This window comes from Lepeophtheirus salmonis, chromosome 5 (assembly GCF_016086655.4).
Source record: "Lepeophtheirus salmonis chromosome 5, UVic_Lsal_1.4, whole genome shotgun sequence".
Lineage (NCBI taxonomy): Eukaryota > Metazoa > Arthropoda > Copepoda > Siphonostomatoida > Caligidae > Lepeophtheirus > Lepeophtheirus salmonis.
Genome location: NC_052135.2, coordinates 44,760,540 through 44,832,628, shown reverse-complemented (window position 1 = coordinate 44,832,628; position 72,089 = coordinate 44,760,540). Strand labels below are relative to the sequence as shown.

Below are 72,089 nucleotides of genomic sequence, written 5' to 3'. Positions count from 1 at the left end.
ATTTATTTCTTGTCATTGCCATTGTTAACTTGCCATGTTCATTCTTCAACCATAATGAAGATTGAAAATACATATTAAGATCAATTCGATCATTTTAATACTACTTTTCGTTTGTACAATCATTTCAAACCTTTTGTATTTTTAAATTTAAAGTATTTTTGAAACGACAACGCATGCCTTAAAAACTTTGAGACAGGGGGAATCGATCTTGTTTTATGAAAAAATCAAATTATTAGCGATAAATCGGAGCTCAGAAATCTGATTTGACCATAATTAAACATAGCTTTACGTACGTAACTCAAAATTTTGAACAACTTTTATTCTATGTGTAAAGTCCATATCTGTCTTAGTTTTTGCATTAAATTCGTTTCTATTATTGTTTTTCTAAGCTGGAAGTAAATTGCACCCAAACATAAATTATTTAAATACTACTAGGATTCAAATTTAAAAACATGTACGAAGTAGTTGTTAATTACTTTTGCTTGATAATTTTTAATTGGCTCATAAATTTCACTGGCAAAAATCTAAAATGCATACTACAGGTTCTTTGTAAAATTTTCAAATTTTGAACAGTCTGCAGTTAGAATAGGTTTGGGTACCACAGCCCTAGAAGAGCTGTTCCCCAACTTTTTTTTAGTTAGATTTCTTGTGTGGCTAGACAATGTGCAACCCCTACATCTCTGATTGAGATTTGAATATAAAGTTTTTGTGTGAATTTTATCTAAATAAATGACTTAAAGGCCATATGTACCACTTGTAAAATATTTGTTTAATACATTTATCTCCTTACCAGCACCAAGCATTTTTGGTTTCAGTGGAAGAGGAAGGATTATATTTAAGAAAGGGTCTTAGTTTTTGGAATTAAAAATAAATAATCCAAACCTACGTATTATTTTTTGGAAAAAAATTTCAAAAAATCAAATTATTTTGGAAGAAATTTCAAAAATCTACAACTCATCAATAAAAACTTGGGAAATTTTTATAAATCTGTAGTTATTCATCCAAAATAGTCTTTTTGGAAAAAAAAAAAAAATCAAAAATCCATATTTATTATCAAAAAATTAAATTTTTTGGAATATAATTCAAAAATCCTAAGTTATTCCAAAAAAATGAAACTTTTGGGGGAAAAACATCAAAAATCCTTAGCTATTCACAAAAAAAAAAAATTCGAAAAAAATGTCATAAATCCATGTCTATTCAGACAAAAAAATCGGATAATTTTTTTTCGAAAATCTTTAGTTATTCACAAAAAAGTTCAAATATTAAATTTTTTTTACAAAATTTCAAAAATTCCCGTGTTATTTTGGAGAAATACACTTTTTTGGAAAAAAAGTTCAAAATCCATATAAATTGTCGAAAAAACTAGTTTTTTGGGAAAAGAAAATAAAAATCCATAGTTGTTTACAAAAAATTAAATTTTTAGAAAAAAAAATTCTGTTATAAAATTTTCCATTATATGTTTGGAAAAAAATTTCAAATATTTAACTTTTTCGAGAAAAATTTAATAATCCATAGCTATTCACCGAGCATAATATTTCAAATATTCTGAAAAAAAAATCAAAAAAAAAGTAAAAAACAACAGCCCCACCATCCCATCCCCTGAGGACGCCCTTGATTTATGTTCCACTTCTAAAATATTCTTTGAAAATCTCAAGTTCCCACTAGAATGCCTCCAAGTACCTCCAGGAGTACGCGTATCCTCATTGAGAACCCGCTCCTTGTATACTAAATTACCACATTATGTACATAATATTTCAAAATACCTAAAGTCAATGAGTTTATTTCGAGATGAAAGTTTTCTAATTTTTTTTATTTACAAAAAATCCTCAATTATAGGGAAATTACACAATTAGAGATAGTTATTGAGCTGTATAAGCTGTAAAAGTAGAACAAAGACTACAAAATAAATATAAAATCATTATTAATATATTAATCATGTTAGATCTCTTTAAATAGGTAATTCTTTCCAATATAACAGATACGAGTTTGTATGCATAGCCCTGACATACAATTATCTATGACGTCAATAGGACGTGACGCAAATATTCAAGAACATTTATAAATATGTATTCTGTTAATAAATTATTCTTAAATCTATTTAAACTTCGGTAGTCTTTTAATAATTAAAATTATATCAAAAAAAAAAATCAAATATTAATAAACATTTTCAAGTTTCCTCAAGAAAATTCATTGAATAAATTTTAAATAAAAAAAAACACTTTATTATTTTTTCTAATGACCTTTTTTTAAAAAAAACAATTATACTTTAAAAAAAATGCATTTATCAAAAAATTCACAATATTAAATTCCATGCCCATCTAAGAAAATATATTTAGAAATATCAGTCGTTTAAATTTATTGTTTGATTAACAAAGGGCCAATTTAAGAACCTGAGGCAAAAAAACAACATTATTTTTTTGGATATACTATTTTTCTTTTTTAAAACATTTTTTAATGTAAAAAAAAGGTCAATTCTTGTTCTCTTTTTAATAATATTTATTAATAGTGTAGGTATTTATTTTTACAAGTCATATGCAGTTATATAATGTTTTTTCTCCGTCCAAACGCAAAATATATATCTGTTTTGGTCTTGCATTCACACAAGGCCAGTATTTTGTATCATCTAACCCATTTAAAAATGCTGTTTACACCAAAAAAAAAATTGCACAACTTGGCTACACAAATTGTGGAAATTAGGAGGAAGAGTTAATTTGAACACACTAAATGCTCTCATTTTTTCTTCTCTAATAAGTAATAATAAAATTACATTAGACACAGAAAAATTCCTTGCAGGATAGGATTAAACCGATTTCTTCATTTGTTGACTTTTTGAGTCCGAATAAACACAACTAGCTTTTTTATCCACTCTCGATATCGACTGTCAAAACGAAAAAAAAAAAAAAAACTTTCGGTAGCCTTCTGTATTTTTGTTGTTGCTTATTATTTAAAAATAATTATTATTATTATATACATTGAATTCATAATTTTATCAAAATAAGTATCAATGACAGAGTATGAAATGACTGGAATTCTAAACGGAGGCCCTTGATTGATATCTATAAATATGTAAAATATAATTTGAGTTCATAATACGTCAACTCAGCTTCTTTAATTCATAAAAAAGTAAACATGAGAAAATTAATGAAAACAGTTGAAAGGAAAGTAAACTTAATTTTTGTTTATTTAAAGGAAGGAACAGTGAAAAGAAATACAGTATTGCTTGAAAACGTTGCCGTGTGATAGGGGTCTTAGATGTACAAGGCGTGAACAAGTTTAGGCTGGACGGAGCTTATAACTTTCTTATATGAAGTTCAACAGACAAACACACAAAAGTTATTCCCCATGATACCAATGGCCTTGTCCATTCTTTTCACCCATACCTCCAACACATAATTCCCCCCTGCTAATAGATCTCATGAATCCCTGGATAGGATTTTTTTTTCCTATTTGTTCACACAACGTGTTCCTGAAACATATTTTTTTCAGTTGGAGAAACAGATACAAGTCGCATTGAGTCTGGGGAATAAGGAGCATGAGGGAAATTTTGTTGCTTTTCTGAATAATGAAGTCCATAGTATACATGAGGACGAGCATTGTCTTGATGCAGAAGTCATACATTTGCTATTTTCTCTGGTCTTTTCTTCCTTAAATGTTTCAGAAATGCTTGCAGGACATATGAATAATATCCTGAGTAGATGGTGGGGTCTTTAGACCTGTAGACCTGGTAAATGATTGTCTTAAAGGAAAAAAAGACAATGAACATTTCATTTTTCTCACTTACCACTAGCTTTGCTTCTATGGAGATTACAGCCAACTGGAAGCCATAGTTTTAGGATTCCTTGTTTTCAGGGATTGAATACAAATCTATGACTCGTCCATTGGGAACAAACTCTCCAAAACGCTTTTCCATGTTCAAAATACTGTTTTCTGAAATTCCTTGCCATCTTCAGACCTTTGTGCTCTTCTGTAAGAAGGCAAGAAACCCAACGTGCTGATCTTTTGCTGAGGTGTAGACCATTATGGATTAGATGGAAAACAAGATCATAGGTAAAGTTCAAATTGCAATCCCTTCGATTTTCACACGACGGTTAGAGCAGATATAGTTGCCCACAAGGTCAATATTATTCTGATTCCTTTTGGTTGGCTTTGCATATTTTCCCCGATCATCTTCAATGCTCTCCCGACCGTTTATGAACTCCTTGGGAAGTTTAAAAACCCTGGATCGACTGAGAAGAAGTTCTTCATAAGGTCCCAACAGTAACTTGTTGGCTTTAACCCCAGACTTGCCACCACGACTAAGGATTTGATGAGGTCACTCTAATCAGACATTTAAAGTTATATATATTGCTAGCGGTATTGCTGATTCATCAACTTTGACAGGCTGTTGTGCCTTTGTTACTGTTGATATATATATAATTAGTTGGAATAATTGATAAGAAATTTTAGAGCTTATTGACTTACTAAAAATAGAGAAACAATGAACCTATGGACGTAGTCCTGCCTAAAACTTGATCACCCCTTGTGCATAGTTCATTTGTTAATTGCTTTCTTATTAAGAACTTATTTTGATTACGTATTACAAAGCAAGGAGAGAAAATGAAATTGCACATATTGGTAAAAAATACTAATGCAATTATTGCAAACTGTGTCAATACGTATGGGAGAGGCGTCCTAATTATTATCAATAAGGTCACTTTCCTTTATAATTCGCCTACCTAGAAAAAAAATAACCGATTTTGTTCCTCAAATCTGGAGCAGGTATTCCTAGGTATTGAATGATAAGATATTTGATATGTGCACTAAGGTATGATTAACAGTAATACAAAGAAGTGACGGAAAGCTTAGAAAATGCTTTTTAATTTCAAGGATAAATGCAGCATAAATACGTCAACTTGTGGTCAAGCACATAAATTATACGATATAAATAAGTACAATTGTATCCGTTTGTTTTGTCATCACTATGTGCCGTGAGTAGTACGAGTTGTGTTCAAAAAGTAAGGTGACTTTTCAAACTTTGCGGGCAAGGTACATTGAGTACGCTTGATCATTAAATTTTTTATATTAGTTCACTCACCATGAACATATATTTACTGTTTCAGCTATATAATTTTTTAGTTTTTTTGTGAGAGGCATAACTGTTAGAATTTTTTGTTATCGAAAAACATGGATCAAAGAATTTGCATCAATTTTTTTTTTCAAAAATGAAATTAGGCTTTAAAACACTTGAAATGTTTACAGTGGTATGAGGGGAAACTGTTTTGATTAAAAAAATGTTTTAAAGTGGTACACCCTCTTCTTAGATTGCCGGAAGATGTAATTACAACCCTCGCTCTGGACGCCCAAGCACGTCGGCTACCTTGTCGTAGTGCGTTAGAAGTTCTTGCCATATGGTCGTACGGTCAATAAAGGGTATTATCTTGAAGTTTTGCCCTGCTTGCAAGAAGCAATACGAAGAGAAGATCCGGAATTGAAGAGTAACAATTGATGGCTTTCGTATCACGATAATGCCCTTGCTCACTTATCTTTGTTTGTGAGATATGTTTGGCCAAACACAAACCACAATCATGCCTTAGCCACCATATTCACCGCATTCATCACATATTCCATGCCAATTTTTCTTGCTCCAAAAATTGAAGAACCCTATGGAAGGACTGAGATTTGCAAGAAGAATTAAGGAGATAAAGACTGCATCGCTGGAATAGCTCAATGTTATACCGAAAAGTGCTTATGAGAAGTGCTTCGAGGATTGGGAAAAGCTTTGGCACAAGTGTATTGCATATAGGGATATTACTTTGGAGGGGAGAACATAAATATTGATGAATAAATGAATATTTTTTCTTACGAATACAAAGTCACCCTACTTTTTGAATACACTTCGTATATTGCTGCTAATAACTATTATTAGTATTTCCAATACAAAATCTACTTTTGCAACAAACAGAAAAAATGAAAAATTGATGAAAAATTACATTGTGTTACAAAACGGATATAAAATTTAAGAAATATATTTTTCTTTCTTTGTAGTTATTTTGCAAAAATTACAATGAACAAATTGGATTTGCAAAAAAAAAAAAAAAAAAAAAAAAAGAATTGCTCTTCTAGAGAGTTTTAAATATTTTTCTTTATTGACATACATTTGAATGATGTAGGTAGGCCGTATTGTAGTAGTACGTATATAGAGAAAATCTCTCAATTGTAATGAAGTTTTGTTTCCAAAAGTGTTTTGATTATTTTATTACAAGAGAAAATGTTGACACATTCAAAACTTTTTTTTAAATTTTATAAAAAGTGTTGACAAGGGAATTTGATTTTGACAAAGAATAAGACTGAAAATGCACGAAAATTTGGAGTACAATTCTCAACCTTTCTTTCAACAAGAAAAAGATATCAAGAAGCAATGAAAATATCCATGTGTCATATTGTTAATTTCTCTTTTAAATATCAAAAGCATAGTCAAAATATGTAGAAAACTGAGGACAACTTTTTCCTTTTTTGCAACTTTCATTAGAATATGTATGTACGTACATACATTAGTAGTTTTTATTTTTATTTTTTGCGGATGACAGGAAGAAGTAGTTGTGTTTGTCGGCTTATATGTATGTATTTTCTCGACATCGTTTGTGTATGTATGTATGGTGAACATTATGTATATTGTAGATTAGGGTGCTAATAAAATCGGTTTTTTTGAAAGAGTAAAAAATTGAGGGTTAAAATGCATTTTTTTGATAAATTAATACGATTAACAAAAGTTTGAACAATTTCTATTAATATCTAACGATAGCTCAACGGCCCTAAAGTTTTGAAATTTTACAAAAAAAAAACCCTGATTTGTTTTAATATCATCCTGTATAGTACACACATTACAGCTTGTTTAGTATAATTAACAAATTTAGTTAAGTTCAACTTCTTTAAAATATTTTTTTAAAACATTTATGATAAATCATTTTTTACATGTCTTAAAAAGAACGATAACAATATTTAATGTAATGCAGTCTTTTTGCCTATCTGTCTGTTCATCTGTGTATGAGCGGCTATTAATAACTACAAAAATTTGCAAATCCGTTTGTTTTGCTTATATTAACAAAAAAAAGTGCAAATTAGGATGACTTTAACCTTGATGACCCTTCTTGAGGAAAAACACCTACATATATGTACAGCTTAATTTTAGTTAAATTTATCAAAAAATTGTGTTTAATAAAAAGATATGGCAATAAAAATTTTGAAGGAGCTAATTTAAAAAAAAAAACCACCAAGGTCATTTCAGGCGAAAAAAAGGATAGGGTTAACAATATAAATATGTTTTTTTAAGTTAATAAGTAATATTGCAATGTAGTATGTTTCTTTCTTGGAAAATTACTTGTAAAAAAACTCTTTCTATTTGCATGTAGGCACCATCATGGAATTAATTACTGGGACTGTTTTTCATGAGTATTTCTATTGATATATATTTTTTTTAAATAAATTTACAGCTATTGACCAAACATTAAATTTTTTGGAAAAAAATTAAAAACCACCATGCCTATACTCAAGAAATGAATTTTTTTCGGAAATCCAGAACTGTTCAAACAAATTAATTCTTTTTTAAGTAAAATTTTCTAATATAAAAATTTTTGACACAAGAAAAATTAAAATATTAAATTTTTTGGAAAAAGTTTCAAAAATAATTAGTTTTGCACAAAAGTTAAGTTTTTTGAAAAATAAATAAATCAATCAAGTAATAGATTTTCTAGATAAAAGCAAAAGTTCCTTAATTTCGGGGAGCGGGATTTTTTTTTCAATAATAAGAAAAGTAATAAATAATAATAAACAAAAAATGGAAATGCAACATAAACATTATTTTCCTGATGCCGATCCCGAATCGAAAAAACAACCGATTCTCCATGTAATCTTGATCGATTAGCGTCAATATCATTGTATAATTAGTGACAAAATTATATTCTCCCATTTTAATTGCGAATTTTTATCTATACTACGGAATTAAGATTGTATTACCATGAAATAACATATTTTTAATGACCTTTTAGGGTCAGATATATAATCAAACTAAGCAATAGAAGGATACTTTTTTTGATAGAAAACAGTGTTTAGGTCAATTTATTTTTGGTCCCATTTTGACATCCACTAGTTCACAATTTGCATTAAAATGAATGAAAAAAAGGTTGGTAAAGGGTAAGCGTTTGCCTGTATGCCATGCTTTCTCTTTCTATCTCGAAATTGGCTACTGTGATGACAGATATTTGAAATTAAAATATCACAACCTTTTCATTTTAAGGAAATAAAATTACAAAGCATATAATATATTCTTGACTTGTTCGAAATATTCAGAAAATCAGCACATTGGAAGATCATGAAAGTAAATGAAAGGTCTCATTATGTGGAAGAATTTGTGAGTTTGTCTCTTATGGAGTATACCGGGGAAAGAGAACTCGGTATCGATTCGTGGACTGAGGATTAAGCCGAAGGAAGTCATATGCCATTAAGTAAAGCACTACGACTTTTTTTTTGTATCTACCATCAACTATTACAGTATAATTGCAGCAAAATCGTAATAGGTAACATGGAGAGGATGTCATCAAATCAATTAACTCTTGAAACATAAAATTAGTATGAACATATATAAATATACCTACATATACCGTACAAGCTTCAATGATTACCCAATACTAAATACAAAATTTTTCCAGTTATTGTTATCAGATCTTTCTTCTACTCCTCCAAAAATATATTCTTCGCTTTCCAAAGTTATTTAATTATTTTTATAAGGTTATGATGACTGAATTTGAACTATCCGCTATCACCGTCTCCAATTTTGAGATAGAAAGGATGATAGAATGTACCCATAATGGGGTTCATTGTTATAAGCATTGGTTGTTTGGGTCTCAAAAAAGGGCCAATATCAACAATGCTAACGTCAGTATGTACATGAATATATGAAAGCCAAGATTAGGTCTATAAAATCGGTTTATAATCTTTTAAATATCTGGACTATTCAGAGACAAATCCCAATCACGTGCCCTACCTCCACAATGGTTTGATTAATAAAGATGGGTAGATAATCATATTTGCTATTATTCTTAACGAAATATTGAGTAAGAATGAAATACACCCCATATCCTTAGTCTCTGGATGAATTAAATCCTAGTTAACACACATAATATAATTGTAAGATGCAATTTCTAACATTTGAAGAAATAATCGGAACATTTCAAAGCTATAATCTATTTCAGGAATTTTCTATTTAAAAAAAATGCATATATAGGAATCATTCTTAAATTTCTTTTAATTTATTCACTTTTATAAGGTTGTGTGTATTCCATGCGTACAAAAAAATGACATCAAATCTATTAAAGAGCTGTTAGTTTGATGGTTAGGGTTGCATCAAATATTTATACACAATTATTCGGTAGTGGGTAATCTGGAGAGGGTTTTTTATATTCCAAATCTGTTATCATTATTATTTAATTTTTGACGACAGAACATCTTAGTATAAAGTAAAAACTAGTGATTGTGCTTATGAATGACAGAATAACATTGAGGCGTTCCTCCTTAGGATTTATAAGGAAGTGTTAAAAAATATGAAATTAGAAGACCCTGCTCTTTTTGTGATTCCTACTTGAAAATATTTTTTTATATACGAAAACTGTCATCATTATTCTTATATGTATTCTTGAAGGGCAAATAATAAGAATAAAATAATCCCTAGTGCATGAAAGACGAAGAGTAACTTTTGGGATTTGTCCTGGAGTTAAAAGTGCAAGTCCTTATTGGAGGATAGAAAAAAAATATTGTTGTATCAGAGTGATGCGTAAGGTAATACACATTTCCCTTTTCTTCCCAGTCAAAATGGTGGCTATCTTTTCCTAGAGGGAGGAGAATTGAAAGAAAAAAGGATGCAGTATGTCCCATAACTCGCCCGCAGGCTAGTCACCAATATAATATTCTCCAATATGGCTGACTATTGTTTTCTCTTCTTCTCGCCCACAATAACTTGGAGGGGGAGCAAGAGTGAAGGGTTGGCTTAATTAAATAAAAACTTTGAAACCTTATATTAAGATTTATAGATGTAAATACTGGTACTAGTAATTAAATTCTATTGAATGCCCCACCAAAAAATTATACATATACTTTGTTGATTTTATTTTATTAAGCTTTTTCATAATTACCAAATATTAATTTAGAATTAATTTAATATTTGTACTCTATGAAGTTTCAGCCATAAAACAAGTCGTTTTTCAATTACTTGAGTTAAACCCATTCGCGTAGAACCCAACTTAGTCCCAAATGGCGGTACAGAGAATGCTCATCTCAGATTCTGCTCTTACCCAAACAATATAATTGAAGATTTATATAGTTGTGATTCCTGCGTGTATCAATGTTCAATACAGAGTTGGGTTTAAGTTTATTTCCTTCACCTCATAGTTGCTCACAGCTAATCTAATAAAACGTCATGATATCTCAGGGGCGGCAACAGGGGAGGGGGATGTAGCACATCACACATACATCAAAATTTAAAAAAAAATATATCGTCAAATTTTTTTCAAAAATGTAATATTTGAAAATTAATTTTTGAAATATTTTTCAAAAAAAAGTTATATTTATGTATACTTTTGCGGATGCCCCTGCATCTAAATTTCTCTAATTCGAAAAGAAAAATTCAAATTGTCAGGATTACCAAGTAAATTTTGTGTTTCTTTTAATTTAACATTCCAACACGTCATATTTTTTACAACTCTAGTGATGATGTTTGGATGAAGGTGATGGAAACATTTTCTTGATAAAAGAGAGTGTCTAATCCTTAAAAACTAATTTATTATATATATAATTTTTATGAAGCAAGAAAAGTCATTAGTCTTTAAGAGTGTGTATGGAGTTTGAGTGACTTTCTTAAATGAAGAAAAGAGAGCTAGAGAGAAAAATAACAATAACATATGTATATTTTAAATTCCTAAACTAATCAGTTTAAAAGGAAGGACAGTTCTTGTCTACGTAAAAGAGGAGATTTGTTTTTCTAATTATAATTATAGGATAATCATCCATGTCAAGGATATGACATTGTATTGAGCAGACCCTTGGGTCTTCATTCATGAATAAAAGTGTTAAGACTCGGTCCAAGATTGATTTTTTTTCGAGTTCATTAATAGGTGACTTGATTTCAGGGGCGTCCGCAGGATTTTTTTTTTTTTTTTTGAGGGGATGGCGGCTTGGTTTCTGGATTTTTTTGAAATATAAATTCTAAAAGTAATTTTTTTGGAATACAATCTAAAAAATTAAATTTTTTGAAAAATATTTCATATATATATTTAATTTTTAAACTTAAAAAATAAATTTAAATAATAATTTTTTTGAAAAATATTTCATATATTTATGTAACTTTTAAACTTAAAAAATAAATTCAAATAATACATTTTTGGAGCAAATTTCAAAAAATCCAAATCTGTTAACAAATAATTAATTTATTTTCAAATTTTACATTTTCTAATAAAAAGCAAAAATTCCTTAAAACGGAGGGGCTACAGCTTCTCTAGCCCACCCTTGACGGACGCCTCTAGATCTTAACCGATTTGGACCTATATTTCGTTCCAGACTGCAATCTCAGACTGTTGACCAAAATTTAATTGTTATAAGAATATTTACCGATTTTTTCGGTCTAAATGTATAAACTAATTTTTTATGTCTCAGCTATGAACCATTTTTGTGTCCACTCCTGATTTATGAGTTTAACACATTTAACTACATGTGTTGTTATTGTTCCGATGTTCAAAATTTCGAAGTACAACTGACGTCTTCAACAATTCATTTATAAAATCGTTCAGGAAAAAATTATAAATGAGACCGATCCAGACCGAATTTTACTTTCGGACCAACCAAGGCGGAATTTTTCATCGAAACCCATCTTCAATGAATGAGTTTGGTCCACTAAAATCATAAGGGCCTCAGATCGGTGTAGAATTTTCAGACCGAGCACCAGCACTAATGTTTTTGTACATCGTAGAGTCAATTTTGTTTCAAACTGATGATTGAAATGTTTTTGAATGAGGTCATTAGTTTTGACATATAAGTTATGGGAGACACATATTTATTCTTTTCATATTAGGTTAAAAGGAGACATCAAAAGAACTCATATTGAGTAATGGGTCCAAACTAACCATTTGCAAGTCTAAAAATAGAAAGCTAACTGCAAATGTTTTTTAGCGTCATTAAATATTAATAGGGTATTAATGGTGAACAAAATTAAGTACTTTCTACTCTACCTAATATATTTATAGTTCTCAAGGAAGGATGATAAGAATAGAACTGATGTGTTCAAAGGGATCTGCAGGATTATATTTGAAATTTGAAAATTTGGAGAAAAGCTTAGGAGATTTTATTCTCTTTAATTCAATGTGCCTTCAATCCCAGGTGATTCCTAGAGAAAAATATTATACTAATCCATAGCAGTTCTTAAAAAATTCATATATTTAAACTCAAATATATATATATTTTTTTACAAATCCATATTGGTCAGGAACAAAAATTTAGTTTTTGAATTTTTTTTTTTTAAATTTTAATTATTGTGAATATTAATTTTTAAATTTCTTTGGCAAAAAATTTAGTATTTGTAATTTCTTGCCAAAAAAATTAAATGTCTTGGGAATAGTTTTTTAATTATTTTCTAAGCAATTTAAAATTTTTTTTACCAATCCATGTTTAAAAAAAATAAAAAAAATTGCAAAAATATTTTCAAAAAACTTATAGCTATTCACAAAAAAATTCAAGAATCCGTTGCTATTCATAAATACTTATTTTTTCTTGTAAAAAATATATAAACTCCACATCTATTCCCAAATAATTTCAAATATTAATTTTTTTGCTTCTGAAACCAAAAAAATTCTATTAAAAAACAAAAATTCCTTTATATTATTGCCCTGCCTTCCCCCTGTGGACGGCCCTTGTGTTGCATACCGACGTAAAAAGAATCTTGAACAGAAATGAAGACAAGGGCAAAATATTTATATACTGTCCAATATTTTATGAATCAATTATAGGCTTTGTTTTCTAATATTTGGAATGTATTAAGACTCCTAATTTTTTTGCTGGAGTTTAAAACCTTTATTTGGTTTAAGAGATTTATATTGGCTCAAATATGACCTTTCAAATAAAATCTGTGAATTTATCATTCTTTTATTATTAAAATCAATTTTGGACTTATTTAAATGCAATTTGCGACACTACCCAAGGGTTAATATGAATAATTTGTTTTTAAAAATTGAATATTATGCATAGAAAAATATAAAAACAATTCAAACTCAATTAAAAAAACCAAAATTTAGCTTACTTTTCTACTTGAATTTTTTTATTTTGGTTAACAGATTATTCAAACTGTGATGAATAAATATTTTTCGATTTACGCTCTAATATTGCGGTCTGGACGGAAATATAAGTCCAATTTGATATAGAAATATAATGTAAGACCAAAAAAAAAAAATTGCTCAAGGTCCTATCACTAATATATACATTATATAAACTCCATTTAATAAAAATACTTGTATTTACTTGATGATATGATATTGAATATTAATAACACGAACGAATAATAGGAAAATTATTTCTTGATTGCTTAACTTAATTTTTTTGTATTTTCATGCTCACATAAAAAGAAATCGAATTACTTCTACTTGAGCACAACGAGGGATTAAGCAAAAAATGTAACTTATACAGTATGCAGAATAGTGATGTAAATCGTGTGTATTTTTTAGCTCGCCCATTTTTTGGGGAATTGGTAATCTGAAGAATTAATTTTAGCTTCCTTAGCAGTTATCATTATTATTTAATTCCTCAGAAGTGAACATCCTATTCCAATAAATTCAATTATATTCAAAACATGATTGAACATTCGTGTCTGTTCGTAAAGACGTATAGTAGTACCCTTGATAATTTTTTCGCAGAGTTATAATTGTAAGTCCTCGTTGGACCCAGAGTAGAATTGAGGGTCAACATTGTTGTTGTTCTTGCAAATGTCCTTCTTCATTTTGTTCTTCTCTCCTCTCTCGTCACAGCTGATGAAACGTCATTTGAGTTAATCTGTTCTTCAATTTGAGTAATCGTTGAGTTGATACATTTGGACTAAATTGAGTGACACATCTGTTCCTTTACAAAAAATCTCACTAATTGTTGTAAAAAACCTTTAAAAAGTAACATTAATGCAACTTAAGAGCCATCTAGCGAGTACAAAATAATTAATGTATACATTAATGTTTGTTTGTATGAAAAAACGTCACAGGGTGCACTCAAAAGATTCCTTGATGATCACATCACTGGCAGATTTGACGTCATTCAAGAAAAGATTGTTCTTTATTACAGTCTTTGCATTTGATTCAAGTGTCTCGTTATGATTTAGGACCACACATTCCTAAACTTAAATGAACAGTTCATATTTTTTTGATCTGAGCCAATTCTAGAGCATAAGGTGTCAACATATAACTAACCACTGATTTATTTTGAATATATTTGTATATTAATATTACGTTCTGAGCTTTAGCTACACAAGCTTGTTGCTTCTTAGATCAAGAAGTCATACAGTTTTAAGATATTAAGCGTGTACTCAAAAGTGAGTCCTCCAGAGAAAACATTCAAACTTTACTTCATTAATATATTTATAAATACTTCATATGAGGATAATTAAAGTTAAATTAAAATTAAATAAATAAAAAGTAAATTATTTATTATTTGATATAGTAATATTCATTTATTTTAAATAAATAATTAAGTTTAAATTCCATTAAATACTCGATAGGATCCAGGAGTAATATTTGTCTTTTTTAATAAAAAATTTTCTGTGGCACATTACATATTTTATTATTTATGTGAAAATCTATCTTTCGTAAATAAATAAGAAATGAGTTATACTATTCGTGATTGGTAACTTTGTCTTGAACATTTTTGCTGTTGGTAATATTGCAGCATATATTTTAGCCTCTGGTAATTTTTCCTCTCAAAGATTTTGCTGCATATCATATTCTACACTTTTTCTTAATTTGATTTTATAGGTACAAGCATTAGTTTTTGGTTTTTACTATTGAATTGCAACTATAGATAAGAAGAGGGGGAAAAAGCAAAATAAAGTGTCACAGAGCTAGGATCATCAGGAGTTTATTTTGAAAGAGCTCATGAACTAGAGGCGCCTTAATCATAGTTATGATTTTAGCTCATACTTGCATAAATGTTAAAACTCCTTCGATGAAAAGAAATAAGTGTTTCAAGAGTCAAGACTAAAGGTAAATTTTGAAACTATACAGGGTGTGCAAATTATCTATGCCTCCTTTTTGTCATGCTCTCTTTGTCAAACGCAAGCACTTAGGTAGTCATTTTTGTTTGTTGGATAGCTTGTTCAAATTTATAGCAGAAGGGGAAAACATAAAGTAATTGACGAACTTGTTGTTCCAAATATTTAGAAAAGCACGAAGTCCTCCTTGGAATCGCTGGCAGGAGCCACAATATATCAATCAATCGAACTCTGGGACTCAATGAGACGTTCTTGGTTAGCCATCGGCCTAAGAATGTGCCTGTTGTCATGCAGAAAAAGTTCCTTGCCCATGTGATGGTGTTTGGGGTTTTTAGCTCCAAAGGCCAACTCATGCCTCATCTATTCCCCAAGATCTCAGGGTCAGCACTGGACATGCTAGTTACCAAGGAGAAACCCTCGATCGACATGGTTGCCAATGTGAGGACTTACATGTGGCAGAAGGACTAAGCTCCCTCCTACACCTAAAAAAAAGTATCAAATGGCTTCAATGAAAGTTTTTGACGACTTCATCTCACAAAACTTTTGGCTTCCAAACTCACCGGTCTGCGGTAAAATTACCTAGAACCAAGGTTAATAGAAATACAAGGTTAGACCATCGTGTAATCGGGCTTGCTAGAATTTTCAAACTGATGTATTGTACCGACTGCATTCAAGATAGGCAGATTTTGACAAAACACGTAACCACTCATCCAATATGACGTCCTATTTCTAGAATTTTCATTTTGACATATAATACCTACTACAGGGAATAATTTTTTTTTTCACAAAACACGCAAATACTCATCTACTATGAAGTCAATATTAAAAGCGTGATGGAAGTCAAACATCAGTCGTACACGTGTTATGGTATAACCTTGTATTTATATTAACCTTGAGAAACATAGTCAAAAAAAGAAAAAGTGTTTAGCATTGTTTTTAACACAAAAATTAATGTGTTGCATTCTACAGAGAGCAAAATTTCATATACTATCAATAAACCATGATGGATTAATAAATATGTTTCATTTTTTTCATTTAATATATCTTGAATAACTTAAAATAGGAAAAAAAAAAATTAAAGTGCATTTTTTTTTACGTACAACAAGCAGTGATTTTTATCTTTGCCATTAAAAATTAGGAATTTTTTTGACTTTAAAACAAGATGTTTATCTTTTTAATGTACTTACAAGGCTTTTCCTTCGATTTGAAAAAAATATATGAATAATAATAATATTTTTTCAGTCTAATAGCATATAGTTTAAACTTTTAATCTAATATTTATCTATTTCAAGGCGAAAAATGAAACTAAAATCAGGTTTTTAAATGTTACCAAAAATGATTTTCAAAAAACACTTTGTAAGGTACAAAAGCAGAAATTTTGGGTTTTAAAAGTCATTTTCAAGTTTATCAAACGAAAAACAGTAAGGAACGTCTCATCGTAGTCCAAGTGCAAACAAAAAGTTGACTTTTGTAACTTCTTAAATTAACTTAATAATTAAAATTATTGATTAATGATAGAATTGAATAAAGTGCTATAATGCTTACAATTTTTAAATGGTACAATTTATTTATTGAACTATATTCAACTTGCAATCAAGACGTTGGCAAAATATTTTGAAAATAAGAAGTGATAAATAATTATTGGCAAGAGAGTTGAATTAAAGATTGACCATTTATTTTTTTTTCTTCTAATTTACAAAAGTATATATGTAAGTGGAAATATATCTAATTAATTATATAGAAATTTTAACTGATGTATTTATTTTATAAGTTTAAAAATAGATAGTAATAGATATTTAAGTATTTATGTGCTTAAAACTAATTGGATTAAGTTCGACAAACTTTGATCTTTGAAACAATTTAAAATTGTGTACACAAATAATAAAAAAATCCTTTTTTTGGACTTTTTGGAGTTTTCGAAAAATATAATATATATAGAGGTGTAAATTTTGGGAATGAATACGCCTATTTTTTTTTTTAAACGGCAAATACCTCACTCATTTCTTTCAAGTTATTTTATAACGCCAAATATGTACAACTGATTAAACTATACAATAAATTATTCATAAGCTACGTGGCTCTTTTTTCACATGTTTTTTACTCCCCACAAGATCAAGACTGCTCCTCAACAAGCTCAAGTCTGGAACAACAACAATTTTATTTTCGGATGAAAAAGTATCTAGGGTACATCGGATTTCAAACACCCGTACGGTTTTGTTACATCAGTTACAAAAAGCCTGCTGACATCCTAGACTATATCTAGTTTACATTTAACAACAAACATTCTACTTTTGTAATGGTCCTGTGTGCTGAAGCTTCCAATGGCAAAAAATATACTCCGATTTTTATCCATAACAATGATAAAATCGATGCTGCCCATTACATCCATCTCTTAAAGACACATGTCAATCTGTGGATTGATGAGGTGTTTGGAGATGAGCCATATGTCTTCGAACAGGATGGTGCTCCATGACACACAACCTAAAAAGCCATGATTGGCTCTTCAAAGGTATGCACTCCTTTTGGTCCGACGACAAGTGGCCTTCCAGCTTCCCCGACCTGAACCCATTGGACTTCAATATTTAGGCTTAAACTGAGAGAGTTGCTTGCAACAATGCCACTGCTCAACAGCATCCCTGGAGACATCTATAATGTCAGCCTGGAATGCAATGCTAGAAAAGTAAATAATCAAGGTTTGTCAAGGCTTCAGAAGGAGGTTGGAGGGCGTCATTAATGCTGATGGGGACCATATCGAATAATACAATAATTTTATAGTCGTTTAACAATTTTGGAAAAAATAAGTAGAATTATTTTTTACTTTATGAAATAGTTCCTGTGAAAAGTATGTCATTATTAATGAGTGTTACCTTTTATTTTGCAACATGGGTTAGATGAAACTTGAAATACATAGAAGGACTAAGGCACTGTGATAAATCATTAGCAACTTATCAGGCCCTATTCCGCTAAAAGGGAGGTTGCTATCATAAAAAATCAATTCTTCGATTACTCATATAACAGTGTTTACTTTAAATGGCGGAGGGCTGATTGAAAAAAAGTGTATTAAGTAAAGAAGACTATTGGAAATTGTTTCAATATTAATAACACTCTTTGTTAATATTGAATATTTGGTTTTTCCTTTTTTGTTTCATTTTGAGATAAAAATATAGGATTATATTTTTAAAATATACATCTAAATTTTTTCAAAGAAATACAATGCCTTACAATAACAAAATCAGCAACATGGGCTTATTAAACAAACTTTTAATGAAGGATCAAAGTTCTCCTAATAATATTATTCATTTTTATCATAAATATTCAACAATATTGTTGTTTAGTTAAAGATATACAGTGTGCACTGTGAGTGAACGTTAAAAAAAACCTTCACTATTATTCTGTTATGAATTTGAAACATCGTTTCACATTTTTATACTTTTCTAAACAAAAGTTCCTTGTTATAAATCCTCAGACTGTCTCATAGCGACGTCCACACATCATAAAAAATAGAGTTTATAATTTTAAAGGTCCAAGAGGTCTTGTATGCCTCAAAAGTAAATAGAAGCCCACTTTTTGTTGGATTGCCAGTGATGATAAGACGAAAAATTGATAGCCAAAGGAGCATTGCCTTGGAGAATCACTTCTAAAATCATTTAAGTACGTGATTTTTTGGTTTTCATAAAGGTATTAATTAAATGTTTATATTTTATTGTTTTTTAAAAACTGGCATGTTGGTTAGATGAGTTTGATCTGGAATCCTGTTCTCCATTTTATTATATTACTAGGGATAGCACCCGTCAATGATGGATGTATTGGGCGTCGATTTAAGACAAATTTTGCTTTAATAATATAAAAGATAACTCCCCAAAAAATCATCAGTTTTAGTGTCCATTTTTCATGAGCACACTTACACATAGCTACTTAATACTTCTATCAATTTATATTTTTTCTCTTCTCAAGAATGAAAGAATAACAACCAGAATTTAAGAAAAAAAATGAATATGATGTTATGAGATTGGGAGTACTTTAGTTTCTAGGGCGCTCACACGCTGTTCTTACCTACACCCACTCGTTGCTAGACGGAATTACATTTAACGTTCAGTCTATTTTATTTTAAATTACAAAAACAGTAATCCTGGTATACACGCTCGATGCTACATGGAAAATGCTTGAAATAGGACTAGATCCAAAATTTGTTTATTGTACACGTGGTGTATTGTTTTGATGACCTGTTAACTTGTAATTGGTATTATAATAAAGAATGTTAGCAGTTGCCATTATTTTTAAATTCCTGTGTAGTGAACATCCTTTCCTAAATAGATTCAATAATATTCCAAGCCTGATTGAATATTAGTGTGTGCTCATAAAAGAAGGAGCGTAATCCTGATGATTTGTTGCAGTGTTATAATTATAAGTCCTTGTTGGACTCCCAGTAGAATTGGGCATCGACACAGGAGTAATTCTAGCAAATGTCCATGTTTATATCCTTTTCTCCTTCCTCCTTTGTCACAGCTGATTGTAGATGGTATAATGAAACGTCATGAGCATTATTCTTTCTCTCCTCCAAAACATGCATATTCCACAATGGATGTTCACCATTGTTTATAGCATACACCAGGGAGCAATTTATAGAGTACAACTTGTATACAAGCTTGATGCTAGAAGTGAAACAATTGATAGATTTCATCAACATGACTACTTTGTTGTTTCCTGGTTCATTTTTTTAAATTCAAACATTCATATAAAGAAACTTTCCATATATTATTCCATCAACGCCATTATTCTATAGATCAATTATATTGATAAAAAATTATTATATCAATTTCCTGATTATATATTTATTTGTTAAGGATATCTCTGATATACAACCTTCGAACATGGAAACCTTACATTTGCAACATGGATGGAAAAAAAAGACTAAAAATTAAAAGATATCTCAAAAATAGTTGTTATTATTCTCTGGGAACTTTGGATACTATAAAATTGTTTTAGTTAGTTTAGCTAAAAAGACGTTTCTTATCAGTGAGATCAACCAATAGGAATGTATTCTATTTCTCCATTGAGTCATAAATAATATGTGTATGGACATTTTGCTGCCATGGATATGAAAGATCAAAAGATGAAATGCAGAAATTAGAGGACTGAGAGTTTGCTGGTCAACTTTTTTCTAGGCTATGGGAAAATCTAAAAAGTTAAAAGACTATATACTCATTATTTGAAAAATTGCTTCACATTTCATAAACAGTATAAGTTGACTGTAAATTCATGTACTAACCAGTAGAATTGAAATATCAAGAAAATAATAGTTTTATAACAATACATATTATATGGAGAAACTACATTAGGATCATGCTATTTCTTGACTAGAAGAGTTTCATTTCATTATGATCTCAAAGCCATTCGCTTCCCAAGTCAGAGAAGTCGTATAATAATGTGTGGATCAACTATTGGGGTAGATTAGCTTCTACATTTTAAATCGCCATTGGAAGACCAGGACATTGCCGCAATGTTAGCTATCTTTTATAATCATTCTCAAGGATTGACTTCAGTGGTCAGAAAATATATACACACTAATCCTTTGGATGTTTGAACATCTAACATAAATGTCAATATTTAGGGTCACTTGCACCAAACCTAACACGGATATTGCAATACAAGTGTTGAATACGCCAAAAACTCATAAAAAAATTGGTTATACCATTAACTATGAACTTTTATTAAGCTAACTCCCATCCTAGCTCATCAATACATAGGAGAAACACGCAACTTTTTATCCTTCATTCTCAATGACAATATTAAGTATATTAAATATGTAAGTAGAAATTGATTGCTTTGATGAGGCTAAACAAGTACATTTCTAACATTCTCAGTATTCGTATTCAGTTTCTAAAATATTCATAGGAAACGTTGAATATTATCAATTTGCTATTGAAAATACTATTCCAAGGGAATTACTTCTTTGACTTATATTTGAAAAAAATTGTGTTCATTCCCTCTCATGGACGCACCGCACCGATTTCCTTTTTCTCAACGTATTATAAACTATTTATAACTTCTTCCTTACCGACTAAATTTGATATAAGATTTACATTGAAGGTTGAATGAATAGAATTATCTATTTATCATTTGATCATTAATTTATTTGTTACATTCAAAAAGAAATAAACTTAATTATGTAATTGTTGGGTTAGGAGTCGAAAATATTATTTTGTGATAACTTTATTAGGCAGCTATGTTTGGAAGATGATTCTATTAACATTATTAATATTAACTTTGAACAAGACTATGAATTCTTAACATCCTATTTCTCTCATTAACAAAATAATGGATTAATTTGATTTATTATTCCTATAAGCAAGCATACGAAATACAACATTAATTATGAATATCAAAGAAAGACATACTTAATTTATATTTTTTAATATATCAACTAGTCAATTTTCTTGAGTCATTAAGATATAAATATATTCATAATATTTATAGTAAATTGTCTCACTTCATTATATATCTGAAGATCAACATAGAATTTTTTATCAGAAGATAAATTTTTATAATGGGATAATACAAAATCATCTGTTCTGATTTAAACTCTGTCGGTGATGTTAACTGAGCTACTTGGAGAATGACTATTAATGTTAATAAATATATTCTACGTCCTTTCTCCAAAAAAGAGTTCATCCACCCAAGTCTTTAGGTGGTAAATGATTACTTAGACTTGGGATTTACATCTTGTGTAATCTGAGAGATCTCATCCGTTGCAGAACTTCTTTTGAATGAGTCGTTTGAGTTCTTTTGAATTATTTTTGACACTTTTAGCCCTCATACAGCCCTGAGCCCCCCGAAAATACCTTTTGTGTATGGTCTCCGTCATCCAAGCATCAAAGCCCCCTCAAAAGCAACTGTCCGTCAGCAGTGGAACGCTGCATCATAGCCACTTAGGGTGATTATAATAGTTTATTAAGAGAGTTTAGATAAACATCTAATAATAGTATTAATTTTGTCGAAATTTTATCTTTCATTAATAAATTATATCTTGTTGAAGTTTAAAATTCAAAGTTTTAGATTTTAATGGAACACTCGGTAAATATCAATTGGATTTATCATTTAACTAGAGGTATTACCCCGTATTGCTCAGAGTTATTTAGGCGTTGACGAACATATATATATATATATATTTTTGGTTTAATAAACACCCAAACAAATGCTTGGTTTTACCCTCTGTTTTTCATGAGCCCGTGAAAAAATTGATAAAATGTCAATTTTCAAAACTTTTGGGCTGTTAGGCGTCCTCCAGAACTATTTTCTAAATGTGTCAGTCATCGTTTTTTACCCACCTGCATATTTTAAGTATATGGCAGCTAGATATTTATTTAAAAAGTTAAATATAGTCAATCTATTGTTTGTGTGAGAGGAGAGAAAAGGCTATCTGGATCTCAACATTTAATGGATCTAGAAGTAGAAACCACCTATGTATTGCAAGTATAGTAACTTTTTTTAGGAACCTAACATGTGGCTAAAGATGCTTTCTGGGTAAAGTAGATTTAAACGGAAATAATAAATAGTTGTTTATATGTGCATTTCATATCATGTTTTTCAAAAAACTGTTACCTCAGTTTCTATGTACATACCCTTCTCGAAGGCAGAGCAAGTTTTCTTGACAACATACTTTAGATCATCAATATTATGTTGGAAGACAACGCAGGCCTTGGTCTCCCCATCCTTCCAGATAAGTAAGCTCAAGAGGTTGAGGATCGACGATGAGAAGCGCCCAAGTATCTTTTGACCAGAACCCCCGGATCCCAGTTTGCACTCAAGATGTTATCGAATGACACTGCTGGTGTGGGATGGAACCCCATCTTGGATACATATATACCAGTCGGTCCAGTAGGTGCCCTCTAGAACCGGGAGATATATCCTCATGAGGGTGTTTTTTTATGAAGTAGCATTCACGGTACCCTAGAACCAGATGGGAGTGTATACTTTACCATCAGAGCCCACCAAGTCAAACATCTGGGTATGCCTGGACTTGGATCCGAACCTCACAATATGGTTCTGCATCAATATCGTAACTCAAAATCGACATATGAGTCTGTAAAGTCACATCCAAGGAATTTCTGATATATGATTCCCCTGGTATATCTCAAATTTATTATCCATAATTATTTAAATTGTAATAAATCCTATTTTTTTTTAATCATTTTTCTTTTTTACCCAAGGGATTTCGGTAAACATTTGAACAGAAATATTAATTTATTTTTATTTAAAATTTGTGTTATTTCATACTTTCCATTAATTTTTATATTCATAAATTATGAAATCAATGTACCGTAAAATAATTTATATATAAATAATAACTAATAGTTGGCAACAAAATAATACAAAAAAAACTTTGATATTTTGTTATTCAAATTCTTCCAATAGCTTTTGAAAGACGAGGTTACAAGTGTGTAAAAAAAGCTATGCGTGTTTATTTTATAAAATTGAGCTTCGGAACATTCATTATTTTATTCTTCAAAACCTACCATTCCGTAGGAATTCTGTATTCCTCTACATATTCATATTACCATAACTGGGATTTTGTTCAAAAACAAAATATTTTCTCATTTTTGTAAAAAATAACATAGTTCCACTCTTAGGGGAGGAAATGCTTGATTTACACTCTATATTACATTTTTTTTTAAATCTATAAAATGTGCTACAGATGAACAAGGAATTGTTTGGCTTTACTAGTCCTTTCTACTCCATGCAGCCTTCCTTGTTTTACTCTCCACCAGACCTATAAAACCAAGGGGATAAACTACGACCATGTGATCATTTTTTTTGCCCAAAATTAGTTGCCACATTAATATTGTTTCTATTAGGGGCGCAGAGGAAATATTAATTATTTAAGAAATGAAAATTTGAATTATCTGTCCTTTCCTATCAGATCGAGGTCAAAATTACACACAAACCTACATTAAAAGAAGTCAAACTGAAGTGGACCTTAGAGGCACACATTAAGAATGTATATCCTTTAAAACTACAGAACAATCAAGCATTATTTTGCAGATGCTCTGAAGAGCAGTTTCATTGGACAAGAAAAAATGAAACGGTTCAGCATTGTTCCAGTAAATAGCAAGGCAAAAAATTTCATTACAAATTAAAGCGAGCTCACATACAAGCACAGCTAGCTTAAAGATTTTATAAAATAGAGCACTTATGTGGTCAAAAATCTCCAGATCTGATGACTTTGGCCTGGATCTCTGCAAGGCATTTTTTTTTGCGGGAATACCTCCGAACAAGCTAGAAAATCCTCTCATTAAGTAGTTTTTGGAAGACAATATGGGCATTTCCGACACGTCAGGAGCCTCTCTTTATAAAAATGCTTCAATAAGCATTCCACATCAATTAGACGACCGGCTTTTAATCATCTATGTAAGTTAATGACCAAACAGATGCAGAAAATCATCACGTTTCAAATGTTTTGATGTCCATTTGAGATATCGAATACGACCAGCAGTCTTGGTAAATCCTTGATCAGACGAACCATGTAACAGGTGCTCGCTCAACTTGTAAATCACACAATTAATGAAATTATCCCAAAATTCAATAAGTATTATTGCTAAGTATAACTAACGTATCAAACACCCTATGACATCTAATCAGAAGTTGATCTAAAAGTGTTTTATCCTCACTCAAAGACAATAGGTGCGTTGCTCAAATGAAATATCTTCATAGGGGGAGAAAAAAAAAGAATTATCATTATCATCTACAGCTCTTTCATTAAATCTCTTTTGAAGTCATTTCCTTCCAAAGTTTACTCTATTCCGTCTCTTGTTCTACAAAAACCCATTTATTGGTTCAAGTCCATCAGTTTTCTTGATGTAAATAACAAACAAATACTTATTTATCCTTTTACAATCTACATTCGTGACGTGTCATTATAAAAGCAGGCTGGAATTGTTTTGGTGAAAATCGATCAGTGAGCTAATTCATAAAGTTTTTGACTTTGAAATATGTTTTTAAATTTTTTGATTTATTGGGTAGAACCTGCAATTTTTTATTGCATTAAAATTTAAATGTTGAGCATCATGAAAAAGATGAAGGCCTTATCTATAATTACCCAATATCGACAAATAATATTTTCATGATATAAAAGTAGGTTACAAAAAATAAAAATAAAATACGAAATCAAGGACTTTAAATAGATTCACAATATAGAATTTAAGTGGATAATTTTTTTTGACGCCAAAACAACTTTTATTTGTTGGGTAAGCACTGAGTTATTGTAAATTTATCCCCATACCATCATTTTAACTTTTGAGTTTTGTATTTATATTGTATGGCCGGCACGTCGTTTCCTCTATTGCATCTTGCAACCATTCATTCGAAATCGGAAAGAGAAAAAAGGCTTATAATCCTCTGGTAGTTAGCCGAAAAAGTCAATCACACAAACTACTATTTTACTTTTAAGTACTCCCAGACTATCATTCTCATATATTTATCCACAATTTTTAAAATGAATTAATATTAAAATCTAACAAAATAAATTATTCGATACTGTATTATAATATTACTAAGTAATATTTTATTAAAAACGTTACTTTACATTTTATTTTTATATTAAAGCAAAAATTTATTTATATAAATAATAAAATGCCACGACATTACCTAGAATACAAATTTATAACAGGAGAGAAAAAGAAATAGTAGATAAGCGCATGCGAGAACTACAGTCCCCAATAGTATTAATAGATGAGAGCCCACCATATGGTGGAAGAAACAAGATCAGTTTTGATTCTTTTTGTATCAAAAAACCTTCTACTTTTGTGGGTAATAAAAAACTAGTTTATCCTGACATTTACTGCGTGTATTACAAAGAAAAAACCAAGGATGACAGCTCATGTCAAAAGTGCTATCGAAACATACACCATGTGAGAACAATATCCATGAATAATATTTGTGATTAAGTCAAATTTCGGGGAGTTAAAATTTTACGCAATGTTTGCTTCAATATTAAGAATACATTAATAATAAAAAAGGAATAAAAAAAGAACATCGAGGGGCAGGCTCAAAAATGAAAATATAGTATGACAACAAGTTCAAACTTACAAAATACAGTCAGTTCTAACAATTTTAAACTTTAGTTAAAAAAATAAAACATACGAAAACACTTCCATATAATATGACATCACACCTTCTATTGAATGGTTTTGTAAATAAATGACGTCATTACGTCTCCCAGTGATTTATTTTACAGAAAAAAAGGCCAAATCCCCAAAATATTAATGTTGTTGAATTAGGTTTTTTTGTATAAGTATAATAAAAATGTGTCTATATTTTGTTGTTCAGGCATTAAAAAATAATTTAAACAACAGTTAAAATGTTTTTATATATCTTCATTCGCGAGTATATTATACGTATGAGAATATACCAATAATATACTATAATCGAGTTAAAGTTTAGAGGCTATTTAGAGCTTTGTACACAATTTTAAATAAAAATATGTGTTTTATCATATAATGAATATGGCATGCTATTAAAAAAATTATCAAAAGATTTTCCAAGGGTTCAAGAAGCAATAAAGGTTTGTACGAGAACTGTTTTATATAAGAAGTAGGTGCCACAAAAATATATGTATCTATGTTCATTTCTAACTTAATAAAGAAGCGATGAATCTGATGAGATAGATTAAAGTTATGTATTTGTTTATTTACCCTATATCAACAAGTATATTTTATTTTAATTATGATCAAAAATGATAATAATTGACTAATATTAAAATATCAATTTTATGGACTTTAATTTGTTTTTATTCAGTGTATATACTTATATACTTTAAAATTTATAAAAAGTCAGTTGAAGTAAAATAAATATATAATATAAATTTTAATAGTTTTAAATGTTTTTTTTAGGAAATAAAGCACTGTACGTCTCCTGTATATTTCTTATTGTGTTAATCAATAATTGTGATTAGGAATCAAAATTTCACAATTTCTATAACGGATATGACGTCTGATCTGATATTAAAAGTCAAATTTTTGCATGTTCTATAATATCTAAATATAATATACTAAACTTGTGACTGTTTATAAAGAAAACCTACAGTTTTCCGGTTCATACCTGTAGTTTAGCAGATATTTCTACAAAACGAAAAAAAAATGACTCATTTTAAGATATGAATTTAATAAAGTTTATTTTGAATACATAATTGTTATTTAAACTAAAAAAAAAAATTACCTTAAAGTTGTTGCTGACAAAACAATATATTCGTATAGATATATAAATGCAGTCTTGATGTCTCGTAGCCTTTCGAAATTTGTGATTATGAAATAAAATTATGCAATTACAATAATGTCTACGTCAGTTGAAATAATTTTATTATATTCTAATCGTAGAGGGGGAAGGCCGAAAGTTTACCAGATCATACATGTAGTTAGGCTAACTGGAAATATCAAGAAAATAACGAAAATGAACTTCTTTTTAAAAAAAACGAATTGTAAGAAGTAGATTTTGAATATGTTAGAGCTATTGAAGCAAAAAAAAAAAAATACAAAAAGTTGTAGCTATGTTCATTAAGAGTAGGTGGCTGAAAAAATTAAAGAAAAATAAATAAAATTTGCAGAGTAACTAGCGATAGAAAAAGTTCAGATATTTAATTTTCTAAGAAAAAAACACAAGAAAAACCTATAAAATTAAGTATCGTAATTCTATTTTGGCGCTCTTTATCTTTGTAGCCTGCTTACATAATGGCCTGTAAAAATCATAAAAGTAAAATAGCTAGAAAATGAAATAAAAAATTTCTTAATTTCTTATTTTTTATCCCAACTTGCTTCAATGTTGACATGTCACATGTTATAATTAATATCCTATTTTTTTGTAAATGTTACAACTATTTAATGTAAAAGTTTTTTATTAATTGTTATATTACCTGAAACTTGTCGAACATAGGCAATAATATGATTAACACTTTCATTACAAGAAATAATTTATGAAACTCGGCAACGTCAATTTCACTTAGCAACCTTTATTTCATTTCTCTCTTTCACTCTTGACTAAGTAATAATAAAAACAAATATTATGATTTATTGCATGTGGAAAAAATAGAACTCATTGTTACTAACATAAAAAATTATCAAATCATAACGACTCGCAAGTTTACCATAACATTTGGCAGATACATCCAAGCTTCCAACTTTCTTCTGGAGATAGTCTTCAAAAGCTTATTTTTACTCTAAACACATGATATTAAAATGAACTAATAATTAGATAATATCTACCAACTTTCTTGAAAGCTTGAAGCCATTAAGGGATCCTTCACTGTCACGAATATGTGATGGCCATTCTTTCTGGTAGATGAAATCTATCATAACAAATTATATTTTAATTTGGTTCTATTTTTAAAAAATGTGGTTTTCATGAACTAGAATATGATCCATATAGGCGTCGGAGACCAAAACTATGCAATCTTCGGGCAATTACTATGATACATTCGGACTCAATGTCCTGCTCCTATGCCTATGGATACAGGGATATTTACTGCCGTTATTCCCATTAATCTAAAGAGATCATTTTTTAATTTCTTCAACTTTTGCACTAATTTTCACATACCTATCTTTAATTTTACCTATCAATATTTTCCCCAAAAAGAAATATAAAAAGGCCCTTAAATTTGTATTGGTAGTTTGCCAATTCTTCCCATCTGTAGAAATATTATATATAATTGGTCGGAATGTTTTACAGCTCAACAAAAACCCTTTCGAATTCACTTCATTACATCTCCCATTCTTTCTTCCCAAGCAATAAAAAAAAGGACCAAAATAAATGATCAATCACAAAATTCTTATCAACAGTCCTGCTATCTCTCCAACCAAGAAACTAAAGCTCTTTAGGTTTAGGACTCCCAAAGTTCACCGTAGAAGATCCCAAAATATTCTGAGGTATGTGAATTGCACATCCCAATGATTTTGCCTCCTCATCCCTTTGAAATTTTAAAACTGAATATTCCCAAGAAATAAGATCTCTCACTTCAAGAACAGGCAAGAATACCAATTTTTATATGTAACAATCAAGTCAGAGCTATTCTGAATTTCTTTGACTAAATTCTTGAAGGAGTACCAAGCCTTTCTCGTTAATACATAATTTCATGATCACCTATTTTTTATCCGTATTAATTATAGCGATTAATGGTTAGCAAATACAACTCAATTATATCAAGTCCATGGATCTGCTATCTCAGCCATTTTGTATTCTTTTTCTATACTATTAAATTTTAAACTATATTCGTTAAAGATACAGTTTTTTTTAGCCTCTATGAGTAATTATTATAAAACAAAATCTATAGTAACAAATTCTATTCAGAACAGAGTTATGAACTTCCTGTAAGGAAATCTCTTAAATGTGATTTTAATGAATAAAGTCACTCACATCTTACAAAGTACATCAAACAAACAAGTAACATATAAATTAGGGTTTATTTTGAAACAGGTTGAATTTCTTTACAGTCGACAAACAACGGACAAGTTATCATTTTCACTATTTTTTCTCATATTATTATTTTTTAATTATATCGATACGGATGTGGCAAAACAGAGTTTTAGATTGCAATGTACATAAATGTGACATGTCATCATAAAAACAAGCTGGAATTGTCTACCTGAAAATTGATCATAATGCAAAAATAATCAATGAAGTTCTGCTATTTAATTTCTATTCATAATTATTTATTGATTTTTTTGTTGGAAGCCACGGTTTTTATCTACTTTATTACACGTTAACAAAATTTAATTTTAGAATGTTAAGCATAGTAGTTTACTAAAAAAAAACTGCAACATCTAAGGCCTTAAATTTTAAATAAGGAGTATCAAGAACAAGCTTAAATCTTTTCTTAAAATAACTCCGTACCAATAAATATTTTTTTTTCTAATACAATGGTGTAAAAATGATCTATAATAATCATATCCATATCTTATGAAGTAAAATAGCTAGAACAAGAAAATTCATCTTTTCTAAATTTCTTCTTTTTATCCCAGTCTGCTTTTATGTTGACACGTGAAAAATATATAATTATAACAACAAAAAAAACAACTAACAATTTTTTCCTGCAAAAATGTAAATGTATCAGTTTATATTTTTTTTAAATACTATGACCTCATAAAGACGACATTTTTCCCTTTTCTTTTTCTGGAAGAAACAACAATGAGCGTTTGTAGCTAAAGTTCTTCGTGTCATATTAAATCAGAAAAGACAGGGGAGAACTAGAGCATGAAACTAAATAGAGAAATGCGACCATTAGCCTAAGGAAATAGTATGGTCGGTATTTTTCAAATTTTTTCGGAAGATGTCGCTTTTTCTAATAAGTAACTCACTTATTTATACTGAAGACGATAACATGTGTTTTATGTTTATCTATATTCATATTGATATTCTACTCTTGATAAATTTATATTGAGTTAATTATTTTACTTTTTAGTTATAATTAGAATAGAAAATTAGAATATATTCTACCTATGAGTTCTAATAATATCTGGGGGAACACAAGCTCCAATCAGGCAACCTGTTGTGTTGAGGTTTTTTTTTTGAGAAATTCGAGTTGGACTCATGTGAACTTTGTAGACTATAAAGCTATTTGTCGTAGTAGTAATTTGATATCAACATCACTTGGTATTTTAAGCAACTCTTCCATTTTGGGATAATACTTGAAATCCTAAAATATTATTTTTTATGGGCGAAAAATGATGGATCGACTTACTCTATACAACTCAAAATCAAAGTAGAATTATATTAAAGGGGTTTAACGCAAGTGTTCAAAATACTATTAATCTAGTTTTGTAAACTGATGAATTTGCCTATCATAAATAATGTATCAACTTCAGTTTGTGTTTGTACGAGATCATTATGCAGTAAATTTCAATTAAACAATTAATTAAATGAAATATTATTCTTCGATTGATCTTTGTATACTAATGTGACTAATTCATAAAGTCGGTAGAGTTGAGTGTATTTGCTCAATGAGTCGAATGTAATAGAGATGCATAATTAAAATGGTTTGATGTAGACCCAAGATCACAGATTGTTATTCTAAACTATAAATTAATAATAATTTATAGTTTAGATGTGTGTAGTACTTATAAAATTGTTTATGTTCATTGATTATTTTAGGTACGAAAAATTTAAAAATATGTATGATTCGAATATTTTTTTGAGGATGGATTAATAATATATAGAGATCCTGGCTACAAATCTGCGGCTATTTTAAAATTTTCAACTCTTAATTATAGATAAATATACATATTCTATGTTTTCCAAACCGAATCCTTGAATAAATACATGTGACTCTGCTCACTCCCGGATCACTCATAAGTTTGAATGAATCCCTCTTTCTAGGTATTTATTTTTCCTATATATTGACTTTTAACGTTGTCTTCGGTTTGTAGATGGCGACCTGATTTATTGGTCATTCCTCTCAAAAAATTCAACAAGTAATCCCTTGGGCAAAATTATCTTTTACGGATTGTAATATTCATAAAAATTATTTTCCTTTCCATTATCTCAACAAAGTATATTTTTAGTTCACTAGTAAAAACTTGAACTGCGATGAAGTCAAGCTTGATGTACATTGGGCATACTAGATAAAATTTTAAAATGCTGGTTATACAAGTAAACAACTACAACCTCAAAATTTGTACATATAAATTGAGGCCAAAAGTAGAATTTATCTTTGAGTGCAATATCCGAAACTGATCTAAGTTTTCTTTTTTAGTCTAAAAAATGATCCTTCTAAATTATTCATCATTCAGAGTGATAAGGAATACAATAGTTTATCCTACATAGTATTTAAATAATTTATGTGCTTGTGTTTGTGTGTGTGATAAAAATGCATTTATTTAAAAACAGAGACAGATGTAGAATTAAGACATAAAATAAAAGTTGCTCAGAATTTTGAGTTACGTACGCAATTTTGATCAAACCAGATTACTGCCCTCTGGTGAGTAAGTTTTTTTTTTTTGTTAATTAGTTGATTTTTTTTTCATAAAACAAGATTGATTCCCCGTGTCTCGTAAGATTCGAAAAAAACCCCAAAAATATTAAAAAGTCAAAAAAGGGAGAACATATTTATGTTGAATACGAATTAAAAAAAAAAGAATTAGTTAAATGAATGAAGAAGATAATTAGCGAGTAGATCTTAGTATGTATCTCCAATCTTCATTATAGTTAAAGAAGGAACATGGTAAGTTTGCAATGTGATTGACAATTAATAAATAATAAGTTCAAACATTTGAAAAAATTGCTTTATATTTAACAAAATCAGTATTTTCACATGGTTCACAAATATGTTGTAATTTAAAGAGTGTCAAAATGGGGAGCAAGTTTGATTACATTTACATCAGATGGACAGAAAAAAATAAAAATGCAGTATACATAGGGTTTTTACAGTAGAAATTTACCTATTATATAATTATTGTTTAATAGATTCTTTTAGTTTAGAATTTTTCAATAAATAAACTAAAAATAATTTAAATCATTTTAATTATAACAAATGCTGTAGTATTATTGACAAATATTTCCAATTTAATTTAATTTACGACCTGTTTAAAAAATATGCATCTCCAAAGATTTTTGTTTGATTTTGTATTTTTGAAGGATTTTATTTTTTATGAGAGTGTACTAGCAGAATGGCCGCATTATCTTAATATTGTTATCTTATAATGACGTCATACCAAGTAACAAATAATACTGATATTATATTATACCGCAGTTCGTACAAATACTAATAAAATAATAATTTATTTTAGAAATATTAAAATTTTCTACGCTGTGGAAATCAATCTCCTTGTTGTTTTGATCTTGGAATCTATTTTCCATGTAAGGAGTCATCTTTACGCTCTCAGGAGTCATTTTAGTTTTCCTCGGATGAATTTTCATCTCCTTCATTCCTCGTGGACAACAGAAATTCCATATAAGAGTATTTCTTGAGGTAGATGATCAAGTTAAAAGTATCTTCTTTCTTCCCTTGGTGCTAACTCTTGAAAAAAATATAATTTTACTTTTTTAATGAATGAAGACGCATTTTTAGACCTTAGCAATTGTCAATATATCTAAGTTTCAAACTTTTATATACTATAATTTATAACTCCATCCATACTTTTATTTTATTTAATTAGACTTGGACTTTCGGCAAGAGGGCGTATGACTTGACATTGATAAAATCAACAGATCTATTTTATTTCTAATTTATAGATGAAACTTTAATGGTATTTTTTAAATCTAGTAGTCGCAGATTTAAAATATAAAGCACACACTAAAAAATAAGTCATTCACAGACAGACAAACAAACCTTGCTTTAATAGATGGCACAAAAAATAGAGTGTACACGTTGGTCCTATCAAGTATTTTATAAAGGTCTAGATTTAACAATGATAAACACATTTATAGTTTACATTTAAGTTTATGTATGAATATTTTTTTATAACTTATCTTTCATATTAGTAGATTAACAAATATAAAAATATAATAATGTCTATTATTTCCATACTTTATGCAAATATACCTTTATGTATGAAAAAAAAAATGAAACAACAGGCTGTCTAGACATTCAATGTCGATTTAGCTAGTTCAAGTAGATTTAGTTATACAAAGTGTTAATAAAACCCGAGTATTGAGTTTAAACCAACATATCCATCACAATTTTTTTTTAGGAATCGAGACTGTAAAATATTTTTTTATGTATATTCCATAAAATAAAATTTTTATAAATTATAGAAATTAAGATTTTTGTATCTCCGACCTTTCCTCTGAAAAGCAACTAGAAGAAAATACCCCAAATTAGTTGATAGTTAGTCAATTTTTCCCAGCTATAATTCAATAATTGTTAGGAAGGGCTCACAGCTTTAAAAAATTCAATTCGAATTTGACCAATCAATGTTGAGAGAACAGATTCAGAGAATAAAAGTATGTTTATCGATTATTCACAATAAAAGAAAACATTTTATATTAAGAAGGGTTTAGTTGCTTAGTTCCTTGTTTTAACAATGAAAATAAGCGTTTGATAGTTGGAGACCAAGAATTTGAGGAATTGAGACCATCACAGTTCGGCTATGACTGTTGTTATTGATTGTCTTTAAACTATTCGTTGAAAATTTTAGTTTGTTTGCGTTTAAGTGTAAAACAATATAAATTATGTTTCGGTTAATGAATTATCCTAAATATTTATTTCATACTGTTCTCTATAAGATATGCCCTTCAGTATACTTTACATAAAGGGTAAAACCTCCTTACGTATGGCTCCAGATTAAACGGAAGCGATTTTAGCTAAATTTATACTGCACTTTATTTGATTTTGAACTATACCAAAGACATTTTCTAATTGATTTAATTATGGCAACAAGAATATTCTTAGTTTTAAACTTATACCAAAATTTAATTATATAAGTCTTCAAATGGAATCAAAAGAAAACCAGTCACTTGATCAATCTCTTTATAAACAAGGTATTAATTAGGTCATGACACATTTATTTTGGAATCCGTCTCGCTAAAATAACTTTAAATGTAATTATAAAATACCTTGGAAAGTTGAAATACTTAACGCTCAATTAAAAAGCATACAGAATTAAGTTAAATAAACTATGATCATTGATAGACCTTTAAAATGCAGGACTTTTACCTAAAAAAAAACCAACTACTGCATGTTCCATCATTTTTAAAAGTCATTATATGCTCTGAATATTAAAATGTATACGATTTTTATTTAAATAGTTTAAGAAACAAATTACCACTCATAATATTTCAACTATCTTTTCCTACCAGGTTCCTGAAGTATAACATTTTTAGGAGATAAATTTCATAAATTCATAACTATTCACAAAAAATCCACAGCTATTCACAAAAATTTCAACTATTAAAGTTTTTGGGAAAAGTTTCAAACATGTAATTTCAAATATTAAAGCTTTTAGAAACATATTTTAAATATTATAAATGATTTTGATAGACTGAACATAAATGAACTGGGGACCGGGGTATTTTCCAAATTAATCAAAACATATCTAGAAATTACTCTTTGCTGAGAACATGAAGTCATATGTCAACACTAGGAGCTGATGAGTACAACTGTTCCATAGTTTTTTTATGTGACGGATAAAGGACACATTTAGGAAAGTGTGCTCATTTTTTACAAGCTCATAAAGGGGTTTGAAATACTATTTACACAAATCAATATCTCCTTTTAAATTCATAAAGTCTTCAGCAACACACTGTGACTACTGCATCAATTGTTTAAGGAAACTTAAATAATAAATTGACTAGTTTTGAACGTTGCTTACTACCGAGATATCATGACGAAACAATTCATTATTATAGTTATTTCCTTTAAACTTTCAATCCTTAACTATTACTTTTTTTTCTGAAGTGAAATCCAAGTAGTACCTACTTCTCTGTAATTTCCTGGGTTCTATTTTGGACTCAAGAAAATACACTTAGAGTTGATTGGATAAGATAATTTATAACTTTAAATGTACCTCAACTTGTATTTATTGTTGTGATTCATAAAACACATTACAATTTCATTGGACAAGTCAATTATATAGCAATAACTTACCTAGATCCTGTTTAAAATCAAAACATCTTGGTGAATGTTGTGAAAATCACAGGGAAGATGTGGTTTATAAATGCATTGTTCAATGTTATATAGAAACAATACAATAATAATTTTGCAGTAATTATAATTGTATAAAAAGTACTCAATATATTTTTAGATATTATGTAAATATATAATCTTAGTAGGCATACGTTTATTTACTTTTTAAAATAACAATTTTATAAACTATGTTGACATTTAAACAGAGAAAAAGACATCATCAGTTATGATATTTACATAATTAGGAATAAGTAAAGAAAAAAGAAGACAACAAAAATGAAGGGCTACACGTTTGCAAAGATATATGGAGCACTTAAAGGCCTTTCTTTCTCTGAAATAGTGACCTTAAAGGTGAAAATGTGAAATGAATCTTTATTTTCAACACATTCTTCCTCATCCTTTTAGGCCGCTTTATGGACTCAGAGAACTCTGTCTCTTCTTTTGATTCTGAACCCACTCCAGACCTCTTCTTACGCTTCAGAGCCGGTGCCTCGAACCGGGCTGGAAGAAGTCCCAGATGCTTTGGCTCCACGTTCAAGTATGATATGTTATTCATAGCTTCATGACGATTTTTTCTCAAATTGTGACGTCTCTCTTCTTGAATTTTGGACACACTACTCAATCGAGATCTAAAAGCAATATCTTTTTCTTTGGAGTCACCAAAATAATGCACTTCATTTAATTTGGAATGGAGATCCGTGATTTGGTCAAGGAGAGCGTCCATTCCATCCATTTCTTTTTCAAATTTTTGGAACTGTTGGATAACAAACTCGTCGAGTTTCTCGACTGATGATAATGAGGAAGATGAGGAAGACATTTCAATTGGCTGTGGTGTGTCAAGTAAGTGATGGGTTGGAATGGGTTAATCTGTCTTTATATAGAGGGGATGAATAAGCGCGAGTATTCTGAGGGTGATGAATGATGATTAACACAGACGGCAGAAACTTTCATTTGTTTGGAAAGTGGAAGGAAGAAATGGAAACTCATAATTGTTTTTCCTCATACTCCAATAGCAAAGAGTCACCGCTCCAGACTCTTTGGTGTCAATTTCGTCTACTTGGATTAAAAAGGATTTCCCTTTGAAATTCATTAGTTTATTTATAAATTAATACCTATGTTAAATGAAATGAATCTTTTTCTTTCCATCTACTGGATTTTTTTTAAGTTCATGTAAAAAAGAACGTGTACGGAAGTAATGATATTTTCAAACAAGAGGTTACCTTCTTTCTATAGGAGGATAGAATAATTATTAGGAGCTATTCACAACTTCAAAAGATCTCATTCAACTTTAACCAATGAATGTTTAAAATACTGTTCAAAAGGGGAGTAGAAAAAATGAGAGCTGATAACAAAGTATAGTGTAAAGTGGTATGTTAGAAAGGTACTGCGATGACAATTGAATATTATGTAATATTTTTATTATTAAAATTAATAATTATAATAAATGTAATGACAGATATTAACATATAAAATATAGAATTACATAAATAAATGAAGTAATAAACAATAATAAATTACATATTATAATTACATTCTTGTCAATTCCATAAAAAGTATTAGATATAAAGATACATATTCTTCTTTTTCAGACTATCTGATAAAGACATGAACTCGTAAATTAATTTAAGAAGGGTGTTAACCCTGTTAAAGTATCTTTCTTAAACAACCTTGCCTCCATTTCCAGTGGTGCTGTCAATACTAAATCGTCGGAGCATCTTGGAAAGCCCTGCAGTCACCATCCTTTCACTTGCTCCAGGCTTTTTAATCCGTGAGACGAACACTTTGTAGTCCATGACTTGATGTCTTTGTACATGAGGAGGATGATCCCCTCCCATGGATCTAAAATGATTTACTGTAAAGTCTGTAAAAGTGAGTAAACAGCCTGATAGAATGATACGATTAGGTGGAATGCGAATACTATGAACTCGTCCCGAATATTTAAGCTCTGAATCCTCATCCCGATTCTTTTTTCTGATAGATATCTCACATCGGAAAACTGAGGCCTCCTCAGGCTCCCCTAAATACCAGACCCACATGTGCCAAATCCCATGTTTTGTACGAATAATTTCTAGGAAAAAGTGATGACTTGGAGTTGTGAGAAGACCACAAGAGTTTGGATTATTGGAATCTGCGTTGTTGATACTATTTGATGAGATGGAAGTTTCACCTTCTCCAGGATCCAGGCGCATCATGGTAGGAGCCCATCGCCTCTCTGTCCCCATAATCATGTTTCCATCATCACATCGAATATCCCCATTGAATACGTTCCCGTGTGCGTTGATGAAGTGATGATGGTGCTCAGAACGAAAATGTTTCAGGATTTCTGCCATGGGTTTTGAGACGGAACAGTCAAATTCTGGGCATTGAACAGGTTTGTAATGACAGAGTTCCTCGTGATCCTGTTGTAGCTGAAATGGAAAGAAGACAAATAACAAAGTGTTATTCTTAATAAATGTAAAACGTTTAAGGGATGCAAAAAATATTCAATTTTCATAATGAGTGTCCTTATATTGTTCACTTCCTTAGCTCCATGAATAATGGGTCTATAACATAATATATTTTGTGACTTTAATCTAATAATAATATATGAGATCTCCGTTATTCCCTCTGACAAAAAAATGAATACTTCTAGCAACCATGAATCCCACTCACCTTAAAAGGAATCATTTCTTGGCATCCCCGATACTGAAAACTGCACGGAATTTGAAAATGTTGACTTATGTTTTCTGCAAAAGTAGCTGGGACCTCAGAGACATCTGCATCACACTTTCCACAAGCGGGCTTCTTCTCTGAACAGGACTTGCAGAGCATATGACCGCCCAGACATTGAAGAATCGGTGGATACAAGACGCAGTTGCAGCGAGAGCATTTAAGCATATCCTTCAGATTATTCATGTTGAGAGTCGTTCCCGAATCTGAGCTTTGTTTAACCCCGACTCCAACTCCTCCAACGACTAATCCTTATGTAATTGTTAACAAAATAAAAGAATAATACTTTTATAAATTGTTCATATTAACACTTGATGGAAGCAGTCAGAGCACTATTTAAATAAGGAACAAGAGTCTAACTTTTTTTTCTCTTTTTGCTTACTACGTATCTACTTAAAATTGACGCAAGTATGTAACTAAAGAGCAAAAAATCCTAACATAAACAATATTGTTGTGATGGGACGGTTAAGTGGAATAAGAATGGGGGATCAAGGGTTTTTCTGGAATATAAATAAGGATCGCCATCGGAAAAAAAGTTTGACTTGTGACTCCGATTCTTATTTATTACAGTATTTAACTATTTATTACTTGTTCTAACGTATGAAAAAAATAGCCCCCCCCCCAATATTAACGATTTTTTGCTTAGAAAAGTTTAATATTTAAGAATTATTTTAATTTTTCAATTTTTTTTTCAAAAAATTTGACTTTTATGAATTTCATTTTATTTTTGAAATTTTTCTTCAAAAAAATTAATTCTTGTGAATAACTGTGGAGTTTAATAGCATTTGTTCAAAAAAATTAATTTTGTATGAACAACACTTGATGTTTAAATTTAAAAAAAAAAAAAATTATTTTATGAGATGGGTTTCTGAAACTTTTTTACAATAATTCCTTGTGAATGGTTGCAGATTTTTGAAAAAAAATTATGAATCAAATAAAATTTAATTTTTAAATTTTTGTTAAATATTTTGATTTTTTGAATTTTAATTTTTTCAAAAAAATTCTGAAAGCCAAGCTCCCTCTAAAATATAATCCTGCGGACGCTCTTCATGGCAAAATTGTATTTTTTAACTATTATTTTAAATATTAAAGAATCGATATTGTTTTTTGTTTTTTTTATAATCATCCTATCACTAAAATATTTTATGTAAGCACTAAGTATACATATACTTGTATGTATCATTTTCCTTTTATCAGCTGAGAAATATCCCCAATGACTCTTAAGTAGAGAAAAGGGAAGAAGTTTAATATTTCTTATAATATTATGTATATTTCCACTAACAAAATTATTCAAAGTGAGTGATTTACAATATTATGCTTCAGGGAATGATTTGCATCTCATTGAAAGCCTAAATTGGGAACAAGCATCTACATTTTCTCGAACAAAAGGTTAACATATAACTAGGCCAAGGGACACATTCATTTCCAAAATGAAATCCGTCATTTTAGTTATATTTGTATTCATTCATCCAACATATTTTATATATCTTTACATGAGAGGTTCCCAATAAAATCCTGGATAATTTCATTGTCAAATCACAATTTCCACTTTCAAAAAGAAAAGTAAAAACTCGACAAAACTAACAATCAAGGTTGTGCCCTTATCTGTCTAGCGATTCAAGCGATTCTGTTTCTTGAACCACAAGAACTAGAACCGAAAAAGTCGAATATTATTGCTGATCGGTCTCGGCTATTGTGCTTCTGTAGAATACATAAAGCAAATACAATATATGTTATGAAAAATAAATTAGCTTTAATCAATGAGTCAATTTTTTTGGATACAATTGCAGCGTTTTTCAATATTTTTTTTACATCGCGAGGGTGATACAATTTGATTTGATTTTCAAATAGCTAAGGGCTTCTTATGAATCTGAAAATGTGGTTTTTAGGTCCCATACGGTGTAAGTAAACGAAGGAATGGGCGGTTTAGATTATGGATCCAGGTCTGCTACTAGGCCTGTCGGGCCCTATAATATTATAAGTACAATATTTCTTACACCAGAGTTTCCCAACCTTTAATTTGCCAAGTCCCATAGACTAATACATTTTTAGATGATACCCTTTTATACGAAACATTTGTCCTATGGTTGTGTAAACTGAAAGCAATCCCCAATTTTCCATTTCCTGGCCTCCCTAGAACCTAGACTGAAAACTGTAAACGAGACAGATAAAACTGAACCGATACTTAAAGCGTTCAAATGAAAGAAACAAGACCGGGACGAATGGAACAGCTGAACCTGAATTGAACACAACCTTGGTTACAATTAATGTTGGGTGGTTTCATTCTGAAAATACCAGACTTGTCCGAGAACGTTATGCCTTTTAGTGGATCGAACAAATTCGGTCCTGTAAAAAAATTACAGTCTGGACAGGTAGCAAAGGAATATTCGGTCTGTATCTGTTTTTTATTATTTATGATTTGGTCTTAAACGATTCTATAGACGAATTGTTGAAGAAATATATATGTGTATAGAAATTATGAGCCTCGGCAGAATAAGATCATATAAATTTATACGTGTAGCATAAATTATATTTGTCCAGCTCCTAAATCGGGATAGTGGAGAAAATATGTCCTTAGATTGAGACGGAAAAAATTGATCTACAATTTGAAAACGATTAAATTTCAGTCTCCAGTCTGAGATTGCGGTCTTAGGCTGATTTTCAAAAGTAGTAATTATGTAAAAAAATACATGTTAAGCAGTGGCAGAGTGGCATGATTTTCAAACAAAAAAACCTGCCTAAATTTTAGTGATGGGACGATCCTAAAAAAATAATGATGTGATTATAATAAAAATTCCCCATGCCGATTCTGATTTTTTTTTTTTTTGAGTTAATAGTAAAAAAAATACATTTTTGTTTTAAGAGGCGTTCTCAGGATTATACATATATATATTTTTTTTTGGTTGTGCTTGGTTTTTGGATTTTTTTGAAAATAAAGCAAAAATTGAAATGTTTTAGTTGCGATTCTGATTCTAATTTATTACTTTTCTAAGTTATAAAAAAAAAAAAAAAATAGGTCCCCATAATAAAAGAATTTTTTCTTATTACTATAAGGTTTAATATTTTAATTTTTTTCACCAAAAAGTACAATAACCAAGCCCTATCCCTCGAAAAGAAACCATATGCAATTTTGTGGACGTCTCTGATAGCAAAATGGTATATTTTAACTATTATTTAAAATATTAAGGAATCAGAGTCGGCATCGATAATTTTTAATACAATTGCATCGGAATGGGCTTTGATATTTTTTTAAAAATCGTCCCATCACTATAAAATATCTCTTTTAATCTTGGGGTCTGCTAAACACCCCCAGACAAGTACTGGCATTAGGATTTGGGTGGATGCAATGGAGGGGTAGTAATAGTAAGAAATTGTTCACAGTGTAAAACAGCTAATTTGAGCTCCAGAGTACTGTACATCATAAAGTCCTAGTATAGTAGAAAAATACAATTTAAATTTTTATGCCCGTAGCATAGCCATTTGAAAATGACTTTTTGTTTTAACAACATTCATTATTTATAAAAGGATTCAGAGGTTTCTATTTTTAAAGTTTTGTTGCTGAATTGGAGAAATCATTTTTAAAGTTATGTTCTTGAATTTCAAAAGTTTAATTAAAGTTCCTTTTCTCAAGTGATACATAAGAATATAATCTTATTTTTCATTTTAAAGAAAAACAAACGTAGTCGAATGAAATAATATGCATACTCAAAAAATCAGAACCACTTTACTCTGTTGGCCGGAAATTAAAAATTATTTTTTTCTAGCATGCTTAAAAAGATATTCTTCTAGTTAGGCTTAAATTGAATTTGATCCCTTCATCCCCTCCCCCCTAGTAAGAATCAGTTTAATAAAAGAGGAAAGTATGAATCTATTGGGTAGCATATGTGGAAATAATCTTTTATATTTATAATAATTCAATATTCAAACCCTACCAATAAATCAATATGAGTAAGGAAGGCTGGCGACAGTTCTAACATCGGACATTTGCAATAGTCCCTTTTTCTCAAATATCAAGAAAACTACACCCATAATATGTACATTAGTGTTTTATAATACAATCAATATAATAATGAAAATATAATTATAATTATGTCAACTTTTCTTCGAGAAATTGGATCAAAACTGTTTTTGAGGTGTAAAAGTAGTTTTTTGAGGCCCAATATTTTTGTAAATCTACAGTCAGTTTTCAATTCCTTTTGCTGCAAATTATATCACTGAAAAGATTGATTAATTTGCTATCTGGTAATATAATTTATGGAATACATAAACTCACTCTATGACCATAAATTTGGGACATTCTAACGCCCAGTAATAAAGGAAAAGTTGTAACAAGTGGTGCAATTTTTTTCGTATTATTAGTTCTATTTTATTATACTTCATATCAAACATATTTTATAGCCAAGACAAGCACCTGACATTGTTATTTTATTATGGACATTCTAAGAATACTAAGACAAACTCGCTAATCCTCTTATTTCCCTTTACCACGGTTTATCTTATTATGAACATACTAAGAATACTAAGACAAACTTGCTAATCCGCGTACGGATAGACACGTACTAAATTATTATGTTATAGTAAATATCCCTGATAAAAAATGCATAGGTTATTTCTTTAAAAAACGGAGACAGATACAGACTTTAGTTATAAATAAAAGTTGCTTAGAATTCTGAGTTACGTACCTACAACTACTTTTCATTCTGATAATACCAAATTCTTGGGCTCTGGAGGGCAAGTTTGTTTTTGCAAATAGGTTGATTTTTTTTCAAAAGACAAGACCGATTGCCCGTGTCTCAAAGTTTTTTTAAGGTATAGTTTGTGGACTCAAAAATGCACCAAAAAAGTTTAAACCCCAAAAAATAATTATTGTACAGACGAAAAAAGGGAGAACGTATATTGAATATAATTAAAAAAAAGGAATTATGTAAATGTAGGAAGAAGATAATTATCGAGTTAATCTTCATTATGGTTGAAGAAGTAACATTTTTCTAATTATAATTACCAATGGGATGGAAGAGATTCCAATGTTGTCTACCGACAAGTTTTACTAAATTCGGGGGATATTCAAGCATTAGTAATATAATTCAAAATATAATTAAAATACAAGTACATCGTAACAATGATATAATATAATTAAAAGACTATGTTATATAACATGTGCCGTAATAAGTAGAAATCTTATGATGTACCAAAAGTATATCAAATATATTCAAGAAAGCGGGAACATCTTTTCTAGTTGGCAATTTGAACAGGTTTTTTTATGTTCTGCAGCTGTTATCATTATTATTTAGTTCTATAAATATAGATTTACTTTATAGCATTTGGTAGTTATTATTTAGATGTAGTAAATAATTGTGCCAGTTAAAATAATATGTCTAACAAGATGAACAATAAATGAAATGGATCCATAGTTCATTTATTGATCATACATTCATAAGTTTCTGAAAATAATTTATAACCGAGAAACGACAATATACACAACATTTCACTGTAACGGTACACTTTAAACTGACTATTCACAAAACTAATTAATGAACTAAGATGGATAACGGTTATGCTCTACCCAAGATTATAATTTAGCCCTTATAAATCTTAGGGCATTGTTATTGTATAGGCATTGATCAGGTTAGAAGTTGGTGAAGTAAACTTTTAAATGAGTTAACTTTCAATTTTCATAAATTAATAGTACTTAATATCTATAATTTATAACCATTTATATATAAAAAAACCTTTACAAGCACTCAATGTAAGCCTTAGCTTATAAATAAGTTTGATTTATATAAATTATAATAATTTTTGTAGGTGGAATTGGAGTCGGTACAAATTTACCGACTTCTGACTCCGACTCCACCAAAAAGGTACCGACTGCGACTCCGCTACCCTAGCTATACGTGCAAGCCCTTGTTGGACTCAAAGTATAATAAAGGATCCGAATTGGAGTATTTTCAGCCTATCTTTCTTTGCTATATAGGGAGTGGGATTTGTGTTTATTTCCCTTCGGCCACGACTGTTTGCAGCTTATATAATAAATTGCCGTAACAGCTAAGCTCATCTCCTACCAAATATTCTTCAAATGGCCAAGATTACATACTGCAATAATTCATGTTACTTTTATTTTTATTTAGCGGCAGAATGTTCATTTTATATGCATCACTATGATGTACAAATGCTAAATAAAAATAACATAATAGGCTTTCCTCTAGATGATATTAGTAAAATGAAAAAAGTGAACAAAAAAGTAATTGTACTAAGTATAGCTTAAATCAGGGAGTTCTTTTTTCTTTTGGTTGGAGTATTTTATCTTCTTTTTTTTATGGTGAAAGAACTTGAGAAATAAAAGTCTTATCGGCTTTTGTGAATATTTATAAAAATAAAAAGAAAGTTTTCCTTTTCAGAATATGTACCTATAGAATGTGAAGAGTATATACCTACTTGGGATTCTTTCTATGGATCCCGTTTTCTCGGGATATCTCAGAGTTTTAGACCTACCGGAAATTTTCGGTAATTATGTATTTTCTCAGGATATCTTGAGTGTAATTATATAATTGTAGAAGTTTCATCGAATTGTATAAAATAAAGACTTAGCGATTTATGGAATTTAAAAGCTGTACCCGCTGACTGTAAAAAAACAGCAGTTGCTTTACTTGTGGTAATAATAATATTTGAGAAAATCAGAATTGACTAGAAATACTTTAAGGAAAGGGGAGACAAACCTTTCAATTTCTTTTAACTCGCGTCATTTTTAGGAATTGAATTTTTGAATAATATAGTTTTATTCTCCATGTGCTTTACAAAAGCCCTATTAATAGATAAATGCTTTCTTATTTCTACTGACTTTTCTTTACTTATAGTTTTTTTAAACAAAAACTACTATTAATTCCTCAATATTCACAACAAATACTAAATATCCCTTTCAATCTATATTTTATCACCAATACTTTTTAGTAGGCTCCTGAAATATTATATCTGAATATAATTAGAATTCTTTATTTATCTAAATAATGCTATGTTAAGTATATATTCGTATATTTTGCAATTTTTAATTGAGGTTTAGTGAATTTATAAAATCGTTGTGCTTAAAAAGCGTTTACTTTCTTTTCGTTTGATCCCTTGAATTTATCTATGTGAGTACTGAGCAAAGAAAATATATCAAGAGCCAACATATCCGCCTAATAAAAGGAGCGAGCAACAGAAAAGAATAATACATAATTCTTATATATAAAAGTAGACCTTTTGGTAGATATTTATTAATCATTTTTAATCACTTGTTCACTACGCTGTATAGTGAACCAGAAAAGAAGGCTCCAAGTTCATATGAACTAACTGCATTGTTGATTTAATTATATATATTTTTTCTTTAGGACTGAGGCACACAATGGTAGCCACAAAATTATGATATTAACTTATTATTTTATATAATATACGCCACCTCATCAAAATGGATAGGTACTAATTTGATTTCCAAAATCCCAATGAAGTAATAGATATTTCAAAGAATTTTTTTTCAAAAAACAAATTTAAAGTTTTTACTATGAGACTAACAAATGATATAAGGATTTATTTATTCTCAATGATTCTTATTAATACAAATATTTTTAGTACATTTACTAGTACCAAATAGACAAAAATAGTTTACAAAATGCTACAAAATTATTAAATGACGTAATTATAATAATCATTGAGCTATTTACCATGTACCTAAATATTTAAATTTTTGAGTTTTCTCTTTTTCATAATTCACTAACTAATGTTTAAAGTTTTTACGAAATATACTTTGTAAACGATGTATTATATTTTATGTATCGATAAAAGATGATGTCTTACGAAGCATCAAATGATGTGCAAGTTGATTTTGAGCCCCCTGGGGAAATTGTATAATTTACAATTATACGATCTCCAATTCAGTCAAAAGTTAATTTTATCTTTTAATATTATAAACTTTATTTCGAGTCTGATTGGGCAACTAGTATTTAGGGATTGGCAAAATACATATTTTTCTTTAATAATATAGAATATAACTTGTCAAGAAATCTTGAGAGTCACTCTCCTTTTATGTTGAGTACAGTCACACAAAACTATTCAATACATGTATGTTCTCTCCCCAAGAAAGAAAGAATAAAAATAAGAGTTTGAGAAAAAAATATATGTTGGGATGAGTTATAACTTCTTTAATTTTTAGAGCGCTCTCTAACAAACATAAACAGAATTAATGCTCTTGAAATACATACTCATACCTTATACAAAAAGATATATTTGTACGATTTAAATCAGGTTGCACACAGTGCACCCTTTATAATCGTCCGATGATTAATACGATTACTTTATAATTTATTTGATCAAAATATGTTTATGATATACATCATGGGGCACTATACTTGGTGTGCAAACTATCTGTGCTGTCAAAATGATTTTTTTTTCAAGTGCAAGTTTATGTCCAATTTCTGTAATTTATTTTATTCAACAAAATCACCTCCAGTCTCAATTATAGTCTCTGCACGAAGCCTACAGTGCAATCAAGCTTCGCAACTTGGTCTCTAGGCAAACCCAGGAATTCCTTTTAGATCGGACTGATAGGTTCGTCGTTTGTGTTACAGGGGGTTGGGTTGGTTGGTTGTTTGTTAACAGCCTATACAAAAAAAAATCCATTAGACTCAGATACAATGAAGTCGTTAAAATTATCTTGTAGCCATTTCAAACATTTTTTCTAGGCATTGAAGGTAGCCAAGTCCTTTAGGGACCTCAAATTTCCTCCTAAACTTTGCAAAAGAACGTCTCACTAAGTACCAGAGTTCGAGCAAGTGTTATGGTGTCGCTCCTGGTGTGGATTTCAAGGAGAGATATGTGCCTTTTACAAACAGGACAACAAATTCGTCAATTAATTCTTTTTTTTCGAACTGGTGCAGGTTTGAATAAACTATTTACAAAAATAAATTAAAAAATAAGCTACCTAATTGCCGTGTCTGCCCAAAAGAGTGTCCAAAATTGGAGCTTCCACACACAGTGTGCATCCGGTAACTTGGTGTCATATATTCAGACATTCATGCAGACAGAAAGACAAATTTTGCTTTATTAATTTGAATATTTGTAAGACACGCTTAAAATTAATTATTACTTCTTAAATTATATAAAGAAAAAACTTTAACTTCACAGATTTCATTATTTACTAAGGGGATCCTGATATTTCCCTGGTTCTCCCCCAAGGACAATTTCCCGGGAAATGAGGAAGCCATATACCTATACATATACGTAAGTATGTATGTTTGGTAGAGGAATGAATGAAAGGAGTAGAAAGAGAAAGAAAGAGAGTTAAACAATAATATGAAACGACGTAGAAATGCTAACTATTTGAACAGAATACTAAAAAAGAGTTTTTATGGTTCTTTTTAATTCATTTTTGTCCAAATATAAGTGTACGTATTGTATGTACCTTGCAAAAGTTAATAATATTGACATACTGTTGCACATACTCAGTAAAAGTACACTAATACCTTAGAATACCAGTAGCATCACCGTGGCAAAAGTGTGGGGAAAATACATAAATGTTAATTGTTTGATAGAATCGGACAGAGGTGTATAAAATCTAGAAGGGAGGAGTCGCTTTTTCAAGTTAGCAATCTTAATAGTCTTTTTTATTTACAAAGCTGTTTTTGAGAAGGGAACACTAAGTATAAAGTAATCACAAGTGCGTAAAAGGGAAGACGAAGAGTAAAAATGAAGGTTTGCTCCTCAGCAGTTATTGTTGTACAAGTGAGTCCTTATTGAACTAGGAGTAAAAATGAGGATCGTCATCGGAGTAATTTCAAACTAGATATCCTTGATATAAAAGGAGTGGGATTTGTATTTATTTATTTCCACTCAAGGCTTCTTGCAGCCCATATAATACAGCGTCAGGGCATCTATGATCCTCTTATCCCAAACATTATTTATATTGTCAGGATTACCACGTTCAATTTCGTTTTTTTTATTATATAGCTTTAAGGTTATGTTTAAAGCATCAGTAGAATGGAATCCCCTATAAATAGAGTTGACATATTTTGTAACGGGGGAAAAAGCGCGAGGAGAAGGCGGGAACGAGACATATGGTACACCTGAATTAAGACTTTTGATAATATTAGCTGCCTGTTATATAATTTTGGGAGAAGAAAATTTATTACTGTTATAAAAAGGAGAGTCTTCTACATTTAAATTAGTATTAGTGCAAGGAAAATATTTCTATTGTATTTAAATTCATAAAAATTTGTAATATTTTTGTTAAATTTTTTTCTGCGAATTTTTTTTTGTGAATATTGTAATATTTCAAATTTTTTTTTAATAGCTGTAGATTTAAAAAAAGAGTACAAAAATGTTATATTTTGAAATTTAATTTAAGAATTTTTTTTTTTAATAAATAATAATATATATAATCCTGTGGACGCCCCGATATATTTTTCATTGTTTGTAAAGGAGGAAAAAGATTTATTTAATCAATAAAAATTTTTAACAAACATTATTCATTATTTTGTATTGAATTAATATAATAGATATTCTTCTAACGCATTTAAAAATGATTAAATAGCCATTTTCTAATGTTTTCCTACGAAGCAAATAGAGAAAATAACGTAATCAATTCTTTTAAATATATTTTGATTATTTTCCTCCTGAAAAAAACTATAACAATGATTTCAACAAAATGATTTTATATTAAATAAAGAGTAATGTCTTGTTTAATATTATTTCACAAAATAAAGAATTATTACTTATGTCTAAGACTTTGACCGATAAGTCTGACCTAGTGCTGACATCATGGAACAAAGAAATTTTGTACCGGTTATTCTTTTCCCTCCCAACAACACATATTTCATGGCTGAGTTTAGTCTTCTTATACTGTTTTATCTCGCTTCTTGGATTGAAATGTTCCAGCCAAAGATATGTACTTGAGTTGTAAGGCTCAAGAAAAACTATATAACTTTGCAATACAAATTATTATTGTTGAGTTGAAAGGAAACTTTATATATTATAAAACAAATGATTGTTGAATATTTATTTTATTGTAAATAATGATAGCATTTTTGGACGTTTGCATTAAATATTTCCATTTTTTTTTTAATTCTACTAATTTCGAAATAGAGTCATACTTCTTTTAAAGCAAAATCAAGCAAGAAAGTCAAATAGGAATGAGTAAACTAAAAAATTTATTATCCACATGGAGGCGTGACAATATGTAGCTTATAGTTTGGAAAACTGTTGTAACCAATAATGTTTCAGCAAATAGGAATAAGACTCGTCAATAAACTTTGTATTGTAAAAATACGTTATACTGGGAAAGATAAGTTTTAATTCAGCTTAATATATGTATGTGTAATATCTTTTTGACGAAACATCCAAATATATGGATCTTCCCTCATCCGTCCAATGAATTCATATCTTTAAAAAAAATATATATTTTGGCCAATTTGTTTGTTACACCATCGATAAACATTTATGGCGTAATGTAAGCTGATTTTGAGGGTGAGGAAATGTAGGGATTTTTATTGGAAGTCGTAATGCTGCGAGAAATTTTCACAGCGCCCTTTATGTGTGGAACATACATCTTCATTTTTTATTAAATAACATTTTCATTCAGAAACTTGTATGATTTTTCAGAAAGACTAAATGAAAAGATGAGTTAGAACAAAATTACCTACTTTTTATATTTTAAAAACACAAACTAATTTGTAAATTAGTTTTTAGAAATAGTTAATTGATATATGTTATATAGAGTCGTCTAAGCATCAAAATGAGGTTTAATAACTATAACATACCAAAAGTACCTGTAAGTGACATTTTCCAGACATGAAATTGTTCAACTTTTCCTAAATAGAACTCAACATTAGAAAAGTAAAAAAAAAAATCATATTTGCTGAAAATGACTTGTGTACAAAGATTGTCTTACGGGTCATTTTTACCTGATTATTATAAATTATATTGTGTATTATACATAATTTTATAACATCAAATACATTAGTTCCAAACCCCAAAAAAATACAGATATATATTCTTGCAGGGACCTAATAATACTCTAATTGTAGAATCAATGGCTTTAGAGTAACAAAGATATTTGAAACAAAAAGATATTCAATCAACATGAGCACTACCCAAAAGTAACTTGTAAAAACATGCTTGATGAGGCAGAATTGCAGGATCCAGAGTTTGAAGAGGATGCATCAGATGAAGAGGATGTCGATGAATACATGACTTATCTTCATGAAATGAATGAAAATGTTATTGAATAAAAAATGAAGGTGTATCTTACACACATAAAGGGCGATTCCCAATAAAAGTCCCTTCTCTCAAAATCAGCTTACATTACTCCGTAAATGTCATTTGGCACATAAAAGAAGGGGTGTGTATTAAAAGAAAATACTACACAAGGGTTAAAAGTTTGCGACAATCCTTTTTTCTCGAACAAAAAATTCACATCCAAATTATATTATATAATGCAGAATACTGTGGAAAAAAATCAGTAACTTTTGTCAATTTTTCTTATTCATTTTGAATAAAACTGATTTAAAAATGTAAAAGTCGTTTTTTGAGGAAAACTGTTTTTGGAATAACGAAAAAATTTTTCATTAATTTTTCTGAAACTAATAGGAAACTAATCAATAATTCAAATGATATCAGTTGATATAACATAATCAAAATTAGAAACCCACTCATTCAGGATAAATTTGAGAGATTCTAAAAGTCAGTAAAAAGTGGGCCGTTAAAAAAAATTTCAAATATTCACCGAAAATTAAATTTTTGGTAAACAAATAAAAACATCCACAGCTGTTCAGGAAAAAATTAAATTTGAATTATAAAATTTTTTGGAAAAAAATTTGAAAAATTTAAATTTATTGTATAAATTTTTTGGAGAAAAAATGGGGAAATTAAATTTTGGGAAAAAATTTGAAAAATCAAATTAAATTTCAAATATTAATTTTTGTAGTAAAAGCAAAAATTCTTTAATATTTTTTTTTTTTTTTTTTTTGGGGGGTTATTATTTTGATTTCATAAAAGTAATTAATTGTCAAATAGCAGTTATAAAAAAATAATAATTAAGAATCGGAATTGTAAATTAAACATTATTTTTCCTATGTTGATTCCAGACGAAATACCAAATTCTCCGATTTCTGATTCCGATTAATCGTCCCATCACTACTTTCAACATATTTATGGATCATTCCACGAAAATTTCTCACGAAAAAAAAGATTCACTTAAATTTTGTAAATGGTATTATTGGAAGTGATGAAGCTTTGGATCCACCTATAACTCTATTAATTCTGAGATGTGATTTATAAAAATAACTGTATAGTGGAAAGGCTTTGTAATTTAGAGTAATGGTGCAATTTATAAAAATCATAAATTATATTATATAGTTGTTTTTTTGTGTATTTATTATATTTGACTATAAAGGGTAAGTTCAATGAAGTCTTAATTTTTTAAACAATATAACAAGGCCTACAAGGTCTGGCTTTTTTTTTTATAACAAAAATAAAATAAAAATTAAGGAAGTTTTATTTAACTAACAAATAACTTTTTAATGATAAACTATACTTGCTTATTATTGCTTTGGTTTGCGATACACCTATCTCTAATCAAATATTCGCAAAAATGCGAATTTCTTTATACTTTCAGGCCATAGAACTCAATATTGAATTAAGTTACATATTTAAAATTTGATTTATGATCTGTTCTACTGTACCACATACAAAATTTTAGTCTAATCCGTTTTGTAGTAAAAATTTCTCATGCAATGACCCTTATATATTTTTTAATGTTGTACATAACTAAGTTATTCATCTGAAGAAATTAAGTTTCTATTTATGATTATAAAATATTGTACAAATAAAATTGATGAGGAATTCATTTTGAGACACATCTTGGAGCACATACCTAGTTGATATTTTTACTCGAGAAAATGAACAAATTTCCAATAAATATTGATGAAATTTTATCAAATGACTTTACGAAATAAAAAAGACAAGCACTTCTATTAAATACAACTTGATGTAGTATTTGGATGAAGTCGAGGCAATATGTACTAAAGATCTTTAGATTTGTACAATTATTATTATATTTGGATCAATTAGAGACGAGAAAAGTTTGATAATAAAATAAAAGTATCCTATTCTTTCTATTGTATTAGTTAATTGATTGTCAACAATATGGAAATATGTATAATTATGTAATAAAGTATTTTTTGTATATTATTGTTATAAAACATGGTAGTCTAGGGCCTCAAAATGGCCTACATCGACAATGCTGACGTCAAATGAAAACTTTTTTTTTTACAAAAAGTATGTTTGTCTTCTCATATTATTATTAAAAAATACATATTAGACGAAAGAAAAGGCTGGAATTGGCAACTCTAGGGCTGTAACCGTAACGCCACCGATTTTAGAACGTCCTCAACAAGGCAATATTTTCATTAATATTATTTTTTAGTACCTTATTTGAGCAATTTCATAAGTTTAATCAAATTTGAAGTATCTTTCATACACAAGAATAGATTTTTGTTGTTCTTAATTTAATTCATAATTATAATTAAAGTACATTAATTATTCTAATTTAAATTGTTGAAGACGTCACTGCTTTAGATATATGATAACGTCATCTAGTAAAGGTTGTTCTATGCGAATGGGACATCAAAATTTGAGGGACGTTACATCTATAAGTAATAAATGTAAGCCAAAGAGAAAATTGAGCTTTAAAAAAATGACGTTTTCCCAAACAAGCAAAAACTTTCAAAGGCTCCTGGTCATATATACACACACTTTAGAGTTACTTTAAGAGTTATTAAGAAGGAAAGTATTGACTTACCCCCACTGACCCCAGACTTAGAGGTGCTGCCGATTGCTGATGCGCTTCTTAGTTCCTTTTGATAATCCCAATCAGTCTCAGTCTCCTCTGGACTATACTCACAGCTCTCACGAAGAGTGCACATATACATATTCAAATGACCGTTCTCACCTGGATGCCCAGTTGAGGAAGGATAATTGAGTGGTCCAAATCCGGACTTTGAAAAAAAAGATGGTTTTTTCGTTATATGAGCGTTGCTATTGCTATTGCCACTGTTAGAGCCCGAGGTCTCCGAAGAGAAAGATTTCCCTCCTAATTTAAGTGCTGTGTGTAGAACAGGGACAGAACCACGTCGAACTTTGGAGCGGGACTTTTCATGGTTTGATCCATTGGAAGATAAAAAGATGGACATGTCACAGTTTTGTTCTGTCACTTCAGGTTGTCTAGAAGTAAAAATTATATCGCGGATAGTTTTTGATGTTCCTGCTAAAGGATAAAACATTTCATTGTAAAATATATAAATAAATTGAGCACAAAAATATATCTCTTTCTGTTTGTTTAATGGGGAGAATGACAAAGACAAACGACCATCATCATCTGAGAAAAAAATAGAAAAATTTATGTATTTGGTTAGAAGGATTTTAAACTTAATTGTCTTCATTTAAAAGGAAGGGTAAGGTTGATTCATGGTACTTATTTCGAATTAAATAAAAGACATATCTTTACTAGGGTAGGGATAACTTTTTGGGACACTCCTCACGTTAAGTAAAAGGGGAATTAGTCAACTGTTGAGAAAGACATGATAAATTGGATTAATTCACTGACACATCAATATACTCCATTTTCTTGTTAGCTGAATTCGAATAAGCTTTTGTTATGCAGCTGTACACAATTCCCAACAGTTATTGAATAGTTAATAATTTCATAATTGGGCATAATCAGTTAAGTCCTACTGATTTTGGGCTTTCTATCTGTTTTTTTTTTTCGGAAAAGAGATTGTGAGATACAATAAATGTAATTAGGTGTGATAAATGAACTCATAGTACTCTTTATTATTTTTATTGATTAGTCCTTTGGAAAGCCTTACAAAAAAACGTCATCAGATCCAAACAGATATTTATGACATTATTTATGTTGGTTCTTATCAATGAATTATATAAGATCTGGATAAGTTATTCCTTTTAAATTCCACGCGAAATTTCTATAATAACTTAATTTTTTTGATAAAAATAAAATCGGCCACTCTACCATTTAGCCTGAGAAGTTATTCTCCAGAAACTTTGGCTACAACTTTTATCTGGTACAATTTTTCATTATAAATAATGAAACAAAAGATTATGTGTCCCGACTATGTCATATTGATTACAAGTGGGACATCAAAAGAAACATTCAATTATTTCAAAGCAAGGTATAAAAAATTAACTGATAAGGATAAATTAATTTTCATCATATTAGATGAAGTCCAATTATATCTCATATTTTAAAAAAACAATCATCCATTATGCAGGTTTCAAGTGAGCTTTCGAAAGGAACATTCAATTATATAGATGCAAGGTATGGAAAATTAACGGAAATAGATAAATCAATTTCAATTAATTAGATGAAGTCTACTCTACTCGAATAATGTGATATATATTAATCGCAAAATTTATGGTTACAACGAAAATAGGCCAAGAAGGACTACTTTATGCTAAATGATCAGTTCTATTTCTGGAAATGATCAAAATTTTGTGGAATGATATATTTGTCAAATAATCTCATGCATTCAAAATATAATTAAGTTAACCATGTTAAGCTCTATGAACTGATTTTCTATTAGATATAAATATTTATAATAAATGTGACCACGGATTACTCAACACTGATATAGAGTAATCCGTGATAAGATTTTTAAATTTGAAAAATCTTGATTGAATTGAAAAAGAAATTTATAAGTTTATTCTAACATGTTTGTTATTTATGAGTTATTGATTACTTAATGTAAAGTAATCTATACATTAAAACAGGTTTATCATGATACATTATTTTCCAATACGGGCGAAATATATTGAAGGAAGAATCTAATAACTTAAATAAATCCTAAATAAAAAATGAGCTATTTTTCGACTAAATTAAAGCATACTTGATGATTGTTTTTTTTAGCGCTCTTTCAAGTTTTTAGTTGAAATTTTCAACTCAAATCATTTACCAGATGCTACACAAATTCATGATTAATTACTTAAATGACAAAACTGAGGCTTCAATGGAATAAGTTTCTTTATTCGTGTTCATGATTCATCACTTTTTAAAAATAATTTTATAATTCTTTTTGTGTGCTATTGTTATTTAATGGAATAATGATATGCAATGTGTTATTAAGGAGGTTACGTATCTATTGGCTATCCCAATGTTAAGTAATTCATGGCTTACTACAGCCTTACCTTACTAACACAAAAAACACATTGTATTTTGTTATCAAATTTTAATTTTTCTGCTTCTTTTCCGCTTATGAGTGTTAGGAACGTTGATTGGTTGAACTCGAATAAGCTTTTGTTAAGCAGTTGTAAAAAGTTTTGTAAATTTTTCGGAGAAAAATTTAATTATTTTTTTCAATTGTTGTAGATTTTTGATTTTTTTTTTAAATAATTCATTTATTTGTAAACAGTTGTGGAGTTTTGAATTGTTTTTCCAAAAAAAAAATCCAAAAACCAATCGTCCCTCTAAAAAAATGAATATGTATGGACACACTTGATAGCAAAATGGTATTTTTTTACAATTATTTAAAATATTAAAGAATTGGCATTGAGAATTTTACTAGAATCGGATCAGAATCGGCATTTGGATTTTTTTTTTTTGGAATGGCCCATTCCTACAGTGAAGGTAGGGACGTGCTATAAATTGATAGTAACAAAACGTAGATATGCGGGATTTCAAAGATAAATACTCCCAAATATTATATAGCAATTTCTATGTGGCAGTTTAATATCAATGGGTACAAAAAAGGGTTATGTCATTCTTATTGGAAGTATGTATATGAATCCATTATACAAAATCTAAAAATAGCTACCTAATTGGGGACTCATTTTTTTAAATTTATGCACAATATTTCTTCATTTCTACAACATAAGGGGAAAAACAGAAATCCATTAATATATCAGTCAATAATCAATTATTGGCATAGTAATTTATCACTTATTGAGAGCAATAGCCCCAATATTTTGTTTTTTTTTCATTGTCATTATTATTCATTGTTGAGCCAATTTCAAATGGTTTGTGTACAAAAAAGCGTACATTAACTGATATGGTGTGTTAACATAAAAACATCTTGAAAAAAATAAAGAAAAAACCCCAAAACAATTTACATACAACCCAATATACTATTAGGGGTGTCTGCAGAGGCATAAATAAATTTTTTTAGTACAAAATTAAATTTTTTCGGAAAAAAATTCAAAAATGCACAGCTATTTACAAAAAAAAATTTCAAAAATAAAATCTCAAATATTAAATTTTTAGAAAAAAACAACAAAAAATCCTTTATTTTGGGGTAGGCTACAGCCCCTCCAGCCCATCCCCTGCAGACACTCCAGTTCATAGATATATTTGATCTAATTGTAGGCTTTGTATTCAAATTTTTGGGATAAATTAAGATTTATAAAATTTGAGCAATAATTTAACAAATTTATTTGATTTAGGAGACTTATATGGACACCGATATGTCCATTTAAATAAAGTAGATCAATTTCTCATTCTTTTATTGTGAAGATCAATTTTTACTGGTTTAAGGAAAACTTGCAGTGCCTCCAATACGTTAATATGAATAATTTGTTGATAGAAACTGATGATGATTCGCCAAAGAACACAAATGTAATCTAAACTCAATTTTGGGAAAAAATATTCTGAATCAAATGGAAAATATTTTGAATTAACTTTCGAATACATTTTTGTAATTAATCGTAGCCAATAATTTATAACAAATTTAGTTGACCATTAAAAAAAAAGATTATTTAACGATATTTCAAGAAAAAATCTCTTTGATTTAAAAAAACATAAATTTTAAATTTATTGAATTTCTCATTCTTTAGCCAATTGCGTTAAAGACTAGAAGGAAATTGACCTTTTGACCGTGAATAACATTTTCTTTTAGTCGTATTTATGCGGAAAGTTATGAGTTGTGATATCTAGGATGCAATGTTTAAGCCATATTAGGAGATTATAATTAAAATATCTGTCAGTCATATGCTGGGGGAGGGGTTAGAGGGACTGCAACCCTAGCCTAAACGGATAAATTTGTATCGTTACTATTGAAAAAAATACCGGCTTGTTTACATGTCTACTCCTAAGGTATTAGGGAATATGTTATTAAATATTAAGGGTTACTTAGCAAAAGACTATAACTTTAGAAGAGCCCAGAGTTGCGGAAGGTATTTCTGCAATTTTAATTTTTGGCAGTAGCAAGATACGGAGCGTTCGAAATGGTGATACAAGGTCTGATACTATAAGATGTCATCCATCAAACTCAAGTGGACATTATAGACATGGCTAAGTTGATAATAAAACTTTTAAGAAATACCTTGTAAGCTTGTAGAAGCGAGCTAGTTGTTTGTCAAAATAAGATTTTGCTTTTCCTACTACATCACAATATTTAGTGACTTCTTTGTTATTTATAGTCCTAAGATTTGTGAGTAATTGCTCAACTGCTCAAAATTGATTATTGAATAATCCCGCTTGTACCTATAAACGAAGGATAAAATTTTATCCATAAATTATGAAATCCTTATCTTCAATTTAAATAAAAGGTTGAACGTATAATCAGTGGTTTTGTTGTGGAGATGCCTCCTTCTAACAAGACTCCTGAAGATCCCATCCTCGTAAAATTTGCTCCAATTACTAATGTGGAGGTTAAAGGGTCATCTAATACTTTTATTATGATCGAAGGCAAAAATGAACGTAAGAAAATCCTTCTAAATTCTTGATTGTCGATATAATATAGCAAAATTTATCAATACTAATACAATTAAATTCTTCTTCCAATAATGTATTTTTATTTAATCACAAATTGCTCAATTTTGATATTTTGGGTTTTTCATTTCTACAAATTTGAGCATTTTTTGTTTTTTTGTTGCTCATTTCGGCCAAAAAATCTTAAGTCTAGTTATTTATTATTGTTTTGTTTTATTCTGTGTCGATGGAAATTGGTAAGAGTATTTTTTTTTTGTTGATTTCTATTTAGTTGATATATTATGCGTATTTTGTAAATAAGATGTTATGTTTTTAAAATTAGATTTATGAATGATTTATGTTTAAAGCCTTAATCTAGCTAAGAAATTTTAAACTATAATGTTCATTTATATTTTCTCAAATTTAACTTTACCAGATAATTTTAGATGATTTTTATATATTATATGCCATCAAAATAAAGGTATTAAAAAAAAATACATGTCAACATTCTCTAAAAAAGTCTTTACAACATTTTTATTCTGAAAAAAAGGTCCAATCTGACCCCCCTTTCATATATAAAAACTATGATTACAACACTGTCATATATATGTGCAATATATATTATTATGTAAGTTTATACATAAATTTAATACATTAGTTGAGAGTAGTGAAAGGAGGGGGTTGTAATTTTTTCAGTAAATCTTTATTCGAATATAAACAGACAAATGAATATATTTCTATCATTTCTTTTCTTCTATCTTTTCTTTACTAATAACCATTCAACAACTTCTTATTTCCCCTTCTTAAAGGATTTTCTTGAGTTAGCTAAAAAGAAAAAGGTTTTTATATGTTGAATAATATTTTTGTCTGTATTGTACATAGTATAATATATGTACTTATAGTTCTTTAAGTATTATAACAAAATCAGCCATGTAATAAGTATGCCCAGGGAGAAAGAAATGATTGATCATTAGAAACAGTCTGTTAAAGGGGTTAAAATACGACATCACATTTGTTTTTTTTAATCAAATAATATGCAAAAATGACTGTTTGATGTATAAAAAGGGCTTCAAGAGTTACTTCTATCTAAATCAATTTGCAAAAACTGTCTGGATTGTAATCATGGAATTACTCCAACAAAATTTAAAATACTCTCGTCACTGGCGGATAAATATAGGAAATAGTGTCGTAACTGAAATCAGGAGACAACTTTACATCAAATTATGTTAAATATTGCCTATAAATTTATTTTTTTTCATTGTTTAGCATACCACATAGTAAACAGTGTTTAAAATATTTTAAAATGCCAGTAATTTTCCATGGTATCTCTGCCATATCCGAGATCTTCAACAAAAAAAACATGACTCTGTAAGAATGTATACATACAACACGATAATCTACTAAAGAATGATTAAAACATAAAAACAAATGATAAGACAAACCGTTTTTTCCTTATCTAATTGTAAAACTGCTATTTTTTCTCCACGTTTTGCCAATCATTAGCTGTATGACAGATGCCAGAAAATATTCTGGAGTCGTTGAAGACATTGTGCTCCTCAATTCCGTAAACCATATACTTCAATAAATTATTTTAATTGTATTTCCCTTTAAATCAGAACTAGTGGACTTTCTTGGGGTATTAAGGAACCCCACCATATAAACATATCCTACTCCGATTCCAAATTACTCTTTCATATTTATCCTTGAGGTAAATTAATAATAAAGACGTTATAATTTATTATAGAATTTCTTAATAACTCAGAAACTATTGAAGTACTATAAAAGTGTATTCTTCTTGTTGAAAAACATAACACACAAGACATAAACACCCCAGAGAAGTAACGGAGGGTTATAGTTAAACTCTCTATCATTTAATGTATGTATTGAAGGATGAGTTATTATGAACTAACTCAATTTCCACAATAATATTAATAATATTCAAAACAACAATGATAGGACTGGCTCAATAGTAGTCACGCAAACTTTTAAAGAAAGTTGTTAAATCGTTTTATATCATTCATAAATATATGTAGGAACCTTTTTGTGATGTTTGTAAATGAAAGTCCATACTGCTCCGTCGTAGTTTCGCAATCACTGCCAGAAAAGCTAGATGAAATTTTTTAGATATTCGCTAAATTAAGTGCTGTTGTGAATCTAGTAAGTAAAAAACTGTACATATAATCATAAACGTGTTCTTCAATGCAAATATCTTTATCGCCAAATTGTATATTCAATAAGTGAACATATTCAACTCAGTTTGAACATAAATAATTGTATGATAATTTAAAATTATTCGAAAAGCTGTGGATTCATTTAATTAAAAATAAAATTGGATTTATAATATGTTTTGAATGAGAATGAAGTAGTTGAAGACGTGTATAAGTTTTAATAATGTGTTCATTTAATCAAGTAAGTATAATAATGAAAATAAGTTAATTTTTTATTAGTTTGATATACAGCTTAAAATGGAATGTTAACACCCTTTACTCATTTGTCGAATTGTTACTCAAATAATTCATAACTTATCAATGAAATTTGAAGGAACCATAACAGAGGGTGAAGGATGATGTTTAATATAAATATAAGAGTTTATGGTTTTGGCACAAAGATGTTCGATAAATAACTTGGCATGCACTAGAGTAAAACATCGTGCCACAGACCGTGGATGGTAAATTTTAGTGTTAATCCATGACCGAATTTTTTTTCTTGTTTGGTCTTAAGTGATTTTTCTAGACTTATCTGAACCGATATATCTGTCGAGACTGTGATCTTAGACTGTAGACCAAAATTTAATCGTTGACCTATTTTTATTCTCAATTTATGAATCAATTTTATCGCCTATCCTGATTTATAAGGTGTATGTACATATATAATTTATGAAACACATTTAACTTCTTCTGACGTTATTTTTCAAATATTCACAATTTATCAATATAATGAGTCAAGGCCGAATTTTAAATGAGACTGATCCAAACCGATTTTTTTATTCAATACCGTTTCAGACTCCAGATCAAGGTTATTTTGAGGACCAAATTAGTTTGGTCTACTAAAAATCAGAGCCATCTCATACCGGTCTAGGATTTTCAGGTCAAACCCAACACTAATCTTTAATAATCAAAACGGTGTAAATAATGAGTAGAAAAATAGTAACAGCTTAATTTCTCTAGAATTATTTATTGGTTATGATGTCTCCTCCTTTTTACTCAAAATCCTAACCCAAAAATGTGATTTGAGATTCATCTGCGGATTGTTGAGTTAAGAGTACTATTTGGGACCATTTTCCCTCAATTACAAGGGGAAAATAGTAAAGTTATCAAGTTAACTTATCAAAATAATTTCTAGTTATATTTGCATTTTTTGGTTCTAACATATCTTCAGTATGACTACCTATCATTAATCGACTTGACATGACATAAGTAATATGCCCGTATGATTTGAAAATGTGATTAAGACATTACACCACATTGCAATCTTCCTTGACTTTTTCATATTTTCCTTCAAAAAGAAAATGGAAAAAACATGAATTAACGAATATCAAGCAAATACCCTCAATCTCACCAACTGTTGCACTAATCTTAAGCTGTGTATAGTTAATATTTGTATTTTTTTCGACAGTCTGGAAAAATTTAAATCTAAAAAAAGTAAAAATTGTGAGTATTTACCGCAGATTTGACTGAAAAGTCCCCCCGATAATGTATTTGTCTTAATCTCAACTTAAAATGTGTTTTAGTAGCATAAATGGATTCTTTCATAAACGTACAAGATTGTTTACAACTACATAGCCTACCAGGAAATATATCCATCCAGTAAAATGAAACGGATGTTAAGGAGAACACGTATAGTTCGCGTAAATCCACCCCCAATGTTTTTATTTTGACTAAAAAGTTGTGGGATTTTCTGATGCAACACTAACTTAAACGTAGCAGAACCTTTTCTCTACCAGCCTCCGTCTGTTTCTTAGCTCTACTTCTTTGTTTATTATTGATATATGTTTTTTTATAGTATGACGAATTAATCATATATGGGTCTAAAGATTTAAAAGCTGGGCATTGTTCACTGTTTATCAAAATGGTGTTGTAGATCAATAATAAGGAGCAAAAATTGACAAAAAGCTGAATAAAAAATAAACAGGACTAACATAAAAATTTACACTATATTTTGTTCTCAGCTTTCATTTTTGGCTTCTTTTTCCCTTATTATTGTCCTGAACGCTGATGGGTTGAATTCAATTAAGCTTTGTTTATAAGCTGTAAATAATTTCCAACAATGATTAAATAATATATAATTTCATAGTTGGTAAGAATGGACTAACTACCCACTGATTTTGTCCTTTTTTTCTGTTTCTTTTTGAAGAACAGGTTGCAGTACTAAATAGGAATATTCGAATATTAGGTGTAAAGATTATGGATATTGACAATCTAACATTAACAATTGATATAAATCCATTATTTCTGTATTCTATATAAAAATATTATTTTATATATTTAGATGTCAAATATGAAAAGTAGAAAGGATATTTTAATAACCAACACATAAATTACGTTTTGTGAATAAACCAATAAAAGATATTATAATCTTATTTTTATTCGAATTATAATTAAAGTACTGTATTAGATCATTATAATAATACATTATTATGCTTGGTGAATTTATAATTCAGTTCTAGGACAGTTTGCAAAATCAAATTAGCCAAATTTACATTATATCAAAAGCCGAATTGCTTAAAAATACCAATTATATTTGACTTTGAATCATGAATTATTTATGAATATCAATTATTTTCCTAAAATTTGGCATCAATGAAATAAACAGTGTCTCAATTTAAAATTTATGTATTGTATTTTAGTAATAAATGATTGAGTCTGAAATAGAGTAATGTTCCATGAATCAAATGTAGATGTATTGAATTTTATTCAAATATTCTTCTGCGAAATAGCTTTCTTCCGCATACAATTTGAAAAAGAAATAAATTGAATAGTTATTAATAATATAATTTAGAAATACAAAAATGAGAGTGATTTTAAGGAGATACAAAAACCTTTGGTTCACTATAATATTCCTTTGTATTGTTTCTACTCATTTGAGCAAAGTTACTTTGGGCAAGGTTAATTTTTTGGGGTATTTTCATATATCAAACATTACAAGTGACGTTCTTAACCGCGAGAGTGGATTTTAAATCAAATTGGAAAAATCTAGAAGAAACAACTGAGTCTCTTGTTAGATTTCTAGAAAAAAGGATTCAAACTCTCCGATAATTCTCGCTGTGAATGTTATGAACCTTTGATCCATGGGCCATTTTGTTCTTTTTAGGTCTAATGATGAGATCATTCATTTAATAATATATATGAGATGAAAATGTCACTAAAAATAAATTTGCCGCAATAAATCATTGCTCAAAGGAATGCACACACATTAACATATGTGTTAAATTAACCCAAAAACAATTTTGAACAGAAATTACAAATTAATTTTGCATTTCATAAATTCATTATACACAGTCTCATATTTCATAAAAATATTTTGATCAATTAAATGCTTTGTATTCAAATTTATGGGAGTATTTGAATTATAGTTTAGAGCCTTTATTTGATTTATGAGGCTTCATACGACCCTAATATGGCCTTATAACTGCAAAATTTCTATTTTTTTTAATAATAAAGATGACTTCAGCTAGCTTAAGCACAATTTAAAGTGCCCAAAAGTACTTATCAGAATATATAATTATTATAAAAAGACAAAAATTTCTTAAAAATACAAAATTTATCATACATACACAATTATGTAAAAAATCCATGTGATTTATTTTGTGTTGACGCTACATATGTATTCTGCAACATCTTTAGTTACGGATAGAAATATCCTTTGTACGTATCAATTGTGTACTTGAACAAAGGGTTTTTAATATTATTCCCCTATGGATGATATCTCAAAACCATGTCTAATTTATATTTTTTTAAATATCAAAAGTAATGTATTTTAATTTAAAAGAAATGTCCAAATAAACAATCCCCCGTGATTCATCCAATTATCCAATATATTAAATTTTCATCTAATTGTATTTCATTTAAGTCTAAATAAAGCATTTGTTCCCAGTAGTAGTTCACTTAGTATAATTGTCTACTTACCTTTTTTTTTTAAATGAATACTTTCAGAACAAAGGAGAAGTTGAAATATTTTTGTTAAAGAATGCACATGTTTAGAAAATGATTCTCCAAACTACTACGGTTTTTTTAAGGGCTCTAAGTGCTTCAACTCCTCAAACTCAACTTTGTTTATTGTGATTTGAATGGAGAGTTATATATAGGCTTGAATATATATTTATCTACATTTTCTCCGACGACGCTCTTTGTAGATTACAAAGGGGAAGAAAAGAGGATTCACTTGAAAGAAGTAGTAATGTGTAGATTTCCTCTCTTTTTCTTCTTTCGAAAGCTCAAGAGGAGAAAATATGACATACTATACTCCTGTAGATAGGTATTATCAGGGGCGTCTGTAGATTTTTTTTTTTGGCGGAGGGAGGGGGAGCTTGGTTTTTCTAATTAAAAAAAAGCAAAAAATCCAAAGATTAAAACTTTTCTCCAAAAACTTCAAAAATTCAACTTCAAATATTGACTTTCCTGAAATTTTTTGTTCATTATTAAATTTTCTTAATTTTTTTGTATAAATATTAAGTTGTTTTTTTTACTTTCCAATATTCACAATTATTCAAAAAAGTTCAAAAATCCATAGCTATTCTCAAAAAATTTCAAAACCTGCATATGTTTATACAAAATATTTTTATTTTATTTTTATAAGACAAATTTTTTTGAAAAAAAACTTTAAATGATAAATATTTTGGAGTAACATTTCAAAAATCTAATCCATTCACAGAAAATTAAATTTTTTAGGAAAAAATTGGAGAATTAAATTAAATTTCAAATATTACACTTTTTGAAAAGAAGTTGTAAATAATAAATTTTCTAGTAAATAGCAAACATTTCTTATTTTGGGAGAATACCGTACCTCCATCAGACGCCCTTAATTATAATATTAAAAAGAATATGAGTTCACAGATTTCAATCGTTATGCTAATCAAAATATTTTAATACATAGATTGAAATAATATATTTAAAATAATTTTAATAAAATCCATAATAATGATGTACCTCTCAAGGTGGGTCTTGTTCTCAAGCAGTGGCGAATTAGCAAGAAAGGTCACCTTCCCATGAGATACTTTAAAACCGTTTGATTGTAAGAAACAGAAAAGATGAGTCTAAACTTCTACTCAACTACTACACATCTTCCTAGTGTTGATAGAAAGATAGCACCAGCTGTCACACTTCTAACAAGATCCAGGATTTTCTCAGCACTGAGACGTTAGATTTTTTTTGGATAAAGCCTCTTGAACTCCCACCAGCCCTGACTGATCCCCCTGGACTTTGGTATTTTTGAGCACATCAAAGCGAAGATTTTGTGAGTCCGATACACAATAAGGACCAACTGAAGAACATCACCATCACTACTTGACCTATGTAAAGAACTGCTATCGAAAGTTCTGCACGAAGCTGGAACTGGTTATTTAGGAAAAAGGCAGTTATATTGATTGAGAATGTAAAGTTGTAGGATAGTACTTTTGGTTGTACGTAAATACATTGATTACAACTATTTTCTAAGGTTCCAAAGTCCACTTGCACTTAATTAGGTGCATTTTCTTCTTTATTCCTATTTTGAATATCTTGAACATGAGTCTATCTCAGTTATTCAATTCCTGGGCCAAAATACACAATACTTTTCCCTCATTTTCGTCTAAGTAACAATTCCCAAATGCCCGTCGAGAAGTTTTCCTAGAATTAATTCTGCTGAGTGAGTATTCTTTCTTTATATATGACAAGGCATTTCCAGAGATATTTATCCTCCCTGTAACGAAAGTATGGGCGTACCAAATTTTCTACAATCGTTATTGACTTTATGATAAGTATAATATTCTTCTATAAACAGTCCTCAATTTGTTTTAATCGTTTATCTGAATCAGGTACATTACTAACAATTAGTATTGAGACTCGGTCCAGCACCGGATTTGTACCGCTATTTCGTTCAACACGGTGGTCTCAGACCGTGTACCGATTTTGATTTGGTATCACTTTATAGACCGATTGTTTTTGGTCTCATATGTTATGACATACCTTTTTTTCTAAATCAACTGCCATTTATTTCAAAAAAATCTCAAAAGAACACGATAAGTTCTAGAAAAATACTGTATACAAATTAGAGACCCCGGGATCAAAATTAATTCGAGCTATCTCTGTTTAAACTTCGTATTACGTCATTATACTTGAAAAAAAAAATGATGTCATGTTGTAAAAAATTTATCTGTAAATCAGTCTAGACCAATTTTTTTTTTTGGACTCAACTTTACCGAATTTTTCCATTAGACCAATCGAGAACCGACCTTTTTTTTGGAGCTGCTGTGTAATGGATGTTCCTTATAACTTATGTACTGGATCGAAAAGTCATAAATTTGGAGCCTCAACTAAGAATACAGTGATTAAAGTTCAGGCTCCAAATGTCTACCAAAGATATTTTTTCAACTAAATTTTCCAATTGTATATCTGGTAAGTTATATCTCAAATGTCTTCCCCAGTACATACATGGCGAAGTTATCGTAACCGCTAACATATGCCATAACCTATTTTTTAATGGGCACTACAATTTCACTCAACATAAGTTAACAATCAAAAGTGTTTCCATGTTTCTTCTTCCCTTGTAATTAAAACAGCCCCCAACCCTTTTTACAAAGCATTTGTTGATCCTTTCATGCAATCTCAACTCACGCAAATTTGTGTCCAATTTAAAATTGTTTTTTTTTTTTTGAGAAGGCTCTTCTTTGGGTCTTCCTGTGAAGCTGGAACTACGTAAACCAACTTGTCTCTCAAATACATATCTCGCTAAGTTAAAAACTCACGATGCTTGGTTAGTTGTTTAATATTTCTGTAAAATTTATTCATTATTCCTGTTCCACTTTAAAAAAAATATCAGATAATATTATAAGTCAATGGAAAGAGTGAAAAATCGACAGCTGACAAAAATGCAGCGTGAACTTGCATGTTATTGGGATATATTATGATGTGTACAAGTTGTAATTTGTACAATATTCAAGTAAAAAATTACTGATTACTTGTGTTGGGTTTCCCTCTGAATATCCTAGACCTGTCTGAGAGCGTTATGGTGGACTGAATTCAATCGGTCCTTTAAAAGAACTAATATAACGCAGATTCTATCGCTCCAAAAAAAAAGGTTTGGATTGATCTCACATAAAATTCGGTATAATCAGATTCTATAGATAAATTGAAAAAACTCATAAATCAAGATAGAGAGGGAAATCGGTCTATTGATTGAGACCGAAGAAAATTGTTATATAAATTGTTACCTCAAAAATTGGTTAACAATTTGAAAATATTTAAGTATTGCTGTACTATCAAAGATTGCTATCTGAATCTAAGTATTAGTTCCAATTGATATAGAAAAATAATTATTTAATACTAAGCCAAACCTTACTTATACATAAATAATAGCTAGAATTAAGAACAAAGTAACAATCCTTTTAAAGGTATTATTTTCTCTAATATTAAATGTAAATGAAAATACATGCAGTGAAACTTGTAATAATGAAAAAAGAAGGGGCTTCTATCAATAGAAACTTAATTTCTATTCAGACTTGAAAAGAAGCAAGAAGAAAAACAAATTATCAATTCATTTTCATAGAAAAAACTTCCTTATCTGTATTTAAGAAAAAAAGATGAATTGATAGTAATAAGTTAATTATATGTTTTATTTTGCAGGTACAGTTTGTTTAACAAAATCAAAGTTACATTTTCCTTACAACAGTCTATATTTGATTTATCAAATTATTATTTAGATGTTTCTACAGATTTAAAAAAGTTTCAAGTTTGTGGAATTATTTACAAAAAAATAGAAAAAATTGAAAAATTAAATTTGTGATATTAAATTTTTTGGTAATAAAAATTCCAAATCTACAGCTGTTCACATAAAATAAAAATTAAGATTTTTTTTTTTCCAAATCCTCCACAGTTTTCATAAAATGAAACTTTTTGGAAAACAATTTAAAAATGAAATTTCTAATTGAAAATTATTAAAAAAAAACAACACAAATTTTACATTTTTTGGAGATAAATTTCAAACATCAATGACTATTCAAAGAAAAATACATTTTTTTAAATAAAAAATATATTAAATTTCAAGTATTAAATAAATGAAAATTGTAATAGTAAATTTTCTAGTAAAGCGTAAAAATTCCTTAATTTGGGGAGGGGATCTACATCCCCTCCAGCATTCCCCTGCGGACAACCCTGAAAGTATATAAGTAATCGAAAATCATGCGCTCATAATATGCAAAATGAACTATTGTTTCGAAATTTGTACTTGTCTTAGTTGGAAGTATGGTTGGATTATTTAAGTATTGCGTTTAATTTATATTGTGTATATTACTTTATTTAGGTTTAGAAAAAAAAAATACTTATTATAACAACTTTAATAAATAAAATATAGTAATCAAGTTTCAACTACAAAAAATTACTTTTGCATTCTAGGACATTATTGTATACCCCTTTTACTAATTTCTAATTGTGCAAGTAATATAATTAATTAGGCGTTTTTGCCTGTTTAAATATCAACATAGTTTATAGGTAAAATTGTTATTTTAAAAGTAAAAGAACTTATAATAGGATTTAAAAATTAATAATAATAATAATTTGTACCTGTGATTAGGCATACTAAAGAGTACTTTGGGATAAGTGACGCAGTCTTCACTTGGAGCATCTCTCCCTGATTTTAGGGTTTTGTTCTGGAAATCCTCAGCGAGTCTTAACACTTACTCTTCGAGATAAAATACATACAGTTGTAATACTGAGCAATAGCGAGAGAAATTAACTGATGCCGTGACAGTATACCTGAGAGAAGAGCTAGTTGACCAAAACAATTAAAAACATAGTATTTTCCACTTTAATTAAGCTCTGACAATTTTAAAACTTTTTGTATAGCCATGAAATATCAGTTCTAGGTAAGTAAAAGGCCTTCCATTCAATGAATGATCATATCTTTGATTCATATTCTGAATCACAACATATATTCATTCAAATTAAATTTATTTTAAGCGGATATGCTGGCATAAAATTATATCATTTGTGAAAATGTGAAAGTAACACGATTCAAGGGACCAAATATAGGAGCATACTCAAAAACTTAATTTAATTTAATAATTATTGATTCTTGATTTGGATTATAGTTAGAATGATCTTTTGAATCCATCGTTAATATTGTGAAAGGCTAAATACAATTATTAAAAAATTGGAATAAAATATTAACACTATTTTAGCATGAACACACTATTTTTTAAGATAACGGATGAAAAACTAAAAATATTTAATTACTATTTGTTTGACTATGTTAAAATTATAAGGTAAAACGATCAATTATAAACAATAATTATTTTATAGGTAAATTTCTATTGTAAAAACCCCTTGTATACAACTCTTTTTTTTCTGTCCATTTGAGACTAATATAATCAAAATTGCACCTCTTTTGACACTCTTGAATGTATTATTTATAATAACCATGTGAAAATACTGATTTTGGTAAATATAAAGAAATTTTTTCAAATCTTTAATCCTGTAATTTATTTATTGTCATTGCTAACTTGCCATGTTCCTTCTTCAGTCATAATGAAAATTGAACATATATACTTTCATTAACTCGGTCATCCTCTTCTAAATTACCTTTTTTAATTCGTATTTAATACACGTTCTCTCCTTTTAAACAAGTGTACAATCATTCTTTTTATGGGTTTATAATTCTTTGTTACATTTTCTAATCGACAACCCCTGCCTTAAAAAATACTTTGATATATGGGAAATCGATGTTGTTTCCCATTCAAAGCGCAGAAATCTGGTCTGATCAGAATTAAACATGGCCTGATGTATGCAACTCAAAATTCTAAGCAACTATTATTTTATGTCTAAAGTATACCCTTCTTCTTACTAATTTCAAAATTGTGCAAATAATATAATTATTGTCAGTCTTTTTTAAATAAATGCGTTTTTATCAATATTTTTCTAAGCAGGTCATACATTACACACATAAATTAATTTGAATACTTTGTAGGATAAAATAATCGGTTTAAAAATATTTAATTAACCTATATTTTGTAATCTATCATTATCATTACAATCAACATTTTTTTAAATAAAAATATTTGAATGTTCTTGACATTTCTAATTATTACAATTCAAATTTTGTGGTCAACTATTTTTTTTTTTTGACGGCGTCAACTACTTTTCCACGTCATCGTTCTATATAAGGATTTATTACTTCAATAAAACTAAATAGATATATATTTCTAGTATAGTAATCATAACCTTGTTCTATATTGATATTAGTGGTTTTTTTGTCTGTCTTTATTTAGAATCCAATTTCAGTTTGACTTGTTGGTGCTAAAAGAATGTAAAATCAATCACTCGTAATGTTATTGAAGGCATTTTTAATTTTTTAATTCATCCATTCAATAATTAAATAAATTATAACTAATTAAAAATCTAATAGCTTGTTATTTTATTGTATTATCAGGGGTGTCCTCAGGAGGAGGGTTGAAGGGACTGTACACCCCCACCCCTCAAAAAAAAAAAAAAAAAAGAAAAAAAAAAGAAGATTCTTACTAGAAAATTTAATATTTGAATATTAGATTGAAATTTTTTTAAATTTTCTAAAAAATTTCATAATCTATGAATAGCTATGGATTTTGTATATTTTGATCTGGAAAATTTCATATTTGAAATATAATTTTATAATTTATTCTTTAAATAGCTGTAGATTTTTGATATGTTGTAAAAAAATTTTAAAACATTGGATTTTCTTTTTAAAACCAAGAAATCCCCCCACACATACACTGAAAAAAATATATTCTCCTGTGGACGCCCCTGATTATAATGAAAACATGAATTTTCTTTTGTAAGATATGTGTAATACCCTTAATACATATTTGGACTGAATAAATCATCGATAAAAAATTACAAGTACCGAATTGAGACTAGCCACCCATACGGATCAACACAACACTAGTTACAGATAGTAATTCTTAGACACAATTTACAATTTTGTAGGTTTCATAACATCTTACTTAATTAAGTCATACCTTCTAATTAGCAACTCTTCAATGATAATTTCATTTCTTTTTGATCTATTAAAAATTATTTCGTATGATGAGTTATTTACGGGTGAAAGAACCGGGGAACCTGGGGATAGAATTTAATGTACCATAGACTACAATTTGTAACTTTCCTTAAAAGTTACTAATCATATTGTTAAAATATAGAACATCCAGTGGAATTTACTTTTTCTTATTACATGCTATACTACAAATAAATTACTCAGCTCAATTTTTTATTTCAAAAATCCAACTTGTACACAAAATAAAAATGAATATTGAAATGATGTCGAATTCCATCACAAATATCTATATGATAGTATTAAAGTTATAACATTTATTAACTCTTTTTGGATAAACATTTAAAATTGGTCTTTAAATGAAAGTAAAAATCAAAATAGGAAATGCACAATTAAAAAAAAAAAAAGATGCAAATAATTTAATTTAAAACGAAGAATTTGAAAGGATTACTATTGTTAAATTTATTTATTTCAAAATATTAATCCACCTACTCTAAACCAAATTAATTACATCATCCTGTTTGTAAGATTATATATATATAATTGGAAGAAAAAAATTCAAATATCAATTTTTTTCAAAA

At 29.1% G+C, this 72,089-nt stretch overlaps 1 protein-coding gene across 2 annotated transcripts; it reads right to left on the bottom strand.

Annotated features, from left to right (window-relative positions):
* Positions 1–37,268: 37,268 nt before the first annotated feature.
* LOC121118308 (uncharacterized) lies at positions 37,269–64,567 on the bottom strand. Of its 2 annotated transcripts, none has more exons than XM_040712884.2 (4): positions 64,419–64,567; positions 53,398–53,862; positions 38,520–38,827; positions 37,269–38,275 (listed from the first exon to the last, which is right to left on the bottom strand). In XM_040712884.2, the coding sequence occupies exons 2-4, from the start codon at positions 53,786–53,788 to the stop codon at positions 37,526–37,528; spliced, it is 1,449 nt and encodes a 482-aa protein (XP_040568818.1). In that variant the 5' UTR covers positions 53,789–53,862; positions 64,419–64,567; the 3' UTR covers positions 37,269–37,525. The 2 variants fall into 2 exon arrangements, with proteins under 2 accessions (XP_040568818.1, XP_071744798.1); XM_071888697.1 differs by having other exon boundaries at positions 53,398–53,859; positions 64,419–64,563.
* Positions 64,568–72,089: the final 7,522 nt, after the last annotated feature.

What these genes read in the sequence shown, in the direction of transcription:
- LOC121118308 (XM_040712884.2), bottom strand. Translation starts at nt 53,788, where the DNA reads ATGTCCATCTTTTTATCTTCCAATGGATCAAACCATGAAAAGTCCCGC. An exon ending in TAAGTCTGGGGTCAGTGGGG is followed by an intron (nt 38,828 to 53,397) that starts GTAAGTCAATAC and finishes CAATTACATAAG; the next exon opens with GATTAGTCGTTGGAGGAGTT. An exon ending in AAGAAATGATTCCTTTTAAG is followed by an intron (nt 38,276 to 38,519) that starts GTGAGTGGGATT and finishes TTTCCATTTCAG; the next exon opens with CTACAACAGGATCACGAGGA.